Below are 72,089 nucleotides of genomic sequence, written 5' to 3'. Positions count from 1 at the left end.
GTACTACAGTAGTGCCATTGTGACTGCAGTCAAAAAATAAAAGAGTTGTTTTTCTCTGGCTTTCTCTCTCAACCCACCAACCACTAGCGGTATCATTCAGACACACTTTGTGGGACGATACGTATTGTCGGATAGTGATTGAATAGCAAACAGAGATTTCATCAGTACAATTTCCACTTTTATTCATACAGGATTAAAAAGCTCATCTCCAGGCTTCCTGGTGGCTCAGTGGTCTGAGGTGCTCTAATCTGAAAACCTCTGAAAATGATCCAAATGTAATACATCCTTAACGCGCTGTCCATCCACTGTGAGTGACAACATGGGAATAAAGAGTACATAACAATTTAGGACTTCAAACACAAGAAAACCAGCTGAGTGGAATATTGAGAAGACTGAAATCAATACTGAATGTGTTAGAAATAGCCCAATCTGGGAACCCAATGGTAAAAAAAAAAAGTTAAAATAAAAATTCTCTAACCTCTGGGGGTAGTAGGCTCATTTGAATGCATGAATAACTCAAGGAACTCCCGTCGGCAATGGAAGAAAATACCTTTCCGCTCCCTGCATGTTGCTCTCAAATCCCTCCGTCGCTATGAAACAACAACAACAACGCTAGCTCATTGCTAGTAGCAAGTAGCAACTTGCTACACTCTGAAAAGTTTGATTACACACCAGTTGACTCTCAATCACATCCGCTCCATTTTGATCTGGTAAAGCGCAGCGTGTGAGCCTGCCCCCTATACGAGCTCTGTTATTCGGCTTTTCACTGAGCTTGCCGACAGAAATTCTGTCTCCAGAGATTATAAATAGCCTAAATTGTAACGGCCATGAGGGGGAAAAACAACCACACCCACTGAAAGGCTTGTTAGCGATGCAAATGTCTCTATGAGGATTTCATTTGTCCATTATTAATATTGAGTAAAATTACATGAGCCTTTATGGGCCTTTCCAATCACAGTGCAGATTTCTGTGCAGGGTCACCTTGTCAAAGCGGGAATGCTCTTTAGGCAGATCCCACCTACATACAATGTATCTACATGATGGGAGATGAGTAGGAAGAGCCAGCCTGTGCAGACAATGACTGATTGTCTGGAGGATGCTACCTAGCATAATGCATTACTGCTACATAATTACATCATAACCTTAGTGGCATACAAGATTCCCAAGGGCTAACGGTTTAGCCTGAAGGTCACAGGTTTGCACATATGTATGAGGAGGTGAACGTTCAAGATGTCTGAATACAGTACGTGGCCAAAACGGAAGAAATTAATCCATTATCCTTGACCTTGCTTACGGGCTGCATCTAAGCAGTACAGGGCTCTCTGTCCTGGAGCACATCCCTCAACAATAACTCTAGATCCAAACATCTAACCTCCTTGGACAATTCAAGCACTTTTACTAATAATCCTGTATCCTTGGAATTCAACATTTAATAATTTTTTTTACTATAGGATTAAACGGTTCCTAGGCTTGCTCGCTGCACGGGCTCACTAGCTCGGCTGCTGTGCGGCCTCGCCTGTCCTGCAGCTCGCATTCGCAGTTCAGCCGCTGCACGGCCGCTGGACAGCCTTGCCCGCAGCTCGGCTGCTGTGTGGCCTTGCCTGCCCTATTGGCACGCGCACAACGTCTCCCTCTCTCTCTCCCTCAGTCTCTCCCCCCTCTCTCTCCCTCTCCTCTCTCTCTCTCCCTCCCTCTCCTCTCCCTCTCCTCTCTCTCCCTCTCGTGACTTTGTGTGTGTGTGTGTGTGTGTGTGTGTGTGTGAGTGAATTTATGACATCACTGATGATGTCATCAGTGGGATTTATGACATCCCTGATGATGTCATTAGTGGATTTATGACATCACTGATGATGTCATCAGTGGGATTTATGACATCCCTGATGATGTCATTAATGGGATTTATGACATCACTGATGATGTCATATGTCTGTTTTGTCTGTATTTATAAATACTAGGCTATATTGTATTCCCGCCATTATTCCATCAGGGGAAGTGAGGCTACACAAAGGGAAGTGGTGGAAGCTGTCTGTCTGTTTGAAGAGGCTGCTGATTGAGTCTGGCTTCTGTCCCTGGCTCATTGACAGTGTATTTAGTGTCAGCAGCCATCAGGCATCTGTCAGTCCCCTGTGCCTCTCACCTTGATTGATGGCCACACCCCCGTGTCTATAGTGAAAACCTAGTCAGCCAATCACCATGTCACTGTGCTTAATGACCCTCTCCAAGGATTAGCCATGACTGAACAGAGGGCAAAAGTATAGCTGCATGCTGACAAACATGACCAGTGCACTGGAACACACACGCACACGCGTGCGTGTGCGCGCCGCGCGCACACACACACACACACGTACGCGCACATGCGCGAGCGCACACACTCACGCACTCAGAAAGAATGAATGAAAATGACAGTGTGAGACAGGCACTTGTAGTAACATAAACACTATCTCTCTCTCTCTCACTCACACACACACACACACACACACACACACACACACACACACACACACACACACATACATACATACATACATACATGCTGTACATACATACATACATGCATACTGTACGTACACATACATACATACATACATACATACTGTACATACATACATACATACATACATACATACATACATACATACACAATAACCGGTATCATATGATTATTCCAGGACACACTGATGGTATAAAGCAGTTATATTACTAAGGGTAAACTACTCAGCTCATGAATAGTAATATCATCCATGACATATAACCGAAGAGGAAATAATTGTTTACTGTATGACAATTTTGAGATTGTATCCCAGCATGCCGCTGTGGCACAATAAACCCAGCACACATGATTTATTGAGAGCTTTTTGTTCGGTGGAAGCCGCTGCGCACAGAGCCTGTAATTAATACACACTTGATGCTTCATCTTGGTGAAGGTCATTGACTGCTATTAATGATTCATTGCTATGTGAGGAGATTATTAATATTATAAATGAACTGGAAATACAGACGTTCAAGTCATAGATCATTTCGCTGTTTCTGTTCAGTGATTTGTTGTTTTGTGGGACAAAGACACGTCTCACACACCTTAGCAGAGGCCCATTATATGATGAGGCATTTGAGGAAGCACGTCTTTTTCCCCACGCGCAGTACTAATGTTTCAGGTACTGCACTGTCTCGCATGCTTGTTGTGGCCGCTTGTAACATTGAGTAGGACACTGAAAGGCATCACCAGCAAGAGGCATATCTGATGGGGTATAAACTATATAGCTGATCATCGCTTTTGTATATTTTTGAAAATAAAAGTACTTATAGAAGCAAAATAGTATCTCATACATGGAAATCCAGCCAAAGTCGCCAACCCTAAAGGAGCTTAATGGGGTAATCAGGCAGAGACAGATGTTGATGATGATGTATACACCAGTTGATGCCCTTGTCATATTTTAATTCATCACTTAAATACATGATGATATAAATATTCAATACGCAGTGTTCTCTGCCTTTGCCTTATCTGGCCCTCGTTAGTGCAATTAGACATGAATTGCATTGCTAATTGGTCATGAAGATTCATGATGAATATTTAATCAGGGAATTCTCACGATTGCTGTTAATGAAAAAGCATGGCATCTGCTGCAGCAACAGTTTAATTTATAGAACCCATCAGCATATTTTATCTCAGACTTGAAGAGAATGGTATACTGCTAACAAGTTAAGATAGCAAATACCCCCAAAAATGAATTTGAATTTGAATGCATAGGCGTGCGGTGGCCCAATGGTTAGAGAAGCGAGCTTGTGACCGGAAGGTCGTCGGTTCAATCCCCGCGACCGGCAGGATAAATCTGGGTGGGGAAAGTGAAAAGGCAGCGCTTGCCCCTCCCTCATTACCACCACGAGGTGCCCTTGAGCAAGGCCCTCAACCCCAACTGCTCCAGTGAAGCTGCTCAGTGGCCAGCAGATCAGACTGTGGTTGTACTGGTGCAGCTTCCAGGTGTGAATGTGAACAGGGCACTCCTGAAAAAGAGAACATTGCTCTCAGTGAGACATCCCCTGTATAAATAAAGGTAATATATAGGTAATATAAAGGTAATATAAAGGTAATATATATATATATATATATATATATATATATATATATATATATATATATATATATATATATATATATATATATAGTCTTACTGCAGCAAGCACAAGGGTGACATGCATGAACCTAAAATTGTACGTTCATTGTGTGGTTGCATTTTGCCGATAAACTATAGCAACACGCTTATATGAAGGAAGCATTCTGGAGCACACACTCAATTTAAGCAATTTAACAGGTGCAAACAAACAGGCTGACATTTCGACACCGCCAGTGTCTTCCTCAGAGTCAAAACTTCTTGAGAGTCAAACCTCTGCGGAATCAAAACTCTGAGGAAGACACCGCGGTGTCGAAACGTCAGTCTGTTTGTTTGCACCCATTAAATTGTTTAAATTGTCCGTGTGCTGCAGAATGCTTCCTTCATATGGGTTCACTCAGTCTCTCTTCTGAGCCACCGGTCTGGCAAGGTTTGTCAGCTGGAGTGTGTTGGTGTGGATATTCCCTCTGTGTTCTGCTTAGTTTTTGAGCCGAGTATGCGAGGCTGTCTCGCACACCTCAGAATAGATTAGCAATCAATTGTTTATATTGATGTTCCCATAGAGGTGTTATAGCTAATTTCTCAACCTTGTGGAGTCGACAATGTGAAACACATTCGATAATGAAGTTTCCATTCAAAGCAACTCACAATAACCCCAAACTCATGTATAACTTTAATAGTTTGCTCAACTATTTGGTAGAGCCATTTTAAGTCACTATTTCTTATTGAAAAATGTGGTTAACTTAACTCATCCTTATTGAGCCATCTCTACCACTCGGTTGAGGTAAGAAATCCACTAGAGGGCGCTCTGCTTTTTAACAATAAGCCTTTTCAGTCAGTCTGCTCCCAGAAAATTGGAAAAAGAAAATCAAAATTGCTCAAGTGACATCACCGATGACATCATCACTGATGACACCAGAATCGTGACAGAAAACTCCCGCCAGCCACAGACACCACGCACTTAGCCAAGATTATGTACGTTTATCATCAAAGGGCTATCTCAACCGTTTGGTAGAGGTCTATATTTAATTAAAAAACTGGGGGGTCTGTACAAACATTTTTTCCCCTTGTTTTAACAACAACAACAAAAAAAATACATTGCTTTTTTCTTGGAGGGAACATTAAAGGGATAAATTAAGCTGCCACCTTGTTGACAATATTTCACCGTATCTAAAAGGCTGTCAACCAGCTTATTGCTTTTGTGTTTATACCTTCCATGAAATTAATGGATCACGCCCTCGTCAGTCAGTTTTAATGCATAACATCCGTCCCTTATTGAGACTTCCTCTCTTCTTATGTCAGCCTGAAGATCTGCTGACATTCCTTTGAATTTATTTGCATATACAAACATGGCTCCTGCAAAATCTATCTATCTATCTATCTATCTATCTATCTATCTATCTATCTATCTATCTATCTATCTATCTATCTGTCTGTCTGTCTGTCTGTCTGTCTGTCTGTCTGTCTGTCTGTCTGTCTGTCTGTCTGTCTGTCTGTCTGTCTATCTATCTATCTATCTACCGTATCTATCTATCTGGGCATGACGCAAGTCTGGAGGCACCTGATGCAAGTTCCAGAGGTCATCCAGGTCGTCCTTCTGCAGAACTGAAACTAAATTGCAGACGTCACTGCTGTTCATGGCTGCCATTAAACTGACCGGCATCTCTCTCAGGTCCCCAAACAAAGTCCATCTAAAACTGAGCTCTTGGAGAAACAGAATGAAAAAGGCTTTAATGTCACCACCACCAGGTTTATGTTTTAAAAGGACAGCTCTCAATAGTCTCAATAGTCTTGGAGCAGATTACCAGTAGCCCTGTTAGTAAAAAAGTAAGCCCAGAAAAAAAATCATTGTGTTAAAAAAAATAAAACTATGTGATCTTTATTTATTTTGTATAGAATTTAATCTCATGCCAAAGAGAACACTGTAAATCGTAAACTCACACACACACTTGTACACACGCGCACGCACCCACACATGTGCACACACATACGCACGCACACACACACACACACGCACGCACGCGCGCGCGCACACACACACACACACACACACACACACACACACACACACACACACATACACACACACGTCCCACTGCATTGCTTGTTCAGCCTCTCACAACAGTTACTTTTGAATCAATCACAGATTTCTAGCACCTGCTGGGGATTCACACAGGAGCAGGATCCTTAACTTTAACTGCATTATATCAGATAGGCGTGTGAGGTTGTGTGGACGTGTCTCGTTGACACGCCATTTCCTGGGGGAGAGGAGGAGTGGCCACAATGAGGAATTTCAGGCATTGTGGGATTTTTTAAACTGCGTTCAGCAAACATTTCTCCATCCAAGCCACAGCTCACAGGGGCTTTATATTCAGCAAACAAAAAGACACATTGTCTATTGTTCTGTTAGCCGTGAAGCCAAAGTAGGCCTACTGACTGAGCCGAGGATTGTCAGTTAAGCGGTGTTCACAGTCACACCGAGATACTTCTTTTTCTCCCTGTCGCTCGATTCAACCCTTTGGAATCGCTCTGTCGCTGTGTTTAAATCGCTCATCAACAGGCACAATAATTGACGGACATCTGGGGGCTATAACGTTACGCAATGTCATGATGTTTGTCCACTACGAGCCACCGTAGTTGTTTACAAGCTAAGCCTATCAGCGTGCTCCTAACGCGAGCTTGTGTATCTATACAGGTAGTACAGACTTCACTTCATGTCAGCTGTCAGTCTGTCAATGCGGTTTGTTGCCACACTAATAAACCAGCAGTTTGTTCCAAGCCAGTGTGATCCTCGACTCACACGGCAGCCAATCAGTGTTGAGCAGCAAGTGACTTTTGCCAGCGAAATTTTGCTCGAGTTGGGATATTTCATCTCGGGCGACGAGCGAATTTCCGAACTATCGCTCTGTCTCTGTCACTCGGACGCCCAACGATTTTTCTCCTGTGCGAATATACGCTCAATCGCTCGTTTGCATTGACTGTGTATGTAAACTCGATGCCAGCGAAAAACTTTAATAGGTCGGTGTGAACGCACCTTTGCAGACTCTCTCAGTCACGGACGATGGTAGGCTATGTGCCTTTCCGTGCATCCTGGCTTCACAATGGTGGCTATAAGCCTAGTTCACATGCACCCAAATCAGCCATTTTGTGTCTAAAAGCTAGGAAGTAAAGCAGGTGGCAAGCAGGATTAGAGCCGCGGATGTTCAGGCTTCAACCTTACAAGCAGCCAACTGGAAGCCTGAACGTCCAGGGCTCTACTGCTTTACTTCCTAGCTTTTAGACACAAAATGGCTGATTTGGGTACATGTGAATTAGGCTAACAGAGTACCGCAGGAATGAGTCCGGAAGACCTGGACGTTAGCACGTCCGGTTCCTTCGTCTAAAAGTCAATGGTATTTTTGCATGGGGAATGCTTGAAATAAGGTCTGAAGTTCACCGTTGCAAAAATTGACTTTTAGACGAAGGAACCAGGAAGTGCAGGAACTTCTGGGGGAAGCCAACAAAAAGATGTCATCGCTGCGGTATGAAGGAGAGTACTTGGGATATCAGTGAAGGTGACACCATTCCATCTGTTCTGTTGAGGAAGAGGACCATAATATGATAGCAGCACAGCCTTGTGCACCGAACTGTCTGTGGGGATAGACAGGCCTCCCTCATCCTCACTCAACATGCAGCAGTTGTTGATGGCGCATCATCGTCATCTGAAGATGCATCTAGGACCCCCTTGCAGAAATAATTATAGGAGATAAAAGTCAATATCAATTAATCAATTAGTCAATATCAATTAATTAACTTCTGAAGATTCCCCCCTGGTGGCCTTCACGTGCCAGGTACATTTAAATACCCTCTTTGGCTGACAGAAAAACCCAAGCAAGCAGACAACCAAATGTGTGTTCACTGTATGAGAATAACTGAGAGGCAGAGAGTGTGCAAAGAGACAGAGCGAGGAAGTGAAAATAATTGTCTTCATGCTTGAACTTGTGCTGACAGCTTCATTTTAATGATGTTTATTAAAGTATATAAGACAGGACCTTTGGTGTTTACCCCGTCAGGCTGTCACAGGACTCATTTGTCAGGGGATAAAAGCCTATGAATGAGTTCGCTTCTGAAGATCCCGCCAAAAAGAACAGAGTGTGTTATCATCTTATGCCATGTGAGCTACCAAAACTAGAAGTAAATAAGGATACAATCATGTCCTAATCAAATTGTGTGTTTTTATGAAAATAACCACTATAGATGACAATAACAAAGGAAAAAAGGATAACATTTATAATTTTGGACGGTTTACACTGACTTCAGCAATGTCATTCTGCAACTGCCGTTATTTGGTGAAAGTAATGTAAAAGTAGTGTAATAAGTAATGAGTTACTCTACACAGACAGTAATATTGTAAAGTAACGTATTACTTTACAATGAAAGTAACTACTAATATGTAATATATTACATTTTGAAAGTAACTTGCCCAACATTGCTGACACGGCAGAGAAGAAGTGAAATGTAGCAGCAGCTCTGTTGGCCCGAGGGCATAAACCTTGATTAACTATGGATTCAAACCCAGATCAAGCATAAACCTTGATTAACTATGCATTCAAACCCAGATCAAGCATAAACCTTACAATTCCCCGGCATGCTCTGATTTCTTAATGATAGACGGCCATGTTAAATGTTTCATAAAGGCATAGCACCAATAAGCGCAGCGTCAGACCAGCTTATGCCCCAATAAATGGGCCCCACATGCAACGTTTAGAAACAATAGGGGAGATTTCAAACAGAGCAGAAGAATGATCCATGAGGTTTGCCAACTGTGAAGGCCAGTCACCGGCAGCCATGCAGCCCAAACCCGGTAATGGAGTGATGCCTTCATAGCCAGAGCCATGAGCCAGAGGGGGGCGCCAAATGGCCCGCTTTGGACTGCGCATCTAAATCATCTGAGTTGCATTCGTCGCTTGGAAACAGAGGCAGCAAATATTTTCATTAAAATTGGGCGGTGTCTGTGGGCTCGGTGTGTGTGTCAGTCACGATTTGCGACGGTAAGTGATGTCAATCATCAGTGATGTCACTTGCGCAACTGTGATGTCATCAGTGATGTCACTCTCGAGCAACTGTGATGTCATCAGTGATGTCACTCTCGAGCAACTGTGATGTCATCACTGGTGTCACTCGAGCCTTATATAACGAGTTTTAAGGCTGGAACCAAGCCAAGGATTTATCGAAATGTCTATGGAGAAAATGAATGCAGAACTTACTTCCGGGGGGCAAATGATGTCATGAAAAGTCAAGGTGAGTGTTGAGCTCTATTCACCTGTCCAATCAGTTTGCCTCTTGTCCCTCCCACTTCACCACCTGTCCCCTCATGTCTCATTAGTTACCTGTGCCCTTATACAGTATGGTCCCTGTCTGTTTGTAGCCCTTGTCGGATCATTGTGTGTGTGTGTGTGTGTGTGTGTGTGTGTGTGTGTGTGTGTGTGTGTGTTTTGTCTTTCGTGCCTGTAGCTCGCCTGTAGCCCAGTTCAAGATTCAAGATTCAAGATTTGTATTGTCACTCCGTAGTACAAGTATCACGTGTGAAATTCTTGTGCTGTAGACTCCGTTACAACATAGTGCAAAATAACAGGGCATATAGGTGCAGGAAAACAAGAGAAACAACAAGCAATAAGGCAGTAAAGTGATAAGACAAGTCAAAGACAGTGACATATTCACTGCGCATAGGTGCAAATGGCATGGACATACTTTAAACATACTTAAACATAATTAACATTCTGTTTGCACAGGTGCAAATAGCATTTACCTAATTAAACATACAATTAAACATGGTAGCAGCTACAGTACAGTACAGCTACTACACTATTTGTGTATGTTAAGGAGTCTCGTGGCCTGCGGGAATAAACTGTCCCTCAAGCGATTTGTGCGTGCTTTTGGGACCCTGTATCTCCTCCCTGAGGGTAACAGGGAGAACAGGCTGTTGTGGGGGTGGTTTGTGTCCTTGATGATCTTCAGGGACCTCCTGAAGTTGAACAAACCACAGTTGCAGGTTTGTAAGTTGTAACCTGTCTTGAGTTATTTTCAAGTCAAAACTTTTTTCTGCTCCTGAACCTTGCCTGCCTGCTGTGTCTGCACCTTAGGTCCACACCACAGCGCACCTTAACAGATGTGTTACCTTCAACGCACAAGGTTACCTCTGCATTACCTCCAATGCACAAGGTTCCCTCTGCATTACCTCCAACGCACAAGGCACGTGACAAAGCAGAAAGATTTATAAGATGAGTTGGGAGTGAGAACGTGTAAACACAGTTTACCCACCTCTTTGAAATGAGGATGACTCAGTGTTTACTCACCTACTGTATGTTCAGATCAACTGTAGCATTCAATGATTGATTGATTGATTGATTGATTGATTGATTGATTGATTGATTGATTGATTGATTGATTGATTGATTGATTTTTATTGATTTCAAACAATGATTAAAATTAATTAAAAAAAATGGGGGGAAACAAGGTGGGTAAACTACTCACCTTGGCTTGGATAGTTTACCCACCTCTGTATTTACCATTACACCCCTGGATATCCTGCCGCTAGCTCCTAGCTAGCTGCTGTATCTTATCTCACGCTATGTGCAGGCAGCCAGGAGGGACTATTTGATTTTGAACATTATTATTTATATGAATAAAAGCTTTTTTAAATTGGAGTGTGTCTATTACTTTCACATCGCCATATAACCGTTTTATAAAAGCGATAGCTCACTTCAGACCAGTGGTGGAGTATATGGTCATTATTAAAAAAAAAAATCAGGACATGACTGGGTAGACCTTGGGGGAGCAGTTATCATTCTGATCACATACTGTCCAAGCTGTCTGTCAGTCTCATAGTTTCTGAAACTCGGGCTTCCTTAGTCAATTATAAAAGCAATCAATATTCCCAATTGAATCTGTGGTGGTAACCTCGTTTGACGTAGGTGCCATATTGATGAGATTTTTGGAACTGCTTTCTGCACTGTTAGTTTTATAGATTGCATTTTTTCTGTGCAGGGGGATAGATATGCTTTTCCATTCTGTTTGTTTCAGAAACGACCTTAAACTAAAAACCTGAACGTCATCTCAAGTAGGCTTAGCTAAGCAGAGCACATATGTCTTTGACCCTTAGGCCTAGAGAAAGCGGACAAAGTAAGATTAAATGAATATCAACTAATAGGGCCACCCTCTGCCTTCAGAAAACAGCTTCAGTTCTCCTTGAGTTGTTGTTGCCATACAAGTCCTGACCGACACAGTATGCAATGTGGAATACTGCAGCATTCTTCCTGCTTGGACGTGTAAATATGCTGCGTATTGCACACCGGAACGTCCCATAAAAGGTTCAACGTTTAGAACGGAAGGCATTTCAATTCATCCTGATGTCCGTGAAATCACTCTTGTATTTTTAGCGGTGTACGGAGGCATTATCATCTTATGGGACTGTCATGCATGTAGTAGAGCTGGTGCACATCATCTGCCTCTGTAAAAATGCTCTCATACATTCCATGGATGTTATATAACCATGCAGAGAGCAATCAACAGACCTACAGCAATGAGTCCCGAGAGAGAGCCATGCCGGAACACAGCCAGCACCCGTGTTCAAAGCAATCTTTGGTTTGCCCCAAACCTGCAGGTGGAGGTACACAATGATGAAAGATGACTCCTTTGTGGCAGTTGTTTTTCTCCAGTGCTCCGGCAGTGTGCGGCGGGGCAAGGCCATCTGGCACGCCGCCAACCCCCCCCCCCCCCCTCCCACACACACACACACACACACACACACACACACACACACATACACACACACACACACACACACACACACACACACAGAAAGGCTCATACCGGTATTCACTCAATACATCTCAACTTTTGTTATGGGTCCTTTAACGTTTCTTTAACACAAGTACCGGTAAAGTAAAGGAGAGGTTATAGGATTAGGATCTCTTCCAGTATGATGCCGTGATGGTAAAATGTCTAAATGCTGTCTGGTCACAAGACAAAATACATGTTATCTATCGTCAGGAATGCTCCCCAGATGCAGAAGAGAGTCCCCCTGAGAGACTTAAAATGAGACGGCATAGAGCATTATGGAACAGAGTCGATAATGATCAACAACCAATTAATAAGCAAGCAATCAATAACTTTGCTCTCACAATTCACTAGCCAGTGTTATGCACTAACTAGAAGAACTCCTTACTGTAAATCATAGGATCGGCGAATGGAGAACAAAGGCTTGTCTCCCCTAGGGTCTCCTCCAATGGACTGAAACCCACTAGATGTATCACAGCAAAGACTGTCTGGTGAATGAGCAGAGTCTGTGGATCAGATGATGGAGATACTGCCTGCAGCTTCTTCTCTTACAATCCCAGGTAAGTGAAAAGCCGCGTGTGTTTTAGATGAGAAACGTGGTATGTGTCTAGACCTCAACACACACACACACACACACACACACACGCACACACGCACGCACGCACACACACACGCACGCACACGCACGCACACGCACACACACACACACACACACACACACACACACACACACACACACACACACACACAGAGCACCACTGACAGATATTATACCTGGCTATAATATCTGGTAAGACAGCTGTGACTCTGACGCTTTCAAACAGTTTAAATACTCATGGCTTTGCACTTCCAATAAGCAGGATACTTGATATCTGTACTCTGTCAGTCACATACACACACACACACACACACACACACGCACGCACGCACGCACGCACATGCACACGCACACACACACACACACACACACACACACACACACACACACACACACACACACACACACACACATGAATTGTTGATTTGTTAAGACACCTGAGCTGATCCTCTGATTCCACAATTGTAAAGACAGTGAAATTGATGAAAGTATGTCATCATCTCTGCTTTGTGAGAAGGTCTCAGATCCTGAGCCATCACAGCTCCATGATATTCTGGAGGATCTCAAAGCAGAGCATGGGGCTGTTATTCAGGGTTTAAAGACGTTTGCTGGTCTGTCTGCACACACAGCCAGCAGGAGGCTCAGGTGCAGCAGAGAGAGACAATCCCTTCACTGAGGAATAGACCTGCCAGTCCAGTAAAGCCTGAAGGAATCAGCCAGTGGAACCACACTCAGCTCTCTTAGCACACTCTCACATTGCACATATCTTCTCAGAAGAACCATCCAAACATATGTTATTAGGATGGAAAGGGACAAACTATCATCATGCATGATCCAAGCATTTTCTATCATCTATCTAGTTTGTCTATTTTTTATATATTAGCCTATACATATATGCCTGGATATAAAATAAACAATAAAACTGCTGCCTGTAACAATTTGTGTGTGAGGTTTGTCATTTTGAAGAAAGGCGTTCTTCATGAGCTCATGTTGATTTCACTTGAAATCCATAAATCACATATTCATACACAGTAAGGCCGTGGCCTTCATCAGAGACCCCAGGATTCTTTCTGCACAGTCTATTCCACTCCATTTAGTAAAGGTTATTTGCTCTGTGTTGTCTATGGTGTGGGCCTGACAAAGGCTTTTGTTTATTATGCAAATTGAAGTTTTATTTTTCATTTATATATATACATATGTGCACATACAGTATATTGCATGTTTTTAGCGGGGGGTTCCTATCTGGAGGAAACCCCAGGGGGCACATGGGGAGAACATGCAAACTCCACGCAGAAAGGCCCTTTTTGACAACCCCACCTGGGCCGTATAGGCACTGAGGACATGGAAATGAGGACACGCCCTCAGTGCCAACCAGGCAGGAATCGAACCCAGGACCTTCTTGCTGTGAGGTGACAGCACTACCACTGCACCACCGTGCCCTGCTGTTTTACTTTTTAAGCTAAACACTTTATTAGAATGGGGGGTATCAAAACCACGCAGCCCTCATTGGTTTCATTCATCTTTAATCTGGCCCCAGGGTCTCACTTGTTGCTATACCCTCTGAATCTTTTAAGTCAACTGAACAGGCTATAGACTGTGCTAGAGTGAGGCGGGCCTCCCCAGGGGGGCCCCAAGCAGTTTCAGGGGAGGCTCAGTGAATGGAAGTTAGTTAGTTATTTACATTACTTATCAAAAGGAGATCACAGAATAGCCTAAATATGTGTGATTTGGTTAAAGATAGTTCAGAGATACACTGTACAGTATTTTGGGGGATTTTATAGTTTTTCCCACTTTCCCAGTCAGAAACAAATAAATGCCATCAGACTACTATTTGGTGTATAGTCTAAAGTAGGCTACTCAAACAGCAATATCAGGCTACCACTTGTTGAGGGATCAGATAACATAATCATGATCCAATAGGCATCCAGGAATTGAATGAGGGGGTGCCTTTTTCCAAGCTTTGTCTGGGGGAGGCCCACAGTCTCAGACTTTGAAAACCCCTGGCCTAAACACAAAATAGGCTATCATTTAATTTCGCGATGAACATTAGACTGTGTGGGAAACTGTGATGCAAAGACAAAAGCACATGGTAGCCTCTGATTAACAGGCTGTGGGAGAGGTGGCGGAGGAGGGCGCACTGAGATCCCAAATGAGACTGGAGCTAAGCCGTGCAGACGGCTGGAGAGGGAGGATTACAGACTACAGAGCGTCTCTCTCTCTCTATCTGATGAGAACGGACTCACTCAGGATTCCCTTGAAGACAGCTGTGCTCTCCAGGAAAGAAAGAAACAATGTTACACGATTTCTCCTTTGTATCTCGTTAACTGGACAGAAACAGTTCGCCTGCTGTTAAGTGACATCGGTTCGGTGTTTTTGAGAAGATGCAGAAACGGGAAAGAAAAGTGAGGCAGAATACTGTTGGGGATATAGCTATTGTTTGAACGAACAGCGCAGCGCGCCTTGTAGACATCTGAATCAACGTCGCTCCATAAGCCTAAAAGTAAAATTAACATTTTTCGTTTTATTTTTTCTCGTCTTTAAATGTGCAGCAGGTGTGCATAGAAGAATGGCAAATTAGCCTGGTAATCTCTTTGGATAGATCGAGATTTTAATGAAACTAATCTTTCAGATGGTAATTTAAGGTATACGCCTAAAACGTTTGCAGCGTAGCCTACTGTATAGGCTGATCCGAAACTTTAGGTATAGCCAAATAAATAAGCAAATTATGTTTAAGCTCAAATAGGTTAATTCATTGAATTCGTGCTGTATCTCACAGAAGATGTAGTATATCTATGCATAGAAACCAAAGGCAATAAGCTGCACACTGCCAACAGGCTGCGTTCTTTTAAAGCGCGTATAACGTCCGCGCCGCGCTGATATTTTGGCACCGAAAAAAATCTCCAAAACACGAACAGACTAGAGTTGAACTGGAGGGGGAGGTGTCCTATTCTGTTTGCTGGATATTTTGTTAACAGGGATGTAGAAAAGGTTCTATCACAAAACTCTGGAGAGCTATATGAAGACCGCGACACAGTTCTTGGTTTCCCCTCGCAGAAATGCCAGTGCGTGCTGTAACCACCAGGTTCATGTACAAGGGACTTGGCACTATTCCAGCAGATGTCCTCGCCTACCAGCCTGTTAACCTGCCTGAAGATGAGGTGGAAGGTGAGTTGTTTCTGTTTGCTTGCTTTCTTGTGGTTTCAAGTTGCATTCACGCTATATAGAGTCCTTTACATCGAAAAGGATAGTAGCCTAGAAGTTCAGGACCATGGAGAGCAACAGCCGGTATGCGCTTACACTGTGCCCATACGCACCTCCTGATCCTGAACTGTAAGCCTTTACAGTAATTTGTTGTAGTTAAACTGTACAAGGTAAGAACAGAAGGCCATCTTGAAAAAATATAACTATACAATCATGGGTAGGGGTGAATAAGAACTCTATCAAGCTATTATGGTCAACTTTTCTTTTATGATCTCTCTTTCCATTTGCTTTATGTTGATTTTACACCATTGTGCAAAGAAACAAAATGAACTATTATTATTATAAAAAAAAAAAAGAATTAGGCCCTACATGACAAAAATGCATTTTTGCTTCCACCATTATAGCATCAGTCATCCTTGCCATGACTGAAACACCTGTTTCACTTAAGTCACCTGTGGTCCACAAGAGAAAGGAGTCCTTTCTCTTGGACTGAGGACTGAATTGTCAGAGAGCACTTAAAAACTTGGGCACACACACACACACACACACACACACACACACACACACACACACACACACACACACACACACACACACACACAAAAAGACTAATCTGAAATTGAGAAAGGGCCTGTGATTATACAATATTATGGTAATGAATAAGAATATGAATGAATTTGACCCCAAATGAAGAGAATCTGAATGAGATGGGTATATAGGGTGGTGGGCATACTGAGTCATAATTAAATTACATCTTCTACCATGTTATCATTTCTTCACTGATTAATAATATTAATAAAAAAAACATCAATATCAGTACAATATCAATATCAGCATTCTATTCCTATTGTAACGCATATATGTAAGAATGGAGCATTTGTTTTGGCAAATTGCCCTCAAAATGAGAAAGCACAGGTGGACGTGATTTGGAACAAACCCAGACAGACTACAATGAAGAGATCTCTATCCCATGTGATATCCCCAACTCTTTTATACCAAGGAAATTCCATTTCCCCTGCTTGTGTTTGGTTGCCTGGCCCACAAGTGGCCTTCTGTCCTTGCTTTGAGCTATTCATTTGACATTGAAAATCTACTATCTGCAGTGACAGCGTAAATTTAATTAAAAAAGTTATGAAAAAAGGCTATGAAAAAAAACAAGCAATAGAACAATAGTCAAATGGGCTGTGTTTTGCAAGAGATGGTGTCAGGCCTATACAACACAATACAGCAGGTCCGGCTTCTCGGGTCATGGAGAAGTCTTTTCAAACTCTACGTTGTTGTAAACACTAATGAGAATCATCACATATTCAGTGACACATTCCAATTATCTTTTGAGCTTTTTTTACCCAGAGATTTGCTGAGCACATAATGCAATTTTTCACCATTACCTCTCCTACACACTCACATACTGTGTACACACACACACACACACACCACACACACACACACACACACACACACACAACACACACACGCACACACACACACACACACACACACAACACACACACGCACACACACACACACACACACACACACACACACACACACACACACATACATACACATACACACACACACACACACCCTCATACCTGGGAGCTGCACAGTATAATCAGTCTTCCAATATTGCCACTGAGCTGCTCCACTGGCACAGTTGGGGTTCGCTCTCTAAGGAGTTCTCTTCCCGTAGTTGTTGAGTTATTGATCCAAATGTGCCACCTAGATTTTCTCTAAAGATATCAAATGTGGGGGTCCGGGTAGTGCAGCGGGTAGATTCCCTGCCTACCACGAGGGTCGCATGCAGGTTTGAGCCCCCGTGTTGCCTCCAACTTGGCAGGGCGTCCACACAGGCACCATTTGCCATGTCTGCAGGTGCCAGGTGGGAAGCCGAATTAGGGGTATGTGTCCTGGTTGCTGCACTATAGTGCCTCCTCTGGTCGGTCGGGGTGCCTGTTCTCGGGGATGGGGGGGGGGAGGGAACTGGGGCGAATAGTGTGATCCTCGTATGCGCTACGTCCTGCCGGTGAAACTCCTCACTGTCGGGTGAAAAGAAGCGGCTGGCGACTGCACATGTATCGGAGGAAGCATGTGCTAGTCTAGAGCTCCGCCCATATCAGCAGAGGGGGTGGAGCAACAACCTAGCAGAAGGTTAAAATTCCATAAAATTCAGAACCATAAAATTCAAGAAAATCAGAAAGTGAAGGCAGTGAAAATGTGTCTAATACTCACACAAACCTAAAGTAAACAACTACAAAAACAGCTAAGTCCAATATGGCTATACACCTTGGGTAAATACAAATTGTGACAAAACGTATATTACCTTGATTAAATCAATTAGAATCATTGTCTCTGTGACATTGTTGCAAAAACATACAGACTATTTACATGGCACAAGGACAACATGACCTTGCATCCGGTGCAAAGGGACAGTGCATGTCATACCATGCACAGACAAATGATGCATATCATTCTAGATAAGTAGATTACAGATTTTAATATTCAGCATTCATATGCAATGGTTTCAACCTTTATAGGACGGTGTAGAAAATAACCAATCGCCCGCATTGTACCAGGAGGAAGTTATACTCCTCCTATAGAATGACATGCATGAAACAAATTATAAGGACCTGAGGTGCTCAGAGATGTGTCGATGTTGGACCAGTGCAATGCTGTGCGCTAAAACCTCTGGGGATAATTACTATGTTATTGACTAGTAACAGCTGTAAGGGTTACAGACACTTCCACTGTGTGGAGAGGAGAAGACTGCGGGCGTTTGCGTGGGGTGAGTCTTAGGAAGGTTGGTTAAGTAGGGTGACCTCTCTTGGGAAGAAGCTATTGAGGTGACCGCCCGGGTGTCTTGGTCTTAACGGACCTGTACAGATTCCCGGGGAAGTGTTTTTTGAGCAGATGGTTCCCCGGGTGAGCAGGGTCAGTGGCAAGTGGCCTTTGTCTCCGCCCTTGTGTCATGCAGGTGTCATAATCCCTCATATGTATTCAAGCCATTACCACCAAGTAATTATACCTCTATAATTATGCAGTAACAGTGTAGGTTACAGTATGTGATAATATCCATATATTGAGACTGAAGAAATGACTGTAAACGTGTGTATCAATTTAGATTATGATGTACACCAGATCACATATATCTGAGCTCTATATTGTGTTTATCGTCTGTATAAATCTGTCGGCCAAAGCTGGTTAGTGCTGTATTCACAAAATCGGATACATTTTTGACCTTGGGAACTACTTGTACTGTGCAAGCAGTCTCTATAATTGACTATACTCTTTACTTTACTTTACTTACTTTATTTCAATGTAAACAAATACTTCCATCATGTGCAAAATCGAAGCAACCGATCATAGATCATCATCTAATCAACATCCATCAAATGTTTTTGAATAAAAAAAAGAAAAGTATTATGTCAAGAGCGTTATAAATTACAGCCGTTTTAAACTGTTACACCCGCTAAGCGCAATCTTTGTATAAACATTGCCTATCTGTGTTGTACAGATAGACATTGTTTATAGTCCTCAAGGTCATTAGGTCCTCAAAGGACACAGTATCAGTATTAACAGCAAGGTCCAAAAGCAAGTTAAGCCCATTGATGATGACTAGGTTTGATTATATCCTGATATACATTCAGACGGCTGCCATAGCTAACATTACACAATATTTCGATCATATCTTTTGTCTTTTACAAACCTGAACCTCGAATCTTAATTCAGTTGAGATTCTAAGAATTAATTATATTAAGCAACTTTTTGGAGCAAGTTGTAAATTAGACACATTTTAAGTGTCCTAAAAGGATGCGTATTATGTTTTAGTGATTAGATTTGCATTTAATCTTTTTCATTAATTGAAACTATATATATATATATATATATATATATATATATATATATATATATATATATATATATATATATATATATATATATATATATATATATATATATATATATATATATATATATACTATAATACATTGAAATTACTATGATCAGATACTGTATATAATATTAAAAAGACATCCCACCAACCACAACTAGATACCAATATATTTCATGACCAGACAATGCACACATTGTATCCGATATGAAGTAAAGTGTTATGACCATAGGCCACAGAATTCATCATTTGCCGTTATTGCAATTCGACATGTGTTGAAATAGATAAGACTCTGGGCAGAACAGCGACTTCCTGACAATAACAATCATGTGAGGTCTCTTCCGGTTTGTTTCCACTCCTCAGTGCATCACTGACACACCGGCTGTGAACAGTATTTATAGATCTCAGCATGTAGGTCGAATCCCCCAGACACCAGCCATTGTAGTGGAGTGTAGACCATCTTCACATTTGTATGCAAAGCTGTCTTCATCGGTGGTTACAAGTAGGAGTGTTTTCACACTAGCATTGTACACAAGAGACAAGTGGAGGCGGAGCTCGCACACTTCTGACTTTACTGTATCGGTCTGTGATTGCGAAACCGGTACTGTCATTGGTTTACACATCATATTCCTTTTGTTTCAGCACATTTTTATGACATCCTGTTGCTGCTGTATTACCAGATACACATGACCTCCAGCTAGCTATACGTGACATTTATCACACTGTGATCATGTTGGGTTCATTCTTGCTGATAGCCAGTGGTGTTCTTGTGGGAGCAGAAGTCGTTTAAAATAATGGGATTTTTTAGAGAGAGACAGAGAGAGAGAGAGAGAGAGAGAGAGAGAGAGAGAGAGAGAGAGAGAGAGAGAGAGAGAGAGAGAGAGAGAGAGACAGAGAGAGAGGGAGAGAGAATATTTGTTAGAAAGGTTGGCCACCCCGGGGGCCTATCCTGGGCCTCCGGGTCCGCCCAGCCCCCTGGAGACTATTTCCTGGATCTATCGAAAGTGATGACATCATCGCCGATGACATCACAATGGGACCCGATGACATCATTTTAATCAATGATAATCATAACCATCCAGACCGCAATGTAACATCAGACGTGACATCATCATTAGACGTTTTGTTTGAGGAAGGGCAGGGTGCTGCCCGAAACGTTACCACCACCGGTGTAAAATAAATACACTCAAACGTGGAGCCTTGCAGTGTGCAAGCTTTCTTTTCTTTTGTCATCATCATTAGACGTGACATCATCATTAGACGTGACATCATCGGCCACTATAAGGGAAGCACTCGAAAGGGTCGACTCACGTTCTTCATCTAAATATATGACGACCACAGAGTCCCCACACAGAGTGATGAATCTGGGATACCCCAGGGCCCAGGTCGACGTCTAGGCCAAGCCGAGACAACCCGGAGGTGCTCAAAGACCAGACCATCCAGGTCACCTCCATCATGTTCTAACGAACATGCCTGAAACAAAGCACACGACCAATGACGAACCAAGCTCATTCCTATCAGAGGAGATGGTTGGTTCTCTGAGGCTGCTTTCTCACTGGGAACGATTGCTTTCGTTCCGTTCCGTTCCGTTCCGCCCCCGGGAACGATTGCCCCCCCCCCCCTCCTCTCCCCCGCTGGTCAGCTTTCACATTACAATATTTCTGATGCACTCGGAAACGGAACAGAGTGCACTTGCGAGTTTATCCTCGCCCGTTTGTTGTTTATGCGGTTCGGAACGGTTAACTTTCACACTCGCAAGTGTTCCGTGCTCGGGCACGCCAAAGCGCTCCCCAGACCACCTTTTCAAGTGGATCCTGACACGGTTGGTCAATTTGGGACAAGTGTGCTCGGGAACGGTACCGGGGCGCCAGTGAGAAAGCACGCTGAACCTACCTGCGGGTAGTCCGCAAACCCCCGAGGAGACCTGCTCCACTCTGGAACCACGAGCCCGAGCAGAAGTCTCCAACAATATTAACGCGCTCAATTTCCATATCCGTGGAGAATTATGAATTTGTTTCTTTGTATATAAGCATTTCACAGCAGCAAAACAAGTCCCACACAGCCCCAGTATATAGAGCAGGGGTCGGCACCCTTTTTGAAGTGCCATTTGCAAATTTGCTTGCCAATCAGTGTGCCACACCAAGATTAATGACTCGCACATCAAAATGTAAAACTCCAACGCATCTATAATGTTATTCCATCCAAAATGAGGACATTGAAATGAGAGCACTCTACAGGACACACAGCAGCACGCTCCTTCTCTGTCTTCTGCGCTGGCATGTTTCATCTGCTTCCTGCTGCTGTGGAAGGCAACCAATCAGAGGCAGAGTAGAGTGGTTCACTCACTATGGTAAATATATTAAATAACATGCTGTGCAACTGCAAATGGCTGTGAAATAGGTAATTTGGAACTTCAAAATGTCTCTGAAAAAAATCTCAATTGCGCAGTTTATTGCTACTGTGGGGCAGTCACCAAACTTTCCCCTGGACTGGACAACGAAGTGAGATCTGCTGACGTAAAGGTGACATACTTACACCCGGCCGATGGCCAAGCGTATTCAGCTCCCCTCACTGCCAGACTAATCAACCGAGCCCTGCCTACACCTGGTGGGACTGAAGTGCCATTTCTGGAAGAATACAGATTCCCCACAGGAATCTGAGGGCGGCTGTAGAAAAGGCAACGTAATGGCCCACCATCAGGCCTGTTCGTGGGGCAATTAACGCCCACGACCCGGAGGAGCCCACGACGCAATGATGATCATCATCGGTGATGATGTCAGAGTACACCTTGTGAGGTCATCGGTGATGTCAGAGTTTCCCCTGTGAGGTCATCGGTGAGGTCAGACGGTCTAGGCTGTCTCCAGACTGTGTGATGTCAGACGTGACTTTGTGAGGTCATCAATGATGTCATACCTCCCGGGACGTTGTGACATCACCAATGATGTCATACCTCCAATGTGGGAGGTATAAAAGTGATGGTCTCTGTTATGCTATGTCCTTCCCTTTCTGCACCTCATACACGAGGTTCCCCTTTCCCTCGAGCTCTTACCTAAGATCCAGCAAACTTCACACAAACTTCCTAACAACACTGCTGTGCCAACCCTTCGCGTGCCAGAGGTGGCACCCGTGCCCTAGGTCGCTGACCCCTGATATAGAGGGTGAGCATCTCATTCAGAGGTACTTTCTCAGGGTGGGAAACACTGGCTGCTGCAGGTATCAAACCTGTGACCTGTCAGTTATGAGATGGTCTGTGGTACCTGACCAGACCACCCTCACACCACCATGAAAATTGTTTAATCACACGTCTAAACTATATTAGTCTTATAATATAACCAATGGAAAATACTGTTGAGATTTTGGCACATTTTGAACATTTATCTGCAACGTACTTTTTTTTATTTTTATAACCATATATTTATTGGTTTTGCATGTAATTACTGTACATGTATTCTCCTCATACATCTAACATACATCATTTATAACCCCCCCGCCCCCCCCCCCCCCCCGACCCTGTGGCAGTACAAAAACGAAAAAGAAAAAAGGACAATGCAAGAATTAAATAAAAGTAACAAAAATAAATAAGTTGAATCAAATGTAGGTACAATCACAATTATATATACATACAGCACATATCATTTACAATAGCCTATTTCACTTTCAAGTCACCCTTCCAATGCCTCTTCAATGTCACCATTTTTAACAAATTCCAAAAACATTTCCCAAATGCCATAAAATGCTGTCATTTTCTTCCTAATCATATAAATAAGTTTCTCCAGAGCTAGACTAGATGTTAGATTTTTCAACCACTGACCTAGAGAGGGGCACCCAACATTCTTCCAACACAAAGCTAATTAGCTAATTGCTTTAAAGAGCAATTGACAGGGTAGATGCCTAATATACACAATTTAGGACAGTGAGGACATGAGGCAGTGGTGTGGAGGTAATCCTGGAGACATAAGTTGTCTGCAACGTACTATTTGAATTGCTTAACATTCAATATATTCAGCCGTAGAGATGTGCTACAAAGTAGCATTGCGCCCGACATGTGAAACATTTCCTTGTTTTAGGCATTAACAAACTGAAAGCAAAATCCAAGCAGGCTTTGGATCAATGCATTTAGCAGGATTATAGCTCGGCCAGCGCATTCAGGTTGTTTTTTTAATAGAAGGAGAATAGGAATGTGATCCATGTAGGCTACAGAAAACGCTTGGAACGTAATTGGACCACAAGAGACGAATTCAAAGAGGAATTTCACTGTGCGCGTTTTACCCTCAATTCTCACTGGCTGTGAAAAAAAGAAAAAAGAATAACTGTCTACTCTGCATCTTTGCTCTGTTTCTATATCCTCATGCAACTTCCAGAAACAGAAGGCTTATGGATAATGTTCATCAAATAGTGCTAAAGGAAATCGGACAAAAAGTGAAAACGCCAACAATTTCCTTTGAGGACAATCTTCACTAGCCTACTAAGAGCTGCAGATCCTCCTGGCAAGAGGCTCAGAGACTATACTATAGCCCAGAAGACGGCGAGGTGCAGAGCCATGCTGGATGCCCCGGTCTGCTCCTTAGAGGCCAAAAGGATGAAGTCAAGTCAAGCCTTTACATACCATCCAACCATCATTTGTGAGCGATGGGGCGGTTGTGACTCAGGAGGTAGAGCAGGTCGTCCACTAATCGTTTTGGATAAAAGAGGTTTGGTGGTTCGATCCCCAGTAGACTCAGTTCTCAGTCTCTATCCGCACAACCTTCGTTGGTAAAACTGTGTGGAAACAATTAGAGAGTTTGGAACCAATCCAGAGTCTTTAGGGTGGCCCTTCATACCGGAGGGGTGGTGGCATGCAGAAGTTGTGTGCTAAAAGGAATAAAAAAATGTTGATCGAGACATCCATTTATAATGTTTTAAAAGGTTATCTGTTTTTCTATTTTATTTTTTATTTAGCCTTTATGGTTTGTCCCATTGAGATCAAATATCTCTTTTACAAGGGAGACCTGGCCAAGAACAGCAGCAACACAAACTTTCAAGATAAATCACATACACATACATTTGAATAACATTAAAATGATCAGATAAAACATTTGCACACGGACAAAGTGATTCGCTGTATCTGCAGTTTTTTTTTTCACTCCAGATAACTGGACATAGGTTTGTTTGTTAGCGGCCGTTCTTTTTTAAGATTAAGATTAAGATTAAACTGGACGGACAAACCCCGTCTTTATTGGTCACAAACACTGTGACATGCACACACGTGCACGGCGGCCAGTACACACACACACATGCTTTAGAGGCACTGTGAAATTCTTCCTACGCGTTTGACCCATCCTGGCTCGTCCTCCTCCATGGTTCAGGCCAGGAGCGGTGGGCAGCTGCAGTGAAGCAGCCAGGGACCAACTTCTCCCAACCGCCGCTGGTCAGATGACGATCTTCTGCATGTTTTTAGTTGGGGGTTATATATGGATGGAGGAACCCCAGGGAGCACGGGGGGAGAACATGCAAACTCCACACAGAAAGGCCCTTTCGACCAGATAGCCCACCTGGGCAGTAGGCACTGAGGACATGGGAGGAGCACACCCTCAGCGTCCCATGCGGGAATCGAACCCAGGACCTTCTAGCTGTGAGGCGCTATATACACCATCCATATCATCTGTATTCCATCCAATGCTCACCCTTTTTCCTGATTTCCCCCCCATTTTCTCTCCAATTGTACTTGGTCAATATCCCCCCTGCAGCCCCAATCGCTGCTCCACCCTCTGCCGATCTGGGGAGAGCCGTAGACTAGCACCACGCTTCCTCCGACACATGCGCAGTTGCCAGCCGCTTCTTTTTACCTGACAGCGGACAGCGGGGAGCTTCACTGGGAGGACGTAGCACGTGGGAGGATCACGCTATTCCCACCGGTTCCTTTCCGCCCCAAACAGGCGCCCCGACCGACCAGGTGGCGCTAGCGCAGCGACCAAGACACACATACCCATAATGCCGCTTCCCACCCAAAAAACACAAAGAGACTATTGTTGAAAACACAAAGCCAATCGTGCGTGTATGGACGCCCGACCAAGCCGGAGGTAACACGGGGGTACGAACCTGCAACCCTCATGTTGGTACGCAGGGAATCTAGCGCTACACTACCCGGACGCCCAGCACTCATCCTTTTTAACTGAAGTAATTACAGCACATACTGTACAAGTATTAATTCCGCCATGGAAAAATGGAGGCAATCATATCTAGCACTTAGAATATAAAATATATATAAATATATAAAAATCAATTTGAACGACCCTCCAAATCATAATTCCCGTTGGAAACATGGCACTCTTCTCTGAGCTCGAGTTCCCTGAGATGTAGTTCTGTGAAACTGAGATTTGAGTTTTGGCTGCTTCTGGTCTGCTTCTGATATGCAAATTCCTTTTTCCTCGGTCTTACCAGCGATTCACCAATCAGCGCCAAGGGAGACTAACGATTAGCCAATCAGCATCAATAAACAGCCCAACAGGCGGGACTGAGCCATTGTCAAGCGGTTGCCCAAGTGTGCCAAGCCTATGGTGCCGAGGAGTAACGTTAATAACAGGAATGGCGGCGGTCGCTCCCTGCTGTCGAGGCTGTTTCAAATTGATTAGAAGTAGCAATGACTTTGAAATCCGAACGGCACACCGCTTGGAAGGAATTTATTCAAAGGAGAGATGTGGGTTTTTTACACTCTGGAGTAACTAACATAACATTCAGGCGAATAGGTTTGGCTCTAGTGATTGGTTAGGGGGAATGGAATTGGCCTGGGGGAATCCCCTCGTAGAAATTGGTTAAACAGAGGAAAGTCTCAGCCTTGAAGATGGAAATGAGTTGACAATTAAGTCTGATATCAGACTAAAGTAAAATCAACTTGTATTTATGGTGAATGGGAAGAACAAAAAACAACAGTTCTTTAAGCTTTTAAGAGACTTTAGATTTTCTTTTTATGCATGACATCATCAAACAGGTACAGGGCCAGATGATTAAAAAAAAATTAATAACGTAAAATCATTCACTTCGACTTTTATCGATTATATAAATGGGAGCTAGGGCTCTGTCTGTCTGTTTCTCTGTCCCACTGATGACAACATCTGTGATGTCATAAATTCACTCACACACTGATGACATCATCAGTGATGTCATAAATTCACTCACACACAAGGCTATAGTTCAGTGATGATGTCATGAATTCACCTGCGGTACGGCGCCTAGCAACGTCAATTTAACCCCTCATCATTGTCAGTATCACCAACAGGAATGACAATCTCTATGGTGCGTCTAAGTCTGTAGAAATCCATTATGTCCATTGAGATCATCAACTGCCACGGGTGACATGACATTCCTAACTGCCACAGACCTGACATCGTCTTCAACTGCTCGCTGCCGTGAGGGTCTATCCTGTCAGGTGTTCATCGATGCAGGTGGCGCTGTGAGGTCAACCTTTTAACAGCTACTTGAGCCAGAGGGGGATTTGACATCTCTGTGACAAATGGTTGCTTAGGTCAGTAGCATAACATAGCATAGCAGTAGTGGCTGCCATCTGCGTTGGAGTTTGGACACTTTCCAAGTTTAGGCATTCAGTGTCTCAGATACTGAACATTTATGAGTATTACTTCTACAACTAATGAAAATAAACCCATAGCTGAAAAATAGTTTGAGATTAAGGTCACAGTCAAAATGGGGTGTTATTTTGTGTAATTGTAGCTATCTGCTCATTAAGAGCTACTGGAAACTGAGAGCCTTGCGCTATTAGGCTACATTTTAAATAACAAAATATTGAGGTAATTTAAACATGCAAAAATTGTTTTTATATCTATTGAACTTTTAAGATTACACCTACTGCAAGCCTGCTAGTATTACTAGGCTATACTACTAGCAAGGTTACTAACTACTACTACTACTACTACTAGTAGACTACTACACCGTTACGACTACAACCATGTAAGTTAGTAACACCCTTCAGCAAGCTATCCCTGGTGGTGTTCCTCGCTCCTATGAGGTAAATTTCGTTTATCAGGCAAAAAAACATTTTAATTTAAATAGATTTTGGCCTGTAGTCAAACAGAATTATAATAATCACCTCGCCCTCCACCTCCTTAGCAGCGATATCAATGGTGCAATGAGAAAGTACACTGCTGAAATATTTATATGCTCCTCACAGCAGAAACCCTGCTGTTTTGCATATCCAGCATAAACTTTCTTCAGAAAATTACTTTATCTACTAGTTGTGTGCTTTGCTGAAATCGACTACTGAATACTTCATGAATATTTACTTTTCTGCTAAAATCCAAGGGTCATCACAAGAACAAGTGAATAGAGAGGCAAAGTCAACGTCACTTCCCGCATTTCTCTGGGCACCAGCGTCCGGAAAAATATGAATGGTGGTGAACGCTATTGATCCCGTTTGAATTGTGCCACGGGAGTCATGTTTGTCAATGTAAAAGATAACTAACTGCAAGGCAAGAAAGTGGCAGTTTGTGGTCAAACTGTGACACTATAAGTTATAAATCAGAAAGACCGCGCACAACCAGTCGCGTAAGTGACGTCTCTCCTGCCACTCCATGTTGTTGATGGTGTGACGTGTTGTGCGACACGAGAGATGTAGTCGATTGACAAAACTAAACCTTACCTTTCAGTTTCAGTACAAACTGTGACTTTCTTGACTTGCATAGTTCTCTTTTAAATGGACAAAATTTAACGTGTGTACCCCATGGCACAATTCAAACGGGATCAAAACAAGTAACGTACCTCTCCGTCCACCACCGTTATTATTCCTTCAGACGCTGGTGTCCAGAGAAAGGCAGGAAGTGACGTTGACTTTGGCTCTCTGTTAGGATCAGTAGGATTGATGGCTTTGATCAGTAGGATCCATGGTTGTAATATATAATAAGTGCTTAAAGAAAGATTGGGATCAAACATAATCAAACATGGTGACACAAGCATAGCTTATTGTTGCAGTCATTTTGTTCAGAAGCTATTCTAGTTCATCATCACTCTTCACCCTCCAGGGGCTCTGAACGTGGAGATCAATGTACATGTGTAAATGTGAACCTGCATGTGTTTGGGCTCCAGTGTGGCAGTCGTGTTCAGTAGTGTTCAGTAGTGGTTCAGTAGTGTTCAGCACAAACACACATCTTTTGTGTTGCTTCATTAGTAATAGTGGTGGGATTTCACGAGAAAAGATCACTAGTATGGGAGTCGGGCACAAGCAGCTGAGAGCTTCTCCTTTAACAAAGGCCGAGCTAAAGTCCACAAACAGGATGCTGGCGTAGGTTCCTGCAGTGTCAACCTGTCAGACCTGTTGGCTCTGTATACAGGTGAACTGCAGAGGGTCCAGGAGTCATGGACTTTAGGTAGGGTAGAAGAAGTAGTATTGAGTCAAAAAAAGTGCTAACCTTGGTGATGTCACTGCATACTAAATAGGTAGCCTGGGTAAACCCAGCCGCCACGTGACCTGCTCTCAGACCTGCTGTAAGCAGGGTAAGCCTGAGAGCAGGTCACTGGGGGCTGGGTTTACCCAGGCTACTAAATATGTAAGGTTGTGGGGGGGGGGGGTGTTTGTGTCTGTGTGTGTGTGTGTGTGTGTGTGTGTGTGTGTGTGTGTGTGTGTGTGTGTGTGTGTGTGTGTGTGTGTGTGTGTGTGTGTGTGTGTGTGTGTGTGTGTGTGTGTGTGTGTGCGTGCGTGCGCGCGCATGCGTGCGTGCGTGTGTGTGTGTGTGTGTGTGTTTTTGCGATAGAGGTAATAGACAATTCATCCCTAATATGAGATTGACATTGACATTTCAGCAATATGGAATAAATATGATATTCATGATATATGGAATAAATATGATATTCATGTGACCTTTTTGGTGAATCATGATTTTGAAAACAAACAGATTAACAAAATGGTATGTGGATAAGTGGCTAAGTCTAGGTAAGGATAGACATTTTGCAGTGCCCCAGTCACACCACGTTGTCTGATAGCCGAGAATGAAGAGAAGAATAAACAACTTGAATGCGTGGGTTATAGGTTCACTCCTTCCAAAAAGAAATTATGATATTATTTCACTTCCCTCTAATGGATGGCTGACAACAACAACAACAACAACAACAAAAATTTAGCTAATATTACTGCCTTAAGAGTCTGTGGCGGGCTCATTTTGAAAGGGAGCGCGATGGTTCTTATACCATAGTAACTAGAAGAGCTAAGGAATCGATTGGTACCAACCATGCCAACCTAGCATGTCGGCAAGGGAAGGGGGCTAAATGCTCCAAAGTTAGGCAAAATTTTGGCGAGGGGAAAAATTGGCATGGCCATTTTCAAAGGGGTTCCTCGACCCCACCAGACATCTGAATGAGAAAGGGTGTAGGGTTAGGGTTGATTTGCATGCATTCTGTCAGAAAGGTGTCTTTCCCTTTGAAAATGTTTAAGCTATTTTTTCCAATCAACTCTAGATCTAACTGCAATATTCTTTTTAATAAAACTAATGTTTTTATCATTTTGAAAATGTATTTTATATTTAGAAAGTAAAATTGTCTATAAAATATAATACATTCATTTTTGGCACACGGCCCTCCATCCAGATTAATTTTTGACCCTTCATAGGAAAGAATTAGGGCACCTCTGCTCGAATGCCATGTCAGTGTCACCCTGTACTTCTGTCAGAATGCCTCTAACTTAGGGTTTCCATCATTACCTCGGTGAGATGTTAGTCCAGGATGGAGAGCTCTGGTGTCCCCTTGCTCCTGGCAGTAGCATACATACTCTGACATAATGTGCAGCAATTTGCTTCTTGGTGACTTGGTATAAATCTTCATATTGTGTGACAGAAAGCGTATGTACGGTTTTACAAATCTTTAATTTTGTCCGCACGCACCTCATTTGTATGTATGTATGTATGTAACCTTATTTGTGGAATCTGCGCAGAGTTTTATAAATGAGGTGCCAGAAGTGACATTAACTCATTGAATGCCATGGACGTCCTTCGACGTCCAATTAAATAGTGACGTAGAGTGCCACGGACGTCCTTCGACGTCCAATGCGTTTTTTGACGGTGGGACATCGATCAAAGCCTTCCGCAGCTCCTGTACAACATACTATAGTAGCTATTGGAGGTCTATAACCTATTTTACAGAACCCTTAGGTGGCGACAGTGCTCTCCAGATTACAGAAATGTCAGGAATACACAGCCTGAATTAGCCTTGATGAAAGAGAACCCGCTCATGCTGCAATCCAGAGCCATGTAGATTGTTCTGGCTGCAACTGACGGTGCGTGCGAACACAGTCAATCCGCGCACACAACTGAGTCCTTCTGCCTCTGTCTGTCTGTCAGCATAGTTTCTCCACATGATTAGCCGCTAGAAAAGCAGCAGCGCGACACTGAAAAGCCAAACCTTTCACTGCAGTCCGCGTGTGGCTTCTCCATGTTGCGCTGCCTGGGAGGCGGCGCTTCCCAGGCTTCCTAGAGACGCTTGGTGCGAGGCTGTGTGTTACTAGTGTGGGGAGGAGTTTTCAGCTGAGGAAGGGGAGGGGGGGTGGGGCACGCAGGGCAGGACACAACTACACCACATCACTACATCAGAAAATATTACCGTATCTAGAGTCAGTGAATGTGCTTGAAATGCTGCATTTCACAAAAGGCTGAATATCTCAGCTTATAATTTGAAATGCCTGAAAACGCTGAAAACAACCTATCTTCTCCGGCTCATAACTAAAGAACGGAAAATGGTATCAATAAACTTTTTTTTGCTGATGATACAATAGAGTCTCCTTGTTCTTTTTGCGTGTTCGGTGTTTACATAGTAATATCACACAATATTCTGTGGGCCTCGAGAAATCACTGAAAACGCTCTGAAAACTCTGGCACTGGGAGCGTCCGTTCTCCAAAAGTGGCTGGCACTCAATGAGTTAATATGAACTGGCACTAGACATGGGGTATGTCCCAAAGCTTTTTCACAACCCCTGGAGTGAAATGGAGTAGGGGAGAGGAGGGGAGGTGAAGGCCATTTTGGGACTGTTTGTATTTGTGTTATATATATATATATATATATATATATATATATATATATATATATAACACTGTAGGACTGTAGGACCAAGGCACTGGCAAAAGAACTGGAGTTGGTCCCCGGGCGCTGCACTGCGGCTGCCCACTGCTCCTAATTCTAGGAAGGTTCCTAGTAGAGGATGGGTCAAATGCAGAGGATGAATTTCCCCATGGGGATAAATAAAGGATAACTTAACTTAACTTTAACTTAAAAGAAAATAGTTCCTCCATGAAACTGCTCATAACAAGGTCTGTGGATTCTCTTGGGTAACCGGGTCATGATTTCTGGAAAGAGACATTGCTGTTGAGTTTATCAAATGTATTTCTTTGGCACTTTGAGCACCACATAGCCGAGTGCCATCCAGTGCCATTGTATTGGAGAGAAGGCAGAAACTCTGCGGCCGATATCTCCAAAACTCGGGCAACTAACACAAAACGATATGGATGGATAAATAGCACTACAGGTGAGAGGGGATGTATTTTGGATTTTAGGGTGAGCTGTTCCTTTAACCCGAACGTATTTCTTATTTAACCATGACCAAACAATTTCTCTTGTCATCATCATCTCTATCATCAGTTGCATTGGACTCTGTGACGAATGCAACTGAACAGATGAGCTTCTGGGGAGCGAACAGGGAAGTGAGAAATGTCTTTTCAAAATAAATGTTCCATAACTTGTTGATGTGCAGTACAATCTGCCAATCTCTTGCCCATATCTCTCTGCTCCCTGTCACATCGTGGCACACTCTTCCAGACAGCACTGTTGTGATAACACATGATGAATAATGTATTGTTTGCAGCTCTCTTGTTCAGAGAGCCTGCAAAAAAACAAACATTTTATTTTTTCATGTTTCTGACAACTACAAACTCTCCCCTCTACTTTTTGAATGACTGAGATAGCTCTGTCAGATGAAAAGTTATGGGTCTTTGATGTCATGGATCTAAAAGTAAAAAGTGAGAAACGTGGCTTTATATATATATATATATATATATATATATATATATATATATATATATATATATATATATATATATATATATATATATATATATATATATATATATATATATACACACACACACACATATAATAATAATAATTATTATTATTATTATTATTATTATTATTATTATTATTATATTACTTAATCCAACCAATTTCACCTTTGCACCCCCACACCGAGTACTAATTGCCTGGCACCACCACTGCACCAAAATTCGCAAGTTATGGGCCACTGAACATTTTAATGAGGCTTCTGTTGCAGAAACAACTGTCTGCTTAATTGATTTGGTTAATCAGTTGCTCCGCCTGCTTTTAATAACTCCATGCAACGGAATATATTTTCTTAATTGCACTAATTACATTTTTTATTCTACAGTGTATTTACAAAATGATGGTCTCACAGAGCTGTTGATTTACAGTTTAATTTGAGTTCAGAATTAATCGACATTAGGAGAGAGTTACCTAATGTGAACTGAGCCAGGATTCCCCTTATTATGTGTTCAGGGGAACAAACTCCCTGAACACATTAGATCTGCCCCTTATTTTTAATTTTTTTTTTTCCTGTACATTTCCAACAAATGGACTGTACATGTAATAATAATACTGAAGAATGCCTTGTAACTTATTTAAAACAGAAATAATGTTTCATGCTTGTTAATTTGAGTATATATTCTGTGTGTTTTTTTTATATATGCATTGCTTTGCTGCTTGTTTTTTCAATTATTTTTTTGTAAAGCACCTTGAATTGCCTTTGTGTATGGAAAGTGCTATATAAATAAATTTGACTTGACTTGACTTATTATGCAGAGGACGTCGGTAGAGTAGGCGGTCCTTAATGCCTAATGAGATAAGTTAGTAACTAAGTAAGTAAATAAGTTATCCTTTATTTATACCCATGGGGAAATTCATCCTCTGCATTTGACCCATCCTCTACTAGGAACCTTCCTAGAACTAGGAGCAGTGGGCGGGCGCAGACTGTGCAGCGCCCGGGGACCAACTCCAGTTCTTGTTGCCAGTACCTTGGTCAGGGGCACTGACAGGAGTTCTAACCCTAACATACATGTCTTTTTGGTGGTGGTAGGAAACCGGAGCACCCGGAGAAAACCCACACGGACACGGGGAGAACATGCAAACTCCACACAGAATGGAGCTGGGACGGACCGGGGGTTCGAACCCGGTACCTTGTTGCTGTGAGGCAACAGTGCAAACCACTGAGCCACCGTGCCGTCAAGGCGTCACTGCGCATTGGGTGCATTCAGACCTGGTACTTTACTGAGAGAGGAACGCCAGGTGCCAGGTGTGGACGGGCTCATAGGCTTGGCTTACGTGTTTGTCTGTGGATCCTTTACACCTTTTGGACACTTATCCCTCTTTGCTCGAGTGGTGATGATAAGGTAACCAGGCACTTAACAAACACAGATGTTGTACAGGTCCCGCGGCGCATGGGGAATTTTAAGTGTCATTTTCGTTTTCACAACAGTAGACTGTTGGATTGAGTGCAGGCAGCGCTGGTCTGCATCACTAAATGACAGACATGAAGTGATGCACACATCATCAGACACATTAGAGATCAATTTACATCCATCTCTATATTGGCCAGCTTCTCATTTGGTAGCGGTGCACCACAGATGAGCCTGTATGTGTGGTAAACAACACCTCCAGAGGCCATCTGACTGACTGACTGACTGACTGACTGACTCAGTCTGACTGACTGACTGACTGACTGACTGACTGACTGACTGACTGACTGACTGACTACCTGCCTGCCGGACCTGAAAATGCATCTTGATGCCCTAACTTGTGCCGTGGGAAAACCGTCTTTACCCATCACTGGAAAGCAGCACACTGTTCTCAGCAGCGTGCTGTGGAGGCAGCGTGAGGCAGGGGATACAGGACTGTTCTCAGCAGCGTGGTGTGGAGGCAGCGTGAGGCCGGGGATACAGGCAGGATTAAGGAAGTGATGAGAAAGGCCAGCTTTGTCATTGGGCTGACCCTCAGGCAGTCCAGAGGGGGAGAGGAGGAGGAGGAGGAGGAGGAGGAGGAGGAGGAGGAGGAGGAGGAGGAGGAGGAGGAGGAGGAGGAGGAGGACTAAACTGAAATCAATCCTAAATAACACCCATTCCCTCTTTGGTGGGCCGATGGAGCTACAGGGGTCCATCAAATTCTGTCTCATCCCTCCAAGGAACAAAACCGTTTCTATTCATTTATATTTTGGGGGAGTATTGCATGAATGGCTGGCTTCAGGTTGGTTCTGAAAAAAATAACTTTGTGGTCGACTCAGTTCTCCGTCTCGATCCGCTCCGCTCAACTAGAGACTTTCCCAGCTTTCATTGTTAAAACCGGGTGGAAGCAATTGGAAACAGTGCTGAGCTGCATCTCAAATACATTTTCAGGTTCCCAGCCTTCAGATGATGTGGACCACTTCTATGTGGCATCATATGCTGTTGACCTGCTATCTCACCCTATAACATCCTCTGCCCCCTCCCCCTAATATAAAAGTGTCTGGTAGGGAGGGATGTAAAATGTCATCATGTGATCACGTGTATTTGATTTTAGTATTGTCAATTATATCAATTATGGAATGAATTGTGTGGCCCCGCCCACTTTGATTCAGGCCCACCTGAAATGTAATTTCTGGCTATGCCCCTGGATGAAATTAGCATTTAAAAGTAAAAAGTAGCTCATTAAAATGTACTCGGAGTAAATTACTTAACTTTTCCTTTGTTTGCTTGCTTGTTTATTTGTTTTATTTCTTTCTTTTCTTTTGTTTTTTGGGGGGAGGATATATCTTCTCTCCCGTGCAAACAAAAAAAGTACAAAAAACATCAAGCTGAAACTAGGTTCTTTTCCTCATTTTCTTCAAGTTCATCCTCGACTTCAACCAAATCCGACGGGCTTTCCGTTGGATTGAGGTGTTTTCTGACTCATCTCCTCTGTGATGAAGCACCAACGTGTTCGTTCTCCTCTGCTGTCTGTCTCACCTTGCGTGTTGAATCTTAAAGTATTTGGTACGGCTGATGATGCCGGCTTGTCATCCAGAGAGGTCTAATGTCACAGCATAGCCACCCCGCAAGATTGGAGTCGTGACTTGCATAGCACGACTTGCATATCTATATGCAAATTAGCATATGATGTCCATCTGCATGGTGACTCCTAGTCACTCTCTGAGCAGCTAATAGCTACTTCCCTTGGAAACGATTGGCAGTTAGCGAGACTCGATAGATTGGACGGTTTCTGGTGTGCATGCAGTTCATAGAAAATTGGGGGAAATTTTGATTTATTTTTACTCTGTAACAGAAGCGATTTAAAATGTAGCAAAGTACATTATACTTCAAACCAAATTGACTTAAAGGTCAAATTACTGATTTAAAAAAAACTACAAAAAAGTGCAAGTACACATAACAGCTACTCAATTACAGTAACGAGAATTGTAATAAAATTACTTTCCACCTCATTATGGAAAACACTGTTTTACAAAAAACTGCAGCTCGCCAAGCTGGCCCTTTGATGATGACATTACTGATGACATTCATCAGTGATGTCATCAGTGACTGATGACATCATCACTGGGACTTTGTGTGTGCGTGTGCGTGTGTGTCTGTCTCGTGTGTGTGTGTGTGTGTGTGTGTGAGTGAATTTATGACATCACTGATGGTGTCATCAGTGGGACAGAGAGACAGACAAACAAACAGACAGCGCCCTAGCTCCCTTTTATATTATATAAGATGACAGACCTTTTAACACAGCTCCTCAGATTATCAGTATTATGCCAGAAGAACATTATATGACTGTTGCAGAACATCTCACATTTTCCGAGCTACCAAATCCGGTCTTGCATGGGCACAGTGCGCGCACGCACACACACACACACACACACACACACACACACACACACACACACACACACACACACACACACACACATACACAGACACACACACACACTTGAGGCAACGACGTGAGTTTGCACACAAGAGTCAACGACAAGGGACTGCAGAGTCCCATGTGGGCCAGACTTCAAACAGGATTTGACAAAGACGTTGAAGTGTAGCAGGTCTTCGTGCCTCGTGGGACCAGAACCTGCAAGACAGAAAGGCACATGGGTCATTAGTGTTAGCACCGCCAACAACAACAACAACAACAACAACAACAACAACAACAACAATGGATCAACAGCAACGGGCTGCAGTTTTGTGTTTGAACATCCATATGTGCAGATGGAAAGGTGGAGAAGAAGAAGAAGCAGAAGACGAGCGTTTGGGCGCAGATGGTTGGTTTCTTTGTAGCCATATTTCCCATGTGTGCTTTGCAGTAAGCAGAGCGATGACATATGCTGCTGCAGTCTCATTGGCCGATGTGACGACGAATCCCGTGTTGTGCTGCGCTCACGCTACACGACACAAATATCAAACCTATTTGAAAATGATCGGGACGTCCCAGACTGCATTGGGAGATGAGGGGACATTCCCTCGCTGACCGTCTCTCACACTATGCAAGTCACGACTCCAATCTTGTCCGGGACGTCTTAATGAGCCGTGACATCAGGTGTGTGTGAGGCCTTAGCCATGCCTGTCTGCTGTCGCCCTCTCTAATTATTAAGAGGGTAGAGAGCCATTTGACTCTGATATCCTTCAATGAATGCCATTGTTGTTAAGTGTTTCTTCTTAATGTGGATTCATGAAAACTGACGTTAACAAGTGCAAGAGAGATCTTGACAGATCTGTTAGTGGAGGCTGTGGGTCTGTGTGTGTGTGTGTGTGTGTGTGTGTGTGTGTGTGTGTGTGTGTGTGTGTGTGTGTGTGTGTGTGTGTGTGCGTGCGTGCGTGCGTGCGTGCGTGCGTGCGTGCGTGCGTGCATGACCTAGAGAAGCCTTATCAGCCTCTCAGCAGCTCTTCTTCTGAAGTCTTCTGGAAGCTTTGATCAGAACGTGTTTCACTTCGACAGATCTTTGTTTTGAAGAGCAGAGCTGTTGAGGGAACCAGACTTTGTGGGTTTCTTGGTATGCTGGGGGAAGTCTCTAACCCGCACCTGAATGCTATCACATTGGTTCGAATATACTTAACCCCCCCAAATTACTCCCTTACAAATCATTATCCCAGATGTTCACATGCAATATTGAAGCATTTCATATTTTGGAGTATCCATATCAAACAGAAGGACTGAGCCTTTGATGTGCAACGACTGTCCTTTTTACCTTTTTACTTCAAACAGAATGCTGTATTTCAGGCTGAGGATACCAGCCAAATTATGCCAGCCAATTATGTTTATGGATTATTTCCCAAAGGTTGTTGTGTTGCACCCTCCTCTGCTCTCTTACCTCTGCTCACACACAAACAAAATAGCTTATCATAACTACGCAGACTCAGCTGTATATAACTCTTTCCTCAGGTGACTTAAGCCCCCATAGACTCACTCTGTCAGTGCATTGATCAAATAAATAACTGGATGTGCCAGAATTTCCTACAGCTAAACAAAGACAAAACAGAGGTGATCGTCTTCGGTCCCAAAGAACAAAGGCTTGAAATCGCTGCACGCCTCGAGTCTCGATCCCTGAAGCCAAAGGATCAAGTTAAAGATCTTGGCGTTATTATGGATTCTGATCTCAACTTTAACTCCCACATTAAGTCCATCAGAAAATCAGCTTTTTATCATCTTAAAAATATAGCAAGAATTAGGGGCTACATGTCCAGACAGGATCTAGAAAAACTAATTCACGCCTTCATCTATAGTAGGTTAGACTACTGCAATAGCCTTTTCTCTGGTCTCTCCAAAAAAGAACTTAAGCAACTCCAGCTCATTCAGAAAGCTGCTGCTAGAGTTCTAACAAGGACTAAGAAAGCTGATCATATTACTCCAGTTCTTAAGTCCTTACACTGGTTGCCAGTGTGTCATAGAATAGATTTTAAAATACTGTTACTAGTCTACAAATCACTTAACGGCCTAGGCCCAAAATACATTGCTGAATTGCTCCCACGCTATGAACCGTCTAGACCAGGGGTGGGCAATTATTTTTCATGGGGGGCAGGGGCGGACTGGGATCCTAATTCAGGCCGGGCATTAGATACCAAGCAGGCCAGGCCGATACGGGCCGACGCGCGTGCCGGCGTCCGAAGGGCAGCAGCGAAAAATTTGGGCCATTTGAAGCCCAATTTGGGCCGTTTGAAGCCCAATTTGGGCCATTTGAAGCCGGATTTGGGCCGTTTGAAGCCCAATTTGGGTCGTTTGTAGCCAGATTTGGGCCGTTTGAAGCCCAATTTGGGCCGTTTGAAGCCCAATTTGGGCCGAGTCCAATTTTACAATGAGATGCACCCACTTTAACCCTGAATAAAGTAATAAAACCACTAGTAAACCAGTTTGCCCGACGTGCCCGATTATGCAGTCCGCGCCTGATGGGGGGCCACATGAGAAACCCAGATTGTTGCCGGGGGCCGAACAAATATTGTCATGCCGTAACCCATGGATGGGTAACTTTGATGATAGAGAGGGCCACAAAAAATGTCCTCGCTACCAGGTTTTGCTGAGGGCCGAACGGCGCCAGCGTGAAAAATTTGGTGCATTTGAAGCCACGTTTAGAGGAATAACTCATTTTAACAGTTGTGATGTCATTATTCAGTCTTAACCACCAATATTTCATCCTTTTCTCACTCACTCCTATGTCACCACCTGCTCTCAGGGCTTGAAATTAACTTTTTTGACCAACTGCCAATATGGCTGCTAGATTTTAAAGTTACCAGCCAATTAGAATTTCCACTAGCCAAAATGTTTTTCTTGAAATAAATCAGAATATGAGTGGGTTAATTTAAGCATAAGTATCAGTAAGTGGCCCGGGATGATCAAAGCCTGTGTTGAGGGTCACACAAACAAAAATGCAGTCTTGAAGCTAAATAAATCCAAAACCAATGAGTTAATTATTTAAATTTCTAATTCAATGTAGCCTTTTAGTCATAAAGATTATTGAAAGATATTCCATATTCCAGACTGAAATGCTATAACAGAAGTGGAGTATTGGCCAGAATGACATGAACATTTGGACACTTATTCAGCGGGTATCTTGCATGTTGCGTTCAGGTGCACTGTGAACCTGAACGCACTGTTCAGGTGCGGCAGTGAACTTAACACGTTCACTGCCGTCGACGAGTTAACTTGTCAAAAAAACAACAACGGTTGACTGCCGTCGACGAGTTAACTCGTCAAAAAAAAACGTGGACGTGGATCAAACCCTTTTACATCTCCTATAAAAAATATGGGAGCTATTGAATGTGTATAACCTATTTTACCGACCCACTAAGTGGCGACAGTGCTCTCCAGACAAGAGAAAGCCGAGCAAAAACAGCAGGAAAAAGCGTGAGCAAACCATTCTCATGGCGAAAATGCTTTCGCGCTGGGAGCTGGCGCACAACGGTGGGGGATTCCAAAAATAGACTCTGGGTGCAACACACTTTGAAACACACAGCAGAAAGCCCAGAATCGCACGCAGCTTCATCCCAGCTCACAACCGAAAACCCAGAAACGAACGAGCCCGATCCAGACTCGCCCGACGAGCGGCCGCCAGCAGCCAGGCAGCACAGACAGGCAGCAGAGACTCGCCTGTGACACACGCTGCAGCCACCAGAGACACACCCACGGAGGGAGGAGTTTGAAGGAGAGGGGGGTGGGGGTGCTGTTATTTTGGAGGAAATTACTGTTCAGAACTATTGTTTAGATGTCTGATGTCTCACTGATGCCAAAAATAAATGGTTAAAGTGACTGTTCTGCCTGTTCTATCGAATTTCACAAAAAGGCATTTATCTCAGCTTTCCTTCTCAGACGCTGAAACCATGCTGTATTCAACTGCTAATGCCTACATAACAGAACATGATAAAAACTAACTCTTTTAGACAGAGAAAGCACACATTCTATTAGTTCTTTTGAGATATTTTGGGTTCACAAAGTCCTAGCAGAAAATAATCCTCGGCTCTTGAAAGATGAGCCAGAATCCTCAAAAAAAACCTTGGCAGAAGCTACCTACTGTATTGGAAAAACTGTTGGCAGTGAATGTGTTAATGCACTTTTTATGCTCCTTCTCCATTGTGATGCTTTTAAATGTATATCTTATCCTCTTATTCTTTTATTTTCTTGTGTCAACCATTTTATGTGAAGCACTTTGAATTGCCTCTGTGTATGAATGAAATGTGCGATACAAATAAACTTGACTTGACTTGACTTGACTTGACTTGACTTGACTTGACTTGACTTGACCTGAGTTATTGCCCTCCTTCTTCTTCTTCCCACAGAGATACGTGAGGCGTTCAAAGTGTTTGACCGAGATGGGAACGGGTTCATCTCAAAGCAGGAGCTGGGCGTGGCCATGCGCTCGCTGGGATACATGCCCAACGAGGTGGAGCTCGAGGTCATCATCCAAAGACTCGACATAGACGGTAAGCTAGCATCTCTCTCTCTCTCTCTCTCTCTCTCTCTCAGAAGGACTATGATTAGCTGGTTGTTGAAAGTCATCTAATAGGAACTTATACATTGACATTTTGTATTTATTTAATTTATTGTATCTTTGTTTGTATCTCTACCTGCTTGCCTTTATCAGGTGATGGTCAGGTTGACTTTGAAGAATTCATCACATTACTTGGGCCAAAACTTGTTGCCGCTGAAACGCCCGATAAGTTCCACGGAGCAGACTTTGATTCTGTGTTTTGGAAGGTAATCATCATCATCATCATCATCATCATCATTATCAATCAAGTCTATGCCTCTTTCCTTATCAGAGTTTAACGATTCCATTATCTTTCCTTTTCGAGCGAGATGATTTTCCTGCGGGGCTTTTATGACATTTGTGATAGACAGCCAAGCATTGTAATTAAAATTACCATGCAAACATAATAGAAGTGAAATAGTCATTTAAGCAACAGAACGACCGTGCCTCTCTGCATTTTCATAACAAATTAAATGTCTCTCTTTTTTAAATAGCAATGAGAGAGTTACACCAGTTCTTTGATCACTTTATGAAACACTTTGTTCTAGGGATGTCACAATATATCGTCCCACGATATTTCACGATATCAAAACGTGACAATATGTATTGTTGAGATGAAATCTCCTATCGCGAGAAAAAGAAGCTGAACACGGTGTCACTGACCTGCATCCGATTGCATGCTCGCTCTCCTTTTCATTGCTTTGTTTGAACAGACGAGGGACGTTACAGACACGGAGGATGAAAATGGTGAAATGACTCAAATTAGCGTGGAGGATGCCCCCTCAACTTACAAATCGATCGCAAAAAAAGATTGTTAAAATATCGTATCGTATCGTTATCATGATGAACCCAATATCGTGTATCGTATCGTGAACGGAGTGTATCGTGACACCCCTACTTTGTTCTGATGGTATCTTCATTAGCTACATGTAACATGCTCCGGAATACTCACATAGCATATTGTTGACCTGTGGTTTCTGTGCATTGTTAACCCATTGATACCTGATGCAGCATTTGCGTGTATATCCCTCATTTGTGTGTGTATCCGTTTAAAGGGATCTTAAAGGGATACACACACAAATGCTGCATCAGGTATCAATGGGTTAAGGGACACTTGAACAGTATTGCAGTTGCTATCGTGCTCATGATATTTCACTTGGTGTTTTCTGATATCCAAGTGTGACATGCAGAAGTTGACTGTGGAGGAGCTTAAGAGCCTGCTTTACGACACCTTCTGTGACCACCTCACTATGAAAGACATTGAGAATATCATTATGACTGAGGAGAGCAGTCCAGAGTGCCAAGTGGATATCGATAGTATGTTTCGTCAACTATTTTTGTTCAAAAACCTTATTTCGAAACTATTCAGACTTTATGAAAATGCTCACATACTGTATATTATAATATGTTTCTGTAAATCTCTCCACAGAAAGCCCAACACAACAGGTGAAACACACGTGCGTGCGGAAAAGCCTGATTTGTGCCTTCGCCATTGCATTTATCATCAGCGTGATGCTCATCGCAGCCAATCAGATGCTGCGCAGAGGGATGAAGTAAGGAATGGTCCCAGCCAGAGCAATTTAGAGAGAGAGTGGCGTCAGCGGAGGACCAAAATGCGTGACTCATTAGCCAATGAACAGCCAGGAAGGGGTGCTACTTTTGAATGGTAAAATAAAGCTGATAATGTGAATTTGATTCTAAAAAAAAAAAAAAAAAAACTTTCAAAGTACAACACAAACTGTCCATTTTCCTGCAACTCGACAGTGCTGCTTAAAGGAACACTCCGCCCATTTTCAACCAGCTTTGTATCATTAGAACATCAGTAGTATATCAGAAAACTGTAAATGGTTTTGAAGTCTGTCATTTAATTTGACAGTTATTGAGTGTTAAAGTGTGGACCAGTGACATCACTGGTCCACACTAACTCAAATTAATAACTCATTAACTCAAATCAACTCTCAATAACTGTCAAACTATTCATCATTCATCTAGTTTGACAGTTATTGAGAGTTGATTTGAGTTAATGAGTTATTAATTTGAGTTAGTGTGGACCAGTGATGTCACTGGTCCACACTTTAACACTCAATAACTGTCAAATTAAATGACAGACTTCAAAACCGTTTACAGTTTTCTGATATACTACTGATGTTCTAATGATACAAAGCTGGTTGAAAATGGGCGGAGTGTTCCTTTAATCCAGGACCTTACTTCCTGGAACTCTTGAGAGTAAAAAACTGGTCCATTGGAGTGAATGGAGATGTCGCGACTCTTCTATAATAGATGGCTCTGGTCCCAGCACCGTTTCCAGCCGATTACATCATCAGTTAAATTTACCAAGAGCAATCATCATTAAATCATGATATAATGAGGATTAATGATGATAGACTGAGAAGCAAACCTTAACCAAAATATCTTGCCGACTTTGGTTTCAATAAATTTCCAATAACCATTTTGGCCCAAGATCCAGTTGACTTACGAACCACTATAGTATTGTTAGGGGGGGAAACGTTTGTTTTGCTTTGTTTGTTTTTGCGCAACAGAAATAATAAAATAAAATAAAATGTTGATTGACTACATATCAAATTCGATGGACCACATTAAATGTATCTATACCATATTTGCGGTAGTAGATTTCAGTGAATAAATTAACAGTGACATTTAAAAAATTATAATGAATGGGCTAGCCAAAGCCTGTATGCCTTTATAGTCTATATGCTTATTTAGTGAAGCTTTATGTTGTCAGCACAATTTCATATCTACATATCACAACAGGTTCGATTCAGACTTGATTTAAGTACCCAAAGCCCTGCAATATGTCTGCCGCTCATACTGTCTTCCTGATGCAAACAAGACATCTGCATATAAACACCAAAGACATCAAATATGATTGTTGAGTAAAAAAAGAATATTCGGCTGTACAACACTGTGCAATTTGACAACTCTCCACAGCATAAGTATCAAGATGCACAAGCTTTATGTGCTGTCTTTAAAGAATCATAAAAAGAGACAAACGGCACAGGACAGGTGCCATGAAATCATATCAATGTGTTGAATGTACTGATTTTCCCTGATTTATTACAGTCAAAGAAAAAGGCCTAAATTGTTTAGGATCTTGTAAAGAATGCAGTTCTTATCAGTTGATTTTCCCAAGAGCATGTTTCCAGTTCAGTCTTCCATCATCCTAAATGGCCAAACCGATCGGATCTCAATCTATGTGAGACCCATGTAGCCTAACTTTAGGGTGTCTATATAGGGCTTTGCATGATTTGCACTGAAGACAAGATTGACAAAATTGATGCTTCAGAGGACTTAAAGGGATAGTTCACATTTTTTAAAGTCTAGCCCTATTTGCTATTTTACAATGATGATGTTGATTGGTAGAGTTCTTTCTCAGCATAATCCATCTTGTTCCTCATAGTAGCTCTGGAAAGTTGGGCAAAAGCTAATGCAAGACCAATGGGGTCACGGTCCTGTATGTATAAGTGGCCAAACACACCATACGCAAAACTGAAGCTTGAAGCAGACTCAAGCTGATCTGACGCCAAAGCGGTCACACCAGAAACAGTCTCTTTTCCTCAGCGGTCGGCTCAGAGCTGCTGCTCCGGCCGCTCCCTCCACCCCTCACAAATTGCATTGACTGCCTGCCTGGCAGCTCGGAAAATAGAACAGAAGCTGAAACTATCGGACCAGCATGGCTTTGGCCTGGCGTCAGCATGGCGTGGCGTGGCGTGGCGTGGCGTGGCGTGGCGTGGCGTGGCGTGGCGTGGCGTGGCGTGGCGTGGCGTGCGGGCGGTGTGAACGGACTCGCCTGTTAACAAGCCCCCCCCCCCCCCCCCCCCACACTCAACTTTCCAGAGCTTTGAGGAACAGGATGGATTGTGCTGAGAAAGAACTCTACTGTACCAATCACCATCATCATTGGTAAAGTAGCAAACAGGGCTAGACTTTAAAAAATGGGATCTATCCCTTTAAACAAAGCCACACAGTAGCTATTTGATAAACATGTTCAAGAGCAGCAGGGTTTTGCGCAGTACTGACCTTAGTAGCCAGCTATCTACTTGTAACACTAGATTCTATGGAGAGCGCGTTTACCCTTGCTAGCGTTGGTGCAATATTCACCTTCTCAAAATGTATATGAAGGAATTACTTGAAGGCAATAAAAAAAGAACTTTTCATGTTGGCCAGTTTTGCAGAGAAATTATGATTATCATTGGACATGTGTAAAATCACAATAAAAAATTGAAGAGAGAGAGATAAGAGATGACATGCAGAGCAGACCCATGCTGTGCACCCTTAGCTGATCAAAAAAACAATCCACGCAGTTAATTTGTAAAGATGTCATGGTTTTCTAAAACGTAGTTTTTGGTTGATTAGTGGGTTATTTTCTTTTTTTTATACCGGAGTATATAGGATCATTTTGTAAATAAATGAAAGAGGCTCAATGCAATTTGTTTGTTTACATGGTGCAAGCTGAACTGAAAAAGGTCTGAGAATGAAGCCAAAGTGCAGTGAACAAATAGAATATGGGGGAATTATATTAAGATATAATCGCTGCAAGTATCAGGTAAGAATCTGCACCTCAATGTTATTTATGCAACAAGCAATTCAACTCAAATGTTGGCTTTCTCTTGACTATCCGGCGAGTCATGTTGCATATTCACAATCTACCTGAGATACATGCACAATTTTTGGTCTATAAACCAGACTTGTGTATGCATAATAGGCGCAGGCACCTGATGACAGTTAAAGACCATTTTTGACAACTGTGACTAAATTCAAACACCAATAACAAGCAACAAACAGTAACTGCATAAATAGCCAGTGAAAATCTCACTGGCAATTCACGCTATCTAAAAACGCACAACACACTTCCATGTACAGTAAATTAGAAATAAATGTGTGTACTACATGTGAGATCAAATTTCAATATATCTGTTAAAATGATTATGCAAATTGTATAGTGATCATTGCAAAAACAAATCTCAGTATTTGATATTTTTCTGTAAATAATTTTATGTGGCTGTGCAGACTATATTTTGTGCAGACAAAATACTCTTAAGTATGTAAGTATGCTGTGAACGACAACATATCATGAACAATGTTGTTTTTTGGCTTTTACATGGACCACCAAAACAACATAATATTACTATCGTTTAAACTATTACATGGTTATATTTTCTTACTTGGGAAACAGACACATTCAATCGAAATGATTTTTTATTATGAATGTAAGCATCATATTTTGTAAAAACAAAACGAAACAAGCAGGTTTCGGATGTATAATTTCCAGGTAAACTGGAGTTGGATGGACATTCAGATACAGTTACTGTGCTTGAAGGTCATGTACTTACATTCACATTTCCTCTTCTGTCGAAGATTTCTTTTTCAGAATCTCTTTCCTTTACAAGTGTGTGTCGAATTAAACAACTTTTACAAAATGCTATATATTTTTTCTTGCTCTTTTCTTAAAGTTTATCAGCACTATACCATTAAAGAGAAAAAAATTAAACTGTGTGAAAGAATTATTCTGGCAATACTCTAAATAAAATTGATATTTTATCTAGTATCTAGTAGCTACCTGTTTATATGTGAGAACTACTCATCTATTACCTCTCCATGTCATCGATCAAGGGTATGGCTTTTGTGTGAATAGTCGTATCAAATAATAAACCGTCTTAAATAGACAATGAAACAAATATTGTGACCTAATCTGTATGTTAGTGTTTAATGATGTTTACAGTTTGTTGACAGATTACGGTCTTTATATCATTTAATGAATACGATTTGGACTGTAGATGTCTTCTGTTGTGTGCTTATGTAATTTATTATGGTCAGAAACCGTGAGCTCTGTAACTATTTAAAGACCCCCTAAGTCACGTTTTAAAATGTATATAAAATACTCTACTTTGAATAATCATTTGTGTCTGATATGATTTTTCCAACAAAAAAGTTCAATTATCTGTAAAATCCTTGAAATGACATCTACTCCTTCTCCTTCAGACTCTATCATGAGTATGCAAATACATTTAATCTCAAAAGCTTTCACTGATACGATGTCTCCTGAAGTCCATTGTCAGTGTTTCAATCATGAGAGACCAGTGGGTAAAGTTTGACAAGCAAGCTTTATTCACAAATAGCATGGCAACTAATTTTGGCATAATGACTCCATGGTAAGATGACCCTCTTCTTGTGGTGAGAGAGGAGGACATCTGCTCAGTCTAGGATAGAGAATCCCCCTATGTGCACTGGAGACTTCAAGTTTCCACACCACACACCTAAGTTGAATGGACCAGAATTGGCTTCCAGACTATTTGTGATGTCACAAATCCTGCTCGTAGGCCCACTCCTGAAAATTGGATTTTCAATTTGCACAGAGACACTTTCCACTTTCAGCAGATGAATGTGAAAACAACCTTGTAGTGTCAAACTCGGCACAGACATCGTTCTGCACAGTGACGCTCAAACCTCCAACCGTAGGAACAAGAAAATAAATGACTTTAGGGGGTCTTTAAAGTCGTTTGAAATTACTCATAAATACTGTAAGTACTAATAAATATTTATGCAATATCTACTTACAAAAGCAATGGGAAATCTGTCTCCCCTGTAATTGATTAAAAAGAAATCTTCTCACTTCCACTGGGTAATTTCTGCTGTACCATCCTATTGTGGCTTTATTTTTAACCTCTCTAGAGTGAGAGTATCCTGTTGCGTTATTTTTGTATGTACTGTGTGCACATATACTGGTTACTGCATCGATTATACACTTATGTAAGTGGTGTCTAGATGCATGTAGTCCAATAAACATGAAGGCATTGACTTGGTTTGTTTTCATTTTGTTCGGTTTACAAAATGTACTGTACTGCTTACAAATGAATGCGTTGCATGATGCATCTTGTATGTCATGTACTATATGACTATTACATCACATTTGAGGTTAGTTGACACTTAAATCCAAAGGGTTAGAAGGATCAGGGATCAGAGAAGATCGGGTGCTTCTCAGGGTGCAAAGCAAAGCGTGAGATTCAGAAGAATCGCTGACTGACTCATTGCACCATCTGAGATCCAGAGGGAGTGGTGTGTGTGAGCGATGGGCATGCTAACACCCATTAATAGCACTGTTGTGTCTCCCAAGTATAAAACCATAATGTGAGTCACAGATCTGCATTAATTTTGTGGATTTGTCAGCCCCATCCATGTGCATACAACCCGATCCGGAGACAGAAATCATTTTTCTTGCACAGTTATTCCATGGAAAGTGGAGGAAAATCCACACATGTATTATGTAGGTCTTAAAGGGATAGTTCGGATTTTTTTGATGAGGGGTTGTATGACTTGTTGACAGTCGGTGTACTACATGTAGTAGAATGCAGCCGGTGTGGGTCTCAGTTTGGAGAAATGGAAACCGGCCGCGTCAGGCAAGTAGAGCTGTCTGCTGAGTGTGAACAGGGTCACAAGCAAAAACGTAAACAAACAAACAAACAAACAAACAAACAAACAAACAAACAGAATTAACATGAATTCTTCCATATTGCTCACCTGGCATAATACAAGTCTCCACAAGCCATAGGATGCCAAGTTGACTTGAAAAGACTGTTTTTTAGCTGAAATCTGCACTGTAGCCACGTTGCTCCAACAATAAGAAAGAGTGGCACCACTTCTTGGAGCACCTGGCAACAGTGAAGATCTCAGCTAAAAAAAGAAAAGAAAAAAGCTAAGTGACTACAGTTGGTAGATACAGTACAAGCACTACAGTACAGTATAGATGAAATCCTCCATCTCATGCTGTTTCTACAACTAAACAAAAAGTTGACTATCATCTATAGCAGTGATACTCAACTGGCGGCCCGCGGGCCGCATGTGGCCCGCGATGGAATTGCAAAAAAGAAATGTACAGTGCACCTGAACGCAACATGCAAGATACCCGCTGAATAAGTGTCCAAATGTTCATGTAATTCTGGCCAATACTCACACTTCTGTTATAGCATTTCAGTCTGGAATATGGAATATCTTTCAATAATCTATGATTTAGCTGCTAAATTGTCAAATACTGCCGTCTGCTCGCTACCCAGGCACTTATGTATGTACTTAACCTAAGTAACTATCCGGTGTGAACAACATTGTCAGACTAAACTCCGTCTGACACCTACAATCCGCTACAGAAAAATGTATATTGATTGTTTATTAACTGGCCCCTGGCCTTCTATCATTTCACGAAAGTGGCCCCCGTGCAAAGCAAGTTGAGTATCCCTGATCTATAGTCTCTCTCTCTCTCTCTCTCCCTCTCTGTTGGGCAGACAACACAGCTTATACCTGTTATTTATTTGAATCCATTATTAGTTATTATCTATTAATTAATCATCATTGTCAATTGTCAGTGGAGCGTGTGAGTCGAATCAACAGTGTAGATAATGTGCCAGTCTGTGGGTGACGTTGCATCCATGTTAATGTCATCCTCTCCAATTTGACATACCTATTTCTCATAACAAGAAGCTCAGCACAGGAGTCCAAGGGCCAGGCTCATAGTTCAGTTAGTTAACTTATCCTTTATTTATCCCCATGGGGAAATTCATCCTCTGCATTTGACCCATCCTCCACTAGGAACCATCCTAGAACTAGGAGCAGTGGGCAGCCGCAGTGGGCAGCCGCAGTGCAGCGCCCAGGGACCAACTCCAGTTCTTTTTGCCAGTACCTTGGTCAGGGGCACTGACAGGAGTATTAACCCTAACATACATGTCTTTTGGTGGTGGGATGAAACCGGAGCACCCAGAGGAAACCCACACGAACATGGGGAGAACATGCAAACTCCACACAGAAAGGACCTGGGATGGACCGGGGTTCGAACCCGGGACCTTCTTGCTGTGAGGCAACAGTACTAACCACTGAGCCACCGTGCCGTCCTCCAATAGGAATTGTGCATGTTGTTTACTGTTGCTTCTATTCTCTATCTGACTATGGGCCAATTTGACCTGGCTGGAAAGGAGTCAGTAATCAATAAACAGCTATTTAAATGCCTGCAATTAAACAGCGAGGCTTGGTATGTTGGATGGTAAGTAATTTGTCGATCAGTCTCGTGTGTGATTTGCCCGCTCACAAATCCCTAAACGCCCTGCTCCTCAAGTCAAACGAGGGAAAGAAACTGGCGGCAGGGAAGAAAACAAAATGCTGTTCAGTCTGTGTGTCGAAATGAGCAGGGATAGAGAGTAAGTACGCGTAAGTAAAGAGTCCATCAATTTTTATGAAGCGGTAGCGAGGTGAAGAGGTGGGGAACACAATATCACTAGACCGTGCGTCTTCATCCATTTACCGTGACGAAACCCTGAACTCATCAGAACCAGAACACTGTTGTGGACTGAACACCCTTTATTCCCACCCTTCGTCCAGAAGCAGACTGGACAATAACTGTGATTTATGGAATTTATTAAAGCTCTCGAGATCTTTAGGGAGAGAGAGGAGAAAGCTGTAAACACTGTGAAACTTAGGAATATTCCCCTCTGACCTGCTGATAAGGTCTCTCCCATCTGCCAGCTGCAGCAATAAAACCATAGCATCCTGTGGGATGGAAGATTCCTGTGATTTGCCCATCAGTCAGAAACACCAGTGGCATCTGACCATCAGCTGGGAGTAAAATACGCCTGGCATCGAATGGCATTTGACCCCAAACTAAAGAAGTTCCATCCCCAACACAGACCATGACAATGTAAAGAAGCTCACAATAATAAGAATAGCACCCCATTTACACCTGTTCTTTTAATGTGACCTGTATCCGGATAAGTTATCTGGATACAGGTCTCATTTAAAAAAACAAAACTGATGTAAATGGGGGTGTAAGAGATCTGAGCCAGACTACCTCCAGATGTGGTCAGGAAGATCTGATCACATCCTGATCACAATGATATATATCAGAGCTTCTAACAGATCAGAGCCCTATCAGAGCCCTAAGAAACATGGACTACATGGCAGCAGTGGGAACAAGAGTCCACACATGGTCCACACCAAAATAGTGAAAAGCAGTTCAGACATTTTGTGAAGTAGACTTCGGTGACAAACATGGAGGGGGACACTGAGCTGTTCAAATCAACTTCTCAGAAAGCTATGGTTGAAGAAGATCTATTCATCTGTCACTCCGATGATCATGCATTAAAGCCCTCAAAAATATATGATACTGTTGATGAAAAATGCAATATGTTTTGGCTCCTCTGTGTGTCGATCAAGCAGCAGATCTAGGCTACTTCACACTAATTGGCATTTTGTGTGAGCGAGAGAGAGAGAGAGAGAGAGAGAGAGAGAGAGAGAGAGAGAGAGAGAGAGCACCGGTGGAGAGAGAGAGAGATTGAGAGAGAGAGAGAGAGAGAGAGAGAGCACCGGTGGAGAGAGAGAGAGATTGAGAGAGAGAGAGAGAGAGAGAGAGAGAGAGAGAGAGAGAGAGAGAGAGCACCGGTGTAGAGAGAGAGAGATTGAGAGAGAGAGAGAGAGAGAGAGAGATGGAGAGAGAGAGAGAGAGAGAGAGAGAGAGAGAGAGAGAGAGAGAGAGAGAGAGAGAGAGAGCACCGGTTACAGCAGGGCTTGTCATTGTGGGCATCTGGCAGTGGGTAATTCATGAAGGCCAGACTTGAAGGCTATGGATGTAAGAAGCTTTTTAGCTGCGGTCAGCAGCTCTATAAGTCACTCTGTCCGTCGGTCCAGAAAAAGTTCACCGCCCTTTTAGAGGGCACAGTTTCCGCCCTAGGAGGCTGAAATTTGCCATGGAGGTCAAGTGTGTATGTGTGTGTGTGTGTGTGTGTTCATGTCACTTGGCTAAAGGGGGTGGGGCAAATTTTGAAATGCAGGGTGGCAGAGGCAGAGTAGGGTGGGCTGCCTTCAGCTCAGTGGCTACCCCCTGCCATACTGCATTTTAGAAATGTGCATATGTCGTCAGAGCTATTCGTGCTTGTTTTCTTAACCTTTGACACCCCCCTGATCCCCCCGGCTCATTTTTCTTTTTCTTCCTTGTTGTCTCATCTTATTTGACCTTTCGATTCTGCCTCTGGGTCGTGACCCCCTGCTGGGGCACCCCTCTGTGTTGGCTTGGCCAGCGGGTGGCGGCGCTTGCAACCACCCTGGTCACTAGACAGGGCCCTGCTCAATGTAACCCAACAAGGCTAAACTCACTCACATCCTGCAAAAAACACCTCTTCACACTCTTCCCTGCGAGAGGCGTCTCGGGTCACTGGTTGTTCAGACTCTTCCCTCCGGGAGGCGCCGCGGGTCACTTGCCACAAAGTCCACCAGCTTTAAACTGCTTCTTTCCCACAGCAATAAGAACTCAACTCCCTCGGTTAACAATCTACAATGTATAAGGACTGAACTGTGCTGTATTGTGTATATGTGGTGTTATGTGTGTCATCTATCTATCTATCTATCTATCTATCTATCTATCTATCTATCTATCTATCTATCTATCTATCTCTCTATCATCTATCTATATATCTATATATCTGTCTCTCTATCATCATGTCAAAAAATTTGAGATTTTTTTACTAAGATTTTGGTTGGCCTATTATGCTGATTAGATCATTTTTATAAGCAGGACAGGAGAGAGTAGAAGAGAACAGGAGAGAGCAGAAGAGATGAGGACAGGAGGAGAGAGAGCAGAGGACAGGAGGACAGGAGGAGAGAGCAGAGGAGATGAGGACAGGAGGAGAGAGCAGAGGAGAAGAGATGAGGACATGGGGAGAGAGCAGAGGAGATGAGGAGGGCAACAGATGAAACAGCAACAGAGAGAGTGAATGAAGAGACAGAAGAGGAGCGTATCAGACAGACAAGACACAGAGAGTCTGTCACAGTTCACATTTGTCACAGTTCAAAAGGAGCCCTTGTCACACAAGAATAGAAGCAGAAGATGAGGCCATGGGTTGGTCAATTTTCAAAATTGAAACAAAGCATTGGCAACATGTAGCATACTGCTTCATCACCATCAAGGCTCTGATTTGTTCTTAGGGTTTTAATTAAAAAATAATAAAGTTGAATGAGAACTCGACACATTGCACTAAATTTGTGTCTTTCGATTTCATGTCGTGAAAACCAGCCTACGCACCTGACTGGAACCTTTTGGCAGAGCGCGTCTCACATCATATAGCCTATTCATTTTACTCTGTAATAACTTCAAAAATAGTGCAATTATCATACAAAAAAATCTAAAGATTTCACTAAGAAAATGTTGTATGGGTGAAACTGAGCCAACTCTGAAGAATGTGAGGGAGGGAAATAACCGTCGAAAAGGGACGAGAAATCCAGAGTCTAAAGGATCTCTACTGTGCACTACAGGAGAACACATATTCTGTTTCCTGCTTCTGGATATCTTAAGATGCGTTGATGTACGGTAGGAAGTTGCAAATACATCAGGCACTGCATGCATACCCCAGGGAATGTAAGATAGCACAGAAAGATGACCTGCTTTTACAGCCCAGAAAAGAGCTGTTACAACTGCCACAAACCAGGTGAACTCGTCTCCAATCATGCAGCCACGTGTCCAAGGCCATTTTGACTGGGTTGGCCCAGACTCAAGCAGCTTCTGAATCCTCTCTGCCATGCTTTGCTATGTTATTTAGCCCCCTTTCCAGCCAGCTAGCATGACAGGGCTGGTTAGCAATGGATGAAATAGGTCTTCTTCTAGTTTCATATGTTGTCAGTATCTTCACTCTAGCTTTAAAACCAGTGTTGGGCAAGTTACTTTCAAAATGTAATATACTACATATTACTAGTTACTTTCATTTGAAAGTAATAAGTTACTTTACAATATGACTGTGTAGAGTAACTCGTTACTTATTACACTACTTTTGCATTACTTTCACCAAAACAACAGCAGCAGCAGAATGACATCGCTGCCCCGGAACCATCCCGAAAAATAATGTCAACCGCCTTGAAGTCATGTGTAAACAATTCAAAATTCAAAATGTTATTCTTTCCCTTTGTTATTGTCATCTATAGTGGTTATTTGCCCTAAAAACACACAGTTTGATTAGGAAATGATTGTATCTTTATTCAAATATGTGCTTTGATTTAAAAAAAAATAACTCAATTTGTAACTTGAGTTACTTGACAAAGTAACTGTTACTGAAATCCTATAAGTAATAAGTTACATTACTGAGTTACTGCTAAAAGTAATATATTACATGTAATATGTTACTCTTGTAATGAGTTTCCCCCAACACTGTTTAAAACTGAGCCAGCTACAGCCTCTAAAAAGACAGGCCATGGACACCAGCGCCCTCAGGATTCTGGAGTGGCACCTTGGGTGGCCAATCAGATTTCGGGGGGCAATGCCACCCCTGGCCACTCCCTAGAGATGCTCCTGCAATCAAGGACCCACCACCTCCACATAATCAAACTTGTAAAATAACATGGCTAATAATAACCCTTTTTTGCCTGTGTTCTTCAGCTGGTGGAGAGTGACGTTGAAGTGAGCTGCATGTCTGATATCTTTATACAATATTCTGGTGCGATCCATCAATCAAAGATAAACTATATATGCAGCCCACACTGGGAAGGATTTAACGGGATGGGGTAACTCAAATATGCAACACGAACATGTGGAGATCTCAACTCTCGCCGGGATACTTTGAAGTTACGATACGTCGATACGATATACTTTATTGTCAGTTCACACTGAAATTTGTCTTGCAAGACAGCGGCAGTCCCACACACAAACACATGACAAAGAGAACAAAACCAAAAATACAAAGATACATTACACACATACAGCACACAGAGAGCACTGGTCACTGCTCCATTAAGTTCATTAAGTTCATCTTAATGTTTACATTAGAGGGTCACGATTTTTCATGTTTCAATAGCTCTGAAAAATCCAGTTTTCAGTCAATTCAATCTGCTTTCCAGTGTTCCGAATTATTACTGACTTGATATAATATTGTCTTCGTGTCAATAATTAATTACATTATTGTCCATCTGTGTCAGACAAGTTTAATGTGCAAGTTTTTAGTTACTTTAATTCGCTGTCGGTCAGTAGGGTTGTGGCTCGGTCCAACAGCTATGCCTAAATCACCTGTACATTTCTCATAGCCAACCTTTCACAGATTTGCCAAATGTAGCTTTTTGTGTTTGGTTTTACAGAGCCAAATAGGTCACAGGTTGTCACGAATAGCTACATATCAAATCGTATGCTATGTCATAACCAGAGGAGTGTGTTTGCTGCATGTCATCCCCTGTCTTCCCTGTCTCCCTCCACCTTTACTCTTTCATAGAGCAGACATACTAAAAATACATCTTATGGTATGCTGCCAGTCATTGCGAGCAATGATGCAACAGTCAGGCAAGGTAACACACCAAAAAATTCAAGTTAAATTTATATATTATTATCCATTTTCAATTACTTCAACCTGCAACAATCCTTCCCCATTTTCTATATGGCATTTCCCTCTTTCTTTCTTGTGTGATGAGCTTCAAAAAGTGAACCAAGGTCAGTGGAGAAGCCGAAATTTGCTAAATTGTGCTACAACTTTGATTTCTTGATAAATACATAACTTCATTATAACACTTCTAATTAGTAATTAGAATTACTGTAACAGGCAACTTTTTTAATGACTGTTATCAGCTATGGCCTTTTAATAGAAAAAAAATCCTCTGATTTAATTAAAATGTAGCAGCACTACATTTTTCACTTATGACTTGAGGGTTACTTTGTTTCTGGTTGCTAATCACAAATCAACCTCATTTCCCCAACAAGAATGCAGTAGGGCTACTCTATGAGGTGACTGAAAGTGGTGAATTTTGACTGTACTTGACCATATATATATATATTTTACATATATGGAGCATTTACAGCACACATTGTGTTGGGCTCTCCATTACATTGCATCAGAACTGCAGGGAAATCATGAATTGAAACTGAATCTGACCTTACGCAAGCATGTGGATGTAACTGTAAAATGACATGCATTCATCCAGCTACTAGCCTTTTGGTTTGCATTTGCTGTTTAACTAGCTTGCTAACCTTGCTGTCTAGTTGTAGAGCTGATCAAGAAATATCAATGTAATGTAATGCAAGTAACATGATTGAATAACGAGGGGCGTTTCCAGTGTTGTTTGTAATTGCAGCTCAAATAATAAGCACTGCATTTATCATGTGAGAGTGCATTAAACTATAATGAAAGTTGACAACACAGCTGTGGGAGGAGTTAACATCCCATAGCTCATGGCCATTTAAGTAGGCTAACTCTTATCATTAAGTAACTCTTGTTTTTAATTAAGTAACTCTTTTCTAATCATCGACTTTTTACTTTTACTTGTGTAGATTTTTGCATATTAAGCAATTTTACTTAGTCATTCCTTTTATCAACGGTGCTTCTACTGCCTCAAATATAAACATCACCTGTTAAATCAAACTCCACTAGTATGCAGAAAAAGTTTTTGTTTTTTATTCTTAAAAATCAGAAATTGTAACAACAGTTATGGTATTAATTGAAAGTGTTAAATTGACAAATATAGCCAGTCACTTCAAAACATGTATGTCACATTAACACTTCTTAAGGAAAATAGTATGTGATATTCTCTCTTTCGTTTTAGTTTATTTCACCGGGCAAGTCATTAAGATCAAATTCTTATTTACAATGGCGGCCTTTCTATTTAATATAATGATCGGAATGGGATAGACAGACCGTGAATATGGTTCAACCCCATTCAGTGTTCAGTGCGCTCCGTGTGACTCTCCACCCGCCTGGGGGAGGGGGCAGCAGTGAGGGGGACAGGTCGGGAACGGAGAGGAGCTGTAGAGGAAGGCCACTCTCCGTTTGACTTCCTTCATCGTCTTCCTCATCTTTCAGAAGAACTCTGTCGAAATGAAGAATTGACAGGTTGAATTCTAGATCGATGCAAATCACGTATAGAAATAAGTGTTGAAACTATAAGGAACGCACCCTTTGCCTTTGCTATCGAGGGCAACTCGTTTCTTCTCCCGTCTAGTGAGCCAGTCGTCTATGTTTGGCTCTGTGGTTCTGCCCCGACGGCGGCCATCCCTGTGCTCATGTTCATCTGAAAGAAAACATGAGTCTTACTCCTGACAATATGAAGTGATTCAACAGTTACCTTGATAGAAAAATTAAATTACAACTCATTGTCCATCTGTTATGGACATTTGCAGTCTTCTCTTGTGCAATCAAACACTTAAAATGTGCTTTTACTGATAAGAAAATGATGACTATAATATGATCTATTAGATCTGTGGTATCTTGCTCTCACAATCCCATGTAATGTATCACAACTTCGAGAGTATCCAGTCACATGGTAGACAGCGCCACCTTGTGGTTACAGGCGGCTCACCTTCAATCTGCCTTTTTAGGTTCATCAAATCCTCTTCGGACATGTGAGAAAAGCGGCAGTTGGGGCCAAAACCACAAATTCCTAATAGAGGAATGGAGAGGGGGGGGGGGGGATCATTACACATAGTCATTTGATATCACTCCCACTTCAATGACAGAATGTAGAACTTGACTGTTGCACTACCTTTTTCTAGAAACTTCCTGCAGGGTTTCTTGGCTTGCTCATCTGACAGAATGGCTGCAGAGTCTGCAAAATGATGAGTAAAATGTAAACATGTTAGACAGACAGACAGACAGAGAGACAGACAGACAGGCAGGCAGACAGACAGACAGACAGACAGACAGACAGACAGACAGACAGAGAGACAGGCAGACAGACAGACAGACAGACAGATTCTACTCATTAGTCGTGACCCCAAATAGTCGCCGATTTGACGTTTCGCCAATCTCACAGTGAAATAGTTGCAAAAAGTTATGAAACAAAGATCATTCCATTCCGGCTATATGGGGGTGCTGAACGTCTGATTTTACATAGAATTGCCTGGTTTCTCCCAATAGATTGTGATATATTAGCCTATTTTCGTATAAGTATCAGCCTATTAACAAACTAACATTAATGCTGACCGCAACTCGCTTTTACACTAACATAACATTTGTGTCACTGTATATAACAATACGACACACTACCTCTGTAGGTCACAAAAGTCCAAACCGGTCCATAGGATAACTGGTTTTGGTTTTGGTATGGTTGTGTAGTGTTCACACTCATGTGTTCGGTACCCGAGACCACCTTTTCATGTGGACCCGGGAACGGTTCACTGTTCCATGGCCGGACACGGAACGCAATGTTCACACTAATCAAACGAACCGGACCTGGGGTCAGTTTGAGGTCAAGTGTGCTCGGAAACAGCCCCTAATGTGAAACTACCCTTAATATCGAGCCTTGCAGTAGGATTCTAACTACATCTCTGAGGTCTGAGAAGAACTGCAAGTCTTACCTCTAAAGTGATCAAACCAGGCCTTTTTTGCTCGGTGATGCTGAACGCTGTTCAAGTGTTTCTTCCTGTTGTGCATGTTGTCCTGAAAGTTCCGGTCACAGTAGTCACAGTAATACCGCTTCCCCATGGCTCAGGTTATGTGTTCAAGCCACACAGCGAGGTGTCAACTTCCAAATCTCTGAAACACAGCAGATTGAGCAGCAATACAACCACATGGGGTTAAGTCATTTTTCTGACACAACATAAGAGTTCATAACAGTGATCATTTTTGTTGTTGATGTCTGCTACCATTTCCAATTATGTCTAAATTCTGGATGGACCTTGCCATGTTGATCCACTGCTAGATGATATGATTATGAACACAAGGGGATCCCCACTCCCCAGAGCTTCCACAAATATAATATAACACTACCTCAAATGTTATTCTTGTGATTTTGGACGGGGGATTTCCCCACAACTGCTGATTCAACTTCCCACTGCTGCAGCATCAAGTATTATGGTGCGTTCCTTTATCGCAAAATAACTGGGATGTGGAGGCTAAATGACATCACATCCGTTTTGTTAGCGTTCCATTTGCAGAAAACTTGAGCTGGGAAGTTCACTGTTCATTGGTCAGATCCAGTCGCTAGCCAGGCTAGCCATTGTTAGCCATTGTTAGCAATAAAATTGACAACATGGCATTTCGCGGCAATTTGCGCATACAAACACTGCAGCCTCATGTCCACACAGATAGATGTTAGGCAGTGCTGTGTGTACAGCTGATTTAATGAGACACAAACAAAACAGAAGTGCTAAACAACATTACTACGATTATACTACTACTGTTGTTGCGCGGCGCAGCCATCTTGGATTTTTGAGGTTGGGGCTGCTGAGACTCCTACGAGTTTGGAATGGGACATACCAGCTCTGATGACGTCACCGCCCAGCTCATGACCTTTGAAGTCGTAAGATTACCAGTCCCCAGTTATAAAGGAATGCACGATTACACCACACACACACGCACGCACGCACACGCGCGCGCGCGCGCACACACACACACACACACACACACACACACACACACACACACACACACACACACACACACACACACGCACACACACACACGCACACACACACACACACAGCGCATTGCTTCCGGGTCACACGGACGGTTCACAATAAAGATAATAAAAGGTTTATTGAAAAAAATCATTGTTTACATTTCTATTAGTGTTTTGAAATACAGACAATCTGAACGTTAAAAAAAAACATCTGTAAACCTATGAACGGATAGCCACATGATAACCGAAGGCATTAGCGTTAGTTATTCATTGTTGTTGTGGTGGATTTATGATGATGATGAGCACAACGTGACAATCCTGTTACGTTTAGTGCTAAGGTGGGCTGGCACTGCGCAGTTATATGCATTAACTGATGATTCATCAAAATTCAGTCAAAGTAAAGCGTAATTAACTGACCATTGGCGAGATATTGCTGTCCTCTTCGTTGATTTGCTTTGAAAATGAGCTTCTTACCATTTCCTTGTTGTGCTCTTCTTCTTCTTCTTTTGAGTTTAATGGCGGTTGGCAAACCACTTTCGGGTGCATTACCGCCACCTACTGATCTGGAGTGTGGACTAAAATCTTCCCTTGTCGTGCGTTCAAGTGCTGGTGGAAAAAGTCCGACAAACGGGGCCTCCAAGTTGGCTGCCATGCGTTGCGTTTATATTTTGTGGGAAAATCAAATGTAATCAAATAAGAAACGTAAAATGATTTCTTTAGATAAATTTGACAATCTACTGACGACCCGCGCGTTATCGGTAGCCTATCATAAAATAATTACTGCGCCAGTACAACAAAATATTAGTATTTCACAAAAACAAGTCGATTATTTGGGCAAACCGGAAGTGAGCACAGGCTTTCGCTCTGGACACTGGTTTCTCTCGCGAGATGATCTGGCAACACTGACCTCTTCTTGTTTCTCTCGCGAGATGATCTAGCAACACTGACAGCTTCATCATGGCGCTGGCAAGATCTGTCTACAATCTGCTCTTCAAGAGAACGTCCACTTTCGCTGTGACCATTATCGTTGGAGCAGTGTTATTTGAACGAATGTTTGACCAAGGGGGCGATGCTATTTTTGAGCAAATGAATCGGGGGGTAAGTGTGTCCCGTGATGTTTTACTGCCCGTTTTCCACTGACCTTGTAAGCAGAGGACGTAGCAGCATTAGCGTTAGCTAGCTTGCTCGCTAGCTGATGATAGCGGGTGCTGTGTGTGTGTGTATTTATTAGTGTTGAACTTAGCGTTATGTTATAGCTATTCAGATTGTTCCTTTGTGTAGCCTAACTCTTGATTCTGGGTTTATTACAGAAACTCTGGAAACACATCAAACACAATTACGAGGAAAAAGACGAGGAATAGGATGCCGCCCAAAGTTCCGACAGAGACGAATTCTCACACTTCCATGTTCCATTCTTCATGGTTGGATTCTACACCTGGATCACAATCTACATGGAGGACTATGTTCTGAAAGTCATGGCCATGTTGGCTTCAGGCTACCAGAAATCCCGTGGGAGTTAAAAGACTGTTCAGAGCAACATGGAGATGGTGGTGTAATGGTTCCTGTCAACTCGTCCTCTCCCCTGTCACTGCTTGTGATGCCTTCCTTTCCCTCACAACGTGTAAATGGCTTGTTAAATTAAACGGATGTGTTAAATGTCACACAGAGTTCACATTGTTTTGATTTGTTGATGCACAAACATGTTAATCTCAGATGTGGGAAGAAGAAGGAAAAACATGGAATCTTTCAGAATATCATTGAATAAATAAATGTAATTCAATATAAAATTCCACATCTGTTTTGTGTAGGTTACCTCAACCCTGGTACCACCAATAAGTATTGAATATGCCCACAGATTATAGTCTTTCTACCATGTTTTTTCTTTTCTAAAATGATATCTCATAATGCTTACTGAAGAGCATAACATACATCAAAGACATCAGTTATTAAATGGGCCATTGTTTTATAGCAACACTGATCATGATACTGATGGCTGGTTTGCTAACTGCATGTTTGCAAGCTCGGTCTATGACAACTTTCTAGCATGTCACATAAGTATAGGGTCACTTAACAAATCTCTCAATACTAACTCAGAATGAACAGTTGTTTACTCACATGGCAATAATGCAATTTGATAAAAGCACCTTGGAGGGTGTGTTTCTCATGGGTTCCGCTTTGTAATATCAGTGATTTGAAAGAAGCCTGTTTTGCCCAGCAGGTGGAGCAGCCAGTGCGGGTTTTGTGTTCAAAAGCTTGCAGGCAGATACAACCTTTGCGTCAATTATAGCACTTTCAACACCGTTTTCACTGGGCATGAACATACAGTTTAGGAATACACTTTCTCTCCAGCAAGAATCTTAATTGCTTATTACATTACACATAATATGTTGCATCGAAGATGCTGAAGAAAGCTGCCTGTTTGGCTGATGAGAATAAACTGTTCAGAAACATGCACAGGTGGCATGCAATGGTCCTGTCCTTTTCAAATTGAAACACCGCGATTGAGTTCGGAACAGAATGTTGCTCAAATTGATCACCTGAGGAGCTACAGTATAAGCTAAAAGGGTAATAACCAGTATGAAGGGCATTTTTAACTGCCTAAATGGTCTCAAGGCTATATCCTAATAGAATAATTAAAATGTGGATATCATTTGGATTTCGAGCCTAAAAACAATAGTGTAACACATTTTTTCAAAATATAAATATCAGTTTGATCAACACTTGGCATTTCGCTCTTGAGGTTTAGGAGTCCCAACAGGACACAATATTAGAGGACATAACATGTAAACAGATCAGCAATTGTAGACAATGTGGGAGGCGGGTTTATATCTGACCTCTCAGTTCTCACAGCCAATGAGGTGTGACTTCAGGGATTGTGTACAGCTTGCTCAGGAATAGGGGTTTCTATCTTCACTCTGACACCATTTGATGCTGTTGCCTCTGCAGGTAAATCAAGCCTTTCACTTGTTTTATGCGGATTTGCACTCATTCCTTCATAATTAACACTTTCTATTATGTGGCTGTTTTGATGATATCAGTCATCTGTGGACATATACAGTATATTTATTTTGGCGTAGTATATTTTTTGTCTTTCTGACACAATTTCTCAAGAAATAATCAGTGTCAAAGAAAGAAGAAGTCTGCGGAGGAGGTATATATACCAAGGGATGCACCCTTTTTACAAGACAGTATTTACTTGAATGAATGTGGAAAGTGCTCTCATGAAGACTATAGGCGGTTTGTTCAGTGTCAGAGGTGGGCTTCTGTTTTGATTAAAAAATAAATTATATATATTGCAAAGATCACATTTGCAGTAGTTATAGCTGAGATTATCAATCAAAGTTCTATGTTGATCAACAATTTCACTTTAAAATCAGACAAAAATCATTCCAGTCAATTACTGAAGTGATCAGTATAGTATGCTACATGCTGCATTGTTCCAGGCTCTTTTCTCCCATCATCTCTGCTGTTTGTTGAGAAGGTAATTTTAGAACGGTAAACATGTTTGGTGTGTAAACATGGGGGCTCTGTGTTGATTTGGAAAAAACAATGATGCAGCTGTTTTCTTTCTTATCTGATTATCTAAATCCTCAATCTAGAAGTCTCTTTTAGCCCCGCCTATTAGTGATGAATACTAAAGTATAGCTTACATTTAATTTAAATCGCCTAAGTCAAGCGTAGCCATTCCATGGGTTGCCAGTATCATAAATGTGTCTTGGTCACTCCATTGTAGCTGCAGTCAGGGGCGACTGGCAGGTCTGTCTGTAAGAACTGTGACAGGTGTTTAACCTGGTAAACCAGCCGGTCACTTGAGTTCACATTTCATTTTGCTTCTACCAGACCGTCTGGCCTCCAGCTTGCTTTTGGCAGTGGGCGGGAGTTGGACGGGTGTACTTAATTGCCTTGACAGACAACTCCTTCAGCCAATCAGTGTTGGATCCAGTCAAATCCAAATCCACTTCGGGAAAATGGCGAAAATTAAATGTGAGTTCACGTGACCGGCTGGTTTACCAGGCTAGCAAGTGTTTGCATCAGGACAAGAAGTTGTGCCAGACAAAAGACTCATATTAGGAGCCGAATTCAGAAGGTCATATCACTCAAAATCTTGCTTTTCTTACTATTATTTTTATGACATTTATACTTTATTTGACAGGACAGTGGAGACACAGGAAAGTGGAGAGAGGGAGATGACATGTAACCAAGGTCCGATGCTGGATTTGAACCCACGACGACGCCAGAGTTATACGGTACGCATCTTAGCCAACTGAACCACCAGGACACCTGCCAACCAAAATGTTAAGCTTATTTTTTTTCTCGTTAACATTTTTACTGTATGTATTCTCTCTCATTTGTCCTTTCAGGTTCCCATCTGAATTTGATGAATTTGAACTATGTTTGCTATTAAAGGAAGGAAGCCCAAATCAATACGGGGTCTGGTTCTCTGGGCTTTATTGAGCACTGTGGTGCTGGTACTGTACAGCTTATCTAACCCAACTCAAGTTGACAGGAGGTAAATATGGACAAAGAAAGCATTATTTTATTCAAATTGATCAAAGGAATCTGAGTTTCCGTCTTTACTTACCCATATTCTTTATTCGCAGGGGCTCCCCTGAACCCTCGTGTGCTCTTAGCATGTCACAATCATGGCAGGAGAATTGGACCGTTCCCTCTCGAGGCTCAAAAACCAAGTCAGAAGAATGCTCTCCCAAGGTGAACATCATGTTCATGAAGACCCACAAAACGGCCAGCAGCACAGTACTCAACATCCTCTTCCGATTCGGAGAGAAGCACAAGTTGAAGTTTGCCTTCCCCGACGGACGCAACGACTTCTTCTACCCGTCGCCTTTCCTGTGCTCCCAGGTCAAGGCCTACCAGCCCGGGGACTGTTTCAACATTGTCTGCAACCACATGCGCTTTGCCGCTCGAGAGGTGGCCAAGCTTCTGCCTCCAGACGCCGTGTACATCACCATCTTACGTGACCCGGTGGAGCTCTTCGAGTCGTCCTTCCATTACTACCGGCGAGCGGTTCCCCTCACATGGAGCATCGGGGGAGAGGACAAACTGGCGGAGTTTCTGCACCGTCCTCGGGCCTTCTACACCCCAGAGGCTTACAACGCGTTCTATCTGAAAAATCTGCTCTCTTTCGACTTTGGTTTTGACAATAACCTCGAGGCCGATGATCCCCGTGTCGCGGGCCATATTCACGCCCTGTCTGAACATTTCCATCTTGTCCTCATAGCTGAATACTTTGAGGAGTCTCTTATCCTGCTGAAGGACACGCTCTGTTGGACCGTGGAGGACCTGCTGTTTTTTAAGCTCAACGCACGCAAGGGCTCGTCGGTGTCTCGACTGACTCCTGAGCTGAGAGCCAAGGCCAAAGAGTGGAACTCCGCGGACTGGACACTCTATCAGCACTTTAACTCCACCTTCTGGGCCAGAGTGGAGGCTTACGGGACAGACAGGATGGCACAGGAGGTCAGCGAGCTGAGGAGGAGGAACGCCGAGATGATGGCCATCTGCGTTGAGGGCGGGGACGCGGTGGAAGCCTGGATGATTCGGGATAGAAGCTTGCTGCCCTGGCAGCCGCTCGGCGAGTCGTCCATCCTGGGATACAACATGAAGAAAGACGTTGAGCCCAAATTCAGAACACTGTGTCGAAAGATGCTGACGCCTGAAATAGAGTACTTATCAGAGCTAGGGGTAAGCCTGTGGCTCACGAGATTATGGGGCTGGTTAAAAGATGCTATTTACTGAATATATCGAGACATTTGAGACAGGATCTCTATGTTTGGTAATGCTTTAGAATACAGCCCGCAACTTATACCTGGTAAGAGCGCGTACCACTAAGGTACCACTAGTCCTTCGCATGGCCGACCCGGGTTCGAATCCGACCCATGGTCCTTCGCCACATGTCATAATTCGCATAGATTCCTCACCCGCACCCCTGTAGTTACCCTGTAATTACATGTAACTAGGAGGGAATTAATGTTGCTTTAAAATACAGCCCGCGCCACTGTTACCCTGTAGGTACCCGTTAGTTACAGAATAACTACAGTACAAGTTCTCCTAAATTGAAATTAAATGTAAATAATTATTTCTCATAGGTCATAGGTCATGTAACAACAGAATAGATACCCTGTAGTTACCCCCTAGGTACCCAATTGCTATGGAATTACTACAGTATAAGTTATCCTAAATTGAAATGAAATTTTAATGATTATAACAGAATAGGTACCCGGTAGTTACAAAAATGCCAGTGTCAGTGATGTCACTCAAGCAATTGTGATGTCATCAGTGAAGTCACTCAAGCAATTGTGTGCCGCGCAGAACGGGGGGGGGGGCTTATTATAGTACAGTAGTAAGATATATTCTTTTGGAATTCATATACTGTATGCATATTTGTTTCCTGTTTTTAATTGTTGATGATTTTATATGGCTATGTTTATAACCTATATTTATGGTTTTGGTAATGTTATGGTTACATAGCATCTAGGATGTTGTTTGTTAAATCTGGTGCCAGGTGATGTCAACTTCAACACAACAGCTTTACACAGATTTGAGGTTGGGGTTTTCCTGGATGACCCACAATTTCCTAAATCTGAGATTTGAGATTTGGTTTTATAATATTCATTTTATGTTGCCTAATTTCATCCCTGTGTGATTATTATTATTATTTGTATTCTCATTTGTATCTTTCTATTTTTTTTTACCGGTATTTATTCATTTATATTATTTTGTTTTGTAAAGCACTTTGCAATTGTTTGGAAAAGTGCTAGGCAATAAATAAAGTTTATTGTTTGCGTGGCCATGCAATTTTGTCATTTTACAAAATGTGTTGTGTGGCGCCTACACGGTTTTACTGTGTGCAGGTCTGCCCCGCATCAAGAGGCAAATTCAGGACAGGAGGTGGCAGTATAGGGCTTCAAATGGATTATTATGAGGGTTTTGGGGGAAGGAGCCAGGGCCAGAGCCAGAGGTTGTGCAGGGCCAGGGAGAGGCAGAGAAGAGCAGAGTGAGTGATGGAGAAATGGTAAAATACAGTGTTTGGTTGTTTGAACAATGTCCTGCTTTATAGTGTTGCAGATAATACTAAACATTAGATACATAAATAAATAAAACTATTTTAGGTTGAACTCTTAGTACAAACACATAAACCAAATCATTGTCAATCTGTTTTTAAGCGATGGAGCCACTTCTATAACTGACTGTGTGTGGAATCGTTCCTTCCTTGCTTCCGTCCGTCCGTTATGGCACGGACCATCTGTCTGTCCAGAGTGATGATGTCATTGTCGAGTGGTGTCCAGTGGTGACTGATGATGTCATATTAATAAACAAACACAATCCATCAACTGAGCATGCAAACGCCCCCAACTGATGATGTCATATCTACTGATGATGTCATCTCCCACAATCATCGAGTGGGCCAGTGGTGACTGATGATGCCATATCCACTGATGATGTCCAACTAATGATGTCATAGACATTGTGACATTATCAGTGATGTCACATTGTGACATCATCAGTGATGTCATATACTATGTCATCAGTGAGGCGTGTGGCAATGAGCATGTCCAATCACAAAAATGCACCTAACCTCGAAACGGTTTGACATAACACCACAAAACTTTGTAGAAATGCTGGTCATGGGGGTAGCCAATGGGGGTAGCCAATCACAAAAAGGTGCCTAAGTTCCAAACAGATTCACGTAATACACCATGGCGCAGGTACATTATGCAGTCTACCAAGTGTTTTGTTTGTCTTTGACTAGTTAGTGGCCGGGCCAGCGAAGCGGCAGGGCCACTTATTGTATTTGCCTGTATTTTCTTCTTCTTCTTCTTCTTCTTCTTCTTCTTCTTCTTCTTCTTCTTCTTCTTCTTCTTCTTCTTCTTCTTCTTCTTCTTCTCCTCCTCCTCCTCCTCCTCCTCCTCCTCCCAGGAAGTTAAACTTCCCATTCATGAAAATAAACCAAACTTTGCACAAAGGTCCAGTCCCATGCCAAACTAAGTTGACGTGAATTTGGCGCCAATAGTCCTGATGGTGGCGCTACAGCGACCGTCTAAAGTTTCAAACTTTTAAAATTCATAACAATTCAGAACTATCCATTCCACATAAAATGCAGCCGTTTTAGAATCCGTAAATAAGTGTATCTTGTTAAATAAAAGTCCTTGTTGTCCAGTCCCCCCTTTCCTGGCTGCCTAGGTGTGAAAAGCTTCTCCAGGTTTGAGGGCCGTTATCTCTGAATGTGGCTTTTAGGAGTGTGAACATTCAAATAAGCATATCTCCCTTCATTCTTTTCAGATTACAATGTGTGACACATCATTTGAAAGTTTACAATCTGAACTTTCATAATCTGTAAAAAACTGAAAAATGACCTCCGCCTACATGTGGGTCGAAATACCAGCAGCTGTCGGCTACGGCTTTGCAACTTTCACCGAAATGTGGGCCCAAATGAGGAGAAACTTTTGTACACTGCAACCTATGGCCAATTATGAAGTCTAAAGACCGCAAAACTGCAAAAACTGTCAAACTAATTAAACCCTACTCCTCCCACATTTTTTCTTCAAACGACACCAAACTCCAGCATCTGCATCGTTAGACTGTCCTCCACAAAAGTATCAAACAGATTTTTGTTTGATTTAAAATTGACCCCACAGTGCATCAAAATGTTTTACTGTAAATGCTACTAGCCTACTAATGCAAATTCTTATTAAATAAAGCTCAAATCTCCACGAAAAAAATTGACAAGATTTTGCTGTCAGAGTAGTTGAAGTGTGCAAAATCTAAGAATTGTATCTCAAAAACTGAATTTTTGACAGTATTTTGAATTCTGCCCTCATGTATAGCCTACAGCACCGATGCCTTCGCCATCCTGGGGAACGGTAGGACATGCCCTCACCATCCTGGGAAAACATACACACGTGTCATAACTGATGTCATCAGTGATGTCACTTGAGCAATTGTGCATTGTGACATCACTGATGATGTCATCAATGATGTCATCAGTTTTGTGACATCACTGATGATGTCATCTATAAATCGCTCAGCCTTCCTCTCCATAACATCAGCTCTCCACTCTACAACAGCAAGGAGGCAAGTAGCTCATCCTTCCTCTACATAACATCAGCTCTCCCAGTAGGCTACCTCATCCACTCCACAACAGCAAGGAGGCAAGTAACTTGTGTGTCTGAGTGTCTGTTTGTCTGTCTGTACACCTTTCTGGAGATGAAGAAATATTTCTAGCCCTAGTATGAGTGTTAACATAATGATAGTGTTTTATTGTGTTTTAGGAAGCAAGGGTTCAGCTGCACCCTAGGACAGAGAAGACACAAGCTTGCCAAGTGGCTACTAGTCACTCCAGTGCATCTAACATCAGCTCTCTCAGTATCATCCACTCCTTCACAACAGCAAGGAGGCAAGTAACTTGTGTGTGTGACTGCCTATCTGTATGTCTGTGCACTTTTTCTGGAGAGGAAAAATAATAATATATTAGCAGCAACCCTAGTTAGTGGCCGGGCCAGCGAAGCGGCAGGGCCACTTATTGTATTTGCCTGTATTCTTCTTCTTCTTCTTCTTCTTCTTCTTCTTCTTCTTCTTCTTCTTCTTCTTCTTCTTCTTCTTCTTCTTCTTCTTCTTCTTCTTCTTCTCCTCCCAGGAAGTTAGACTTCCCATGCATGAAAATAAACCAAAAGGTCCAGTCCCATGCCAAACTAAGTTGACGTGAATTTGGCGCCAATAGTCCTGATGGTGGCGCTACAGCGACCGTCTAAAGTTTCAAACTTTTAAAATTCATAATTAATTATTCCAGAGGAAGGGACCACATGTAGGCCAATTGTAATTCCCAGAAAATGAGAAAATAGGTTCTTTTTTGAAAACAACAGTTTTTCGTTTTTTTCCATTAATACACAAGTTTAGGTTTTGAACTATCCATTCCACATAAAATGCAGCCGTTTTAGAATCCGTAAATAAGTGTATCTTGTTAAATAAAAGTCCTTGTTGTCCAGTCCCCCCTTACCTGGCTGCCTAGGTGTGAAAAGCTTCTCCAGGTTTGAGGGCCGTTATCTCTGAATGTGGCTTTTAGGAGTGTGAACATTCAAATAAGCATATCTCCCTTCATTCTTTTCAGATTACAATGTGTGACACATCATTTGAAAGTTTACAATCTGAACTTTCATAATCTGTAAAAAACTGAAAAATGACCTCCGCCTACATGTGGGTCGAAATACCAGCAGCTGTTGGCTACGGCTTTGCAACTTTCACCGAAATGTGGGCCCAAATGAGGAGAAACGTTTGTACACCGCAACCTATGGCCAATTATGAAGTCTAAAGACCGCAAAACTGCAAAAACTGTCAAACTAATTCAACCCTACTCCTCCCACATTTTTTCTTCAAACGACACCAAACTCCAGCATCTGCACCGTTAGACTGTCCTCCACAAAAGTATCAAACAGATTTTTGTTTGATTTAAAATTGACCCCACAGTGCATCAAAATGTTTTACTGTAAATGCTACTAGCCTACTAATACAAATTCTTACTAAATAAAGCTAAAATCTCCACGAAAAAAATTGACAAGATTTTGCTGTCAGAGTAGTTGAAGTGTGCAAAATCTAAGAATTGTATCTCAAAAACTGAATTTTTGACAGTATTTTGAATTCTGCCCTCATGTATAGCCTACAGCACCGATGCCTTCACCATCCTGGGGAACGGTAGGACATGCCCTCACCATCCTGGGAAAACATACACACGTGTCATAACTGATGTCATCAGTGATGTCACTTGAGCAAATGTGCATTGTGACATCACTGATGATGTCATCAGTTTTGTGACATCACTGATGATGTCATCTATAAATCGCTCAGCCTTCCTCTCCATAACATCAGCTCTCCACTCTACAACAGCAAGGAGGCAAGTAGCTCATCCTTCCTCTACATAACATCAGCTCTCCCAGTAGGCTACCTCATCCACTCCACAACAGCAAGGAGGCAAGTAACTTGTGTGTCTGAGTGTCTGTTTGTCTGTCTGTACACCTTTCTGGAGATGAAGAAATATTTCTAGCCCTAGTATGAGTGTTAACATAATGATAGTGTTTTATTGTGTTTTAGGAAGCAAGGGTTCAGCTGCACCCTAGGACAGAGAAGACACAAGCTTGCCAAGTGGCTACTAGTCACTCCAGTGCATCTAACATCAGCTCTCTCAGTATCATCCACTCCTTCACAACAGCAAGGAGGCAAGTAACTTGTGTGTGTGACTGCCTATCTGTATGTCTGTGCACTTTTTCTGGAGAGGAAAAATAATAATATATTAGCAGCAACCCTAGTTAGTGGCCGGGCCAGCGAAGCGGCAGGGCCACTTATTGTATTTGCCTGTATTCTTCTTCTTCTTCTTCTTCTTCTTCTTCTTCTTCTTCTTCTTCTTCTTCTTCTTCTTCTTCTTCTTCTTCTTCTTCTTCTTCTTCTTCTTCTTCTTCTTCTTCTTCTTCTCCTCCCAGGAAGTTAGACTTCCCATGCATGAAAATAAACCAAAAGGTCCAGTCCCATGCCAAACTAAGTTGACGTGAATTTGGCGCCAATAGTCCTGATGGTGGCGCTACAGCGACCGTCTAAAGTTTCAAACTTTTAAAATTCATAATTAATTATTCCAGAGGAAGGGACCACATGTAGGCCAATTGTAATTCCCAGAAAATGAGAAAATAGGTTCTTTTTTGAAAACAACAGTTTTTCGTTTTTTTCCATTAATACACAAGTTTAGGTTTTGAACTATCCATTCCACATAAAATGCAGCCGTTTTAGAATCCGTAAATAAGTGTATCTTGTTAAATAAAAGTCCTTGTTGTCCAGTCCCCCCTTACCTGGCTGCCTAGGTGTGAAAAGCTTCTCCAGGTTTGAGGGCCGTTATCTCTGAATGTGGCTTTTAGGAGTGTGAACATTCAAATAAGCATATCTCCCTTCATTCTTTTCAGATTACAATGTGTGACACATCATTTGAAAGTTTACAATCTGAACTTTCATAATCTGTAAAAAACTGAAAAATGACCTCCGCCTACATGTGGGTCGAAATACCAGCAGCTGTCGGCTACGGCTTTGCAACTTTCACCGAAATGTGGGCCCAAATGAGGAGAAACTTTTGTACACTGCAACCTATGGCCAATTATGAAGTCTAAAGACCGCAAAACTGCAAAAACTGTCAAACTAATTAAACCCTACTCCTCCCACATTTTTTCTTCAAACGACACCAAACTCCAGCATCTGCATCGTTAGACTGTCCTCCACAAAAGCATCAAACAGATTTTTGTTTGATTTAAAATTGACCCCACAGTGCATCAAAATGTTTTACTGTAAATGGTACTTTAAACAGCTAATGCAAATTCTTGCTAAATAAAGCTCGAATCTCCACGGAAAAAATGGACAAGATTTTGCTGTCAGAGTAGTTGAAGTGTGCAAAATCTAAGAATTGTATCTCAAAAACTGAATTTTGGACAGTATTTTGAATTCTGCCCTCAATAGCCTAAAGAGCATCGTAATTGCCCTAATTACCTAATGATGTGATGTCACTTGAGCAATGACGTCATCAGTGATGTCATCAGTGATGATGTCATCAATGATGTCATCAGTGATTATGTCATCAAT

General features: G+C 42.3%; 4 protein-coding genes across 5 annotated transcripts; 3 read left to right on the top strand and 1 right to left on the bottom strand.

The window, feature by feature from the left end:
* Positions 1 to 15,578: 15,578 nt before the first annotated feature.
* cabp7b (calcium binding protein 7b) lies at positions 15,579 to 42,668 on the top strand (the record flags this gene model as incomplete). The annotated part of the gene is made up of 5 exons (XM_083657841.1): positions 15,579 to 15,687; positions 40,921 to 41,064; positions 41,226 to 41,338; positions 42,290 to 42,428; positions 42,541 to 42,668. The coding sequence occupies 5 exons, from the start codon at positions 15,579 to 15,581 to the stop codon at positions 42,666 to 42,668; spliced, it is 633 nt and encodes a 210-aa protein (XP_083513967.1).
* Positions 42,669 to 56,565: 13,897 nt separating this feature from the next.
* Positions 56,566 to 59,952, bottom strand: zmat5 (zinc finger, matrin-type 5). Of its 2 annotated transcripts, none has more exons than XM_083657680.1 (6): positions 59,883 to 59,952; positions 58,423 to 58,600; positions 57,609 to 57,671; positions 57,426 to 57,506; positions 57,023 to 57,137; positions 56,566 to 56,936 (listed from the first exon to the last, which is right to left on the bottom strand). In XM_083657680.1, exons 2-6 carry the CDS (start codon positions 58,547 to 58,549, stop codon positions 56,777 to 56,779), a joined length of 546 nt encoding a protein of 181 aa, XP_083513806.1. In that variant the 5' UTR covers positions 58,550 to 58,600; positions 59,883 to 59,952; the 3' UTR covers positions 56,566 to 56,776. The 2 variants fall into 2 exon arrangements, with proteins under 2 accessions (XP_083513806.1, XP_083513807.1); XM_083657681.1 differs by lacking the exon at positions 59,883 to 59,952 and adding an exon at positions 58,835 to 58,890.
* Positions 59,953 to 60,419: 467 nt separating this feature from the next.
* On the top strand, positions 60,420 to 61,190 carry uqcr10 (ubiquinol-cytochrome c reductase, complex III subunit X). Its single transcript, XM_083657656.1, has 2 exons — positions 60,420 to 60,563; positions 60,776 to 61,190. The coding sequence occupies exons 1-2, from the start codon at positions 60,423 to 60,425 to the stop codon at positions 60,824 to 60,826; spliced, it is 192 nt and encodes a 63-aa protein (XP_083513782.1). The 5' UTR covers positions 60,420 to 60,422; the 3' UTR covers positions 60,827 to 61,190.
* A 2,482-nt stretch (positions 61,191 to 63,672) lies between these two features.
* On the top strand, positions 63,673 to 65,326 carry LOC310795523 (galactosylceramide sulfotransferase-like). The gene is made up of 3 exons (XM_083657590.1): positions 63,673 to 63,712; positions 63,827 to 63,975; positions 64,067 to 65,326. Exons 2-3 carry the CDS (start codon positions 63,857 to 63,859, stop codon positions 65,217 to 65,219), a joined length of 1,272 nt encoding a protein of 423 aa, XP_083513716.1. The 5' UTR covers positions 63,673 to 63,712; positions 63,827 to 63,856; the 3' UTR covers positions 65,220 to 65,326.
* The last annotated feature ends 6,763 nt before the right edge of the window (positions 65,327 to 72,089 follow it).

Source organism: Poromitra crassiceps (assembly GCF_964638095.1).
Source record: "Poromitra crassiceps genome assembly, chromosome: 21".
Lineage (NCBI taxonomy): Eukaryota > Metazoa > Chordata > Actinopteri > Beryciformes > Melamphaidae > Poromitra > Poromitra crassiceps.
The sequence above is the reverse complement of the archived record's forward strand: the minus strand, read 5'-3'. Positions and strand labels throughout refer to the sequence as shown.

Bases quoted from the DNA above. Each gene is read 5' to 3' on its own strand.
- zmat5 (XM_083657680.1), bottom strand. From the start codon at position 58,549: ATGGGGAAGCGGTATTACTGTGACTACTGTGACCGGAACTTTCAGGAC. The intron at 57,507-57,608 runs GTAGTGCAACAG...TTCCTCTATTAG, and splicing joins CAGGAAGTTTCTAGAAAAAG to GAATTTGTGGTTTTGGCCCC. The intron at 56,937-57,022 runs GTGCGTTCCTTA...TCATTTCGACAG, and splicing joins CTCGATAGCAAAGGCAAAGG to AGTTCTTCTGAAAGATGAGG.
- uqcr10 (XM_083657656.1), top strand. From the start codon at position 60,423: ATGGCGCTGGCAAGATCTGTCTACAATCTGCTCTTCAAGAGAACGTCC. The intron at 60,564-60,775 runs GTAAGTGTGTCC...GGTTTATTACAG, and splicing joins TTGAGCAAATGAATCGGGGG to AAACTCTGGAAACACATCAA.
- LOC310795523 (XM_083657590.1), top strand. From the start codon at position 63,857: ATGTTTGCTATTAAAGGAAGGAAGCCCAAATCAATACGGGGTCTGGTT. The intron at 63,976-64,066 runs GTAAATATGGAC...CTTTATTCGCAG, and splicing joins CCAACTCAAGTTGACAGGAG to GGGCTCCCCTGAACCCTCGT.